This window comes from Monomorium pharaonis, chromosome 1 (genome assembly GCF_013373865.1).
Source record: "Monomorium pharaonis isolate MP-MQ-018 chromosome 1, ASM1337386v2, whole genome shotgun sequence".
Lineage (NCBI taxonomy): Eukaryota > Metazoa > Arthropoda > Insecta > Hymenoptera > Formicidae > Monomorium > Monomorium pharaonis.
In genome coordinates, this window is record NC_050467.1 from 7,436,887 (window position 1) to 7,508,975 (window position 72,089).

At 31.3% G+C, this 72,089-nt stretch overlaps 3 protein-coding genes across 3 annotated transcripts; all 3 read right to left on the reverse strand.

Annotated features, from left to right (window-relative positions):
• Window positions 1–1,082: 1,082 nt before the first annotated feature.
• LOC105839464 (band 3 anion transport protein) lies at window positions 1,083–36,230 on the reverse strand. Its single transcript, XM_012685791.3, is given in 9 exon segments — window positions 1,083–1,409; window positions 1,412–1,785; window positions 1,877–2,984; window positions 4,190–4,784; window positions 19,003–19,690; window positions 22,006–22,386; window positions 23,871–23,952; window positions 24,041–24,224; window positions 34,291–36,230. Coding segments are annotated over 9 exon segments (3,807 nt in total). The 5' UTR covers window positions 34,393–36,230; the 3' UTR covers window positions 1,083–1,116.
• A 6,618-nt stretch (window positions 36,231–42,848) lies between these two features.
• On the reverse strand, window positions 42,849–44,876 carry LOC114255464. Its single transcript, XM_028194187.2, has 2 exons — window positions 43,961–44,876; window positions 42,849–43,455 (listed from the first exon to the last, which is right to left on the reverse strand). Exons 1-2 carry the CDS (start codon window positions 44,081–44,083, stop codon window positions 43,117–43,119), a joined length of 462 nt encoding a protein of 153 aa, XP_028049988.1. The 5' UTR covers window positions 44,084–44,876; the 3' UTR covers window positions 42,849–43,116.
• Window positions 44,877–51,472: 6,596 nt separating this feature from the next.
• Window positions 51,473–53,042, reverse strand: LOC118648865. Its single transcript, XM_036295363.1, has 2 exons — window positions 51,879–53,042; window positions 51,473–51,606 (listed from the first exon to the last, which is right to left on the reverse strand). The coding sequence occupies exons 1-2, from the start codon at window positions 52,210–52,212 to the stop codon at window positions 51,503–51,505; spliced, it is 438 nt and encodes a 145-aa protein (XP_036151256.1). The 5' UTR covers window positions 52,213–53,042; the 3' UTR covers window positions 51,473–51,502.
• Between the last annotated feature and the right edge of the window lie 19,047 nt (window positions 53,043–72,089).

Below are 72,089 nucleotides of genomic sequence, written 5' to 3' on the forward strand. Positions count from 1 at the left end.
AGCGGACTATATACCTGAAAAATCTCAGCTCTTCTTGAATACATCGCAGATGTCGAATATTATCCCACCAGAGCAAACTTTCCATGCTATGAAGCATTTACGGATGAAATTCCGACAGTGGGTACACGTGTACCTCGGTTATAGAATCACGTAGGTAAATTTGGTCGTGGACACAAGAGTTAACTTAAATATAAATATACTTAATTTTAATTAAGTATATTACATTTAACTTAAATGCATAAAAGTTGGAATTTCAATTAAATATATAAATACTTGTAAACTGTATATGTGAAAGGAAATTTAATCAAGTTGCAAAATTTAATAATTTAATAAAATAAAATTAATAGTTTAGAGTTAAACTACTAATAAATTTTTTCTCAGTGTATACATCTATAAAAAAAAAGGAAGAAAAGAATGATCTGTGACATTATACCTTGGAAATCATCATTAGAAAAACATTGTTCTCATAATATTTTGATTTGGCACTATTCTTATGTGTGCCATTACATAAACTTCTCCTGAGCGTTGTATCATCAAGCGCAAACATCAGGCACTCAGAGGCACCGGTTTTCCACTTAATTTCAGGAACGCAAATCGTATCGTCCATTAGGCATGCATGAATAATTCAATTATTTTGAAATATACAGTTAGGCTATTCATATAATTTTTTAAAAATTGCTAAATGTATAGGCAGATGTAATATTAGTTTTACAGTTAACAATAAAAATAAATATTCGTGCGTTTCAAAATAAAAAAATATTATAGAATAAAAACCTCTGTAAAACAAAATAATCAAAAATTTGTGCAAACGAGATTCAACAGTCTAATAACTGTTATGATAATTCTGCATTATATGTCTTATATCTCTATTTGAATTACATGACATTTTATCCATGAACCTCATCAATGGACGTTATATATATGCGTATATATAATGGACGTTATATATCAATCTGATGAAATAGAATTCTGTATTTGTGAATCGGCACTAGATAAAAAGACCCTGATATAAGACAGGTATATGAGTAGATAACTTTGAAAGAGGGGCAAATTTAGAAAGAGAGAGATGGAGAGAGAAGATACGCCGTGATATGGAGTAGTCGATTAAGGCACAATCTAACCAGGTAAAGGAGCTTCCTCGTAAAAGTCCAGCTCATCTTCAACTTCATGTTCGGGTCCCTTACTGTCGAGGGCGCGCAGCTCCGCGGTGGTGAAGAAGTGACTCATCTGAGCGCGTAACGGTATCATTAAGATGAGGAAGAAGGGTAGGGCCAGGGCGGCCCTTGTACTTTTAACTATCCACAATACGGCTAGGCACAGGATCTGTATGGAAGTGAAGATGTGCATCTTGTAGGTTTGCACGCGGCGTACGTAGTTCGCTGTACCGTGGTGCTTGACCGGCATGAAAAGAGCTTAACGCGGTCAAACAACTGCACGCCGTTTGTCGACGAGATGCCCATGTAGAGGAACACACCGAGAAGGACGGACATCGGTACTCGCCGCAGCAGAGGTGCCATCAGCACGCTTACGCCTATAAGTATGGCGACAAGGAGAGCGCTCACTCGTTGCTCTTTTACTTCGACGATGTGCGGCTTGTCACCAGGTGCGTGGGTGCGTGACATCACTGTCACGGCGGATACATGAGTGAGGGAACGCACTGACGCGGCGGAACACCAAGGTGCACCCATCAGCCCGCATCCCACGTTCATCAGGCAGACTACCACGATGTCCATATGATAGCCATTGCCCTTTCGCAGCTTACGTTCTTTTTTATCAATGATCAATCTGCAAAGCGAACGGTATGATTAGTCGGAAATACGGAACCATCTTTTTAATTCTAACTAGTTAATCAAGAGATTCAACTAAATTTACTTACTCCGATATTTGAGTCTCCATAAACACTAGGATGTAAACTAGTAAGGCTGGCACCACACAAGCTAAAGCCATCCAAAGCGGTATAGGTTTCTCGAATCCAGCGGGAGACACGAACCAATTTCTACCGGGTATAGTTGGGGAAAGTCCTTCGGGAACTAGCAGCTTTTCCGTTTTTACCATAAATAGATAGTCGATCAGAACGAAGACGATGATGCTAATAGGCACACCAAAATCTCCGAAGGCTCTACGAGCGCTACGGCCCAGATAGTGGCTGTTACGAAAGATCCTTAAGTAATAGGCACCCAGAAAGGTACCCAAACAAAGTATAGTACACATCAAAGCTGTATTGGGCTGATTAATCGACAATTCGGCCATGTCGCGGCTCGGCACTAGTTCGCGAACGTTTTTCAAGCGCAAAATTTCTTCGGTCCCGTTCCATGGCGATCTGGTGACCTTCATTTCGGTAATATAAAGTGGATAAGTTGTCTCATTGAGGCCCGGCCCGAAGTTATACTCGTGAAGAAGAGGATTACGGACAAAATAGTTGTAAAGCTTGATGAACGTCTCAACGATGTAAAGAATAGAGATCAGTCCCGTGAAAATCTCCTCGGTGAAGCGCGTGAAAAGTCGCACGAGGACCGAACCTTCAACGGAAGCGATTGCCAGAGCAATGATACCCATCCAGGCGCCAACATACACTCGCACGGTGAGAAACTCGAGCTCGTTCGCCAAACAGAAGTTGTACAAGCTCTCGTCAAAGAGCAACAGCGGACCGGTCGTGCCGATAATCACCAACGGTTGAGTTGCAAATAGTGCCATTATCACGCCCGTCCACGAGCCGGAGACCAGAGTCTCGGAGATACCTATTACATTATGCGTTTTGTCGCTCAAAAGGCCGCCGAAGGTGATAGCGGTACACAGTGCGGCGAAATACATGAAGATGGCCGCCGCGAGACAGGACGAGCTCAGGCCGTCCGTAAAATCAGATAAATAGAAAGGATAGCGACGTTTAATGTCATTGATGAGGCCGCCGAATGGTCGTCTGGTACGTCGCAACGGATCGTCATCGTCCTCAGGTGGCTTCTTTTCTTCCTCGCCGGCGAGAAGAGCTGTTACATAATACATTACATTATAGAGGATAATACATTTTAATAAAAAATAAGACCAGAACGAGACTAATCATTTTCTATAGTTTTTTGGACGCTGAATACGATTTTCAAATTGCTCCTATACATTACAATTTTGAAGAATTGCAGTTGAAGTGACAGAGAAGCTATTTCATACATTTTTATCAGATTATAATTACAATATGTGACATGCTAAAGAAGTTTTGCAATAAAAATTAAGTACGTTATTAGGACTTTCGACTCAAAACAAATTTTTTGTCAAGGCTAATAAGATATTTATGATTGAAGATAGAGTCTATTCCGGAAAATCTTTGAGTTATAAATTATTTTAATGATTTATCTAATAATAATTCAACAGCATATTTAATTTTAATTAAACTAAAACTTCGTAGTTTTATTAGAGATCTCTTGCATTTGCATGTCATATTTTGTAGTTATAATATAATAAAGTATGCGAAAATAGTTCTTTTTGCAACGTGTAAATTTCTTAAAATTAACAGATAAAAATTATTCTTAATATTGCTAGCCATAATAATCAAAACTCTTGAAAATTCAACTGGTAATTTTATTGAGAACTTTAAATAACCATCACATCATTTCGACTGTGGCTTTTTGTCAAATCTTATCCCCTTTTCAAGTGATATAACTTACTTACAAATTTATATTCATAAAATAAATCAGATCTGTGCCCGCGAGACCAAAGTTCGAACACTGAAATCAAGTAAAAGTTAAAACATAATTGTTTTACTATGATTCATTAACGTTTCGTAAAAGATTTGTGTAATATAAGTTGTACCACTTGAAAAGAACCGAAAGCGACAGTTGAAACGTTGCGACGCGTATTTAAAGTTCTCAATAAAATTGCCAGTTGGTTCGATTACCAAGAATTCTGATTATTATAATAATATTTTATTCTTCTTCAGCGTTACAGCCAAGAAGGGGAGAATTCTGATTATTATTTTTAAAAATTGATATAATTGAATATTTTAGAAACTGAATTCGTTTTCAGCATTCAAAACACCACAGAAAATGACCAGTTTAATCTGATATTAGTTTTTTTAATTAAACTTTTTTGACGAATCGACTATTGTCAATTGAAGATGAGAAAACAAAATCGATAAGAACTGAAAAACAAATATTCAACTACTGAGACATTAATCAGATTTCAAAGTGCTTGAAAAAATTACCTTTCTTTACGGCTGCCTCACTTTGCACCGGTTTGCTCTTTTCTTCGAGCGCTTTCGCCTTCCGTTTTCTAATGGCCTCGCTTTTCGCCTTGAGTTCGTCAAATGGTAGCAGGGCCTGTCTCTCCCAGTCGCCAGGTGGCAGTACAATTGAATCGTCAAGGAACTCATTGATAGCTGAAAGTAACTCTCGCCTTTCGTTGGCTTTGTAAGCGATCTTGTGGAACGATGTGTTTGCCATCAGGGTAGAGATCGAACGGCCGATCTCGTGATAGTCCAGATCTGCATTTCTCGGCCCCAACAAAGTAAACATGAATCTGACCGGTATCGTGACTTCCGTAATGGACGGCATATATACACCTTCGGCCAATCGTACAAAGGCAATCGTTGGCTGATCCAGAAAATCGACTGCGCCGACAAGTACGACTGTCGCCTCGGCACCGGCTGGAATTCTTTTGAGAATGTACTCGTTGTGGCCCTTCTTCAAATCCTCACTACTGCTCATGTATGTTAGCTCCTCTTTGATATCGACCACTGTGTGATTACTGTCGAGCGCTAGATTCGATGACACAATCTTCGGCTTCGCGTCGTGCAGATTCTGTCGGATATATTAAAATTTTAACAGAACAATCAGAGAACTTTTGAATTTTGCCGAAGAGAGACTATGAGAGACAGATCTTTGGTAAGAAAATTTAATCGATCGTTTCTTAATATCTTGAAACTAGAATAACTTATGTCATTAAACAATTGAAACTAAGACTAAATCAAGTTTATTAATTGATACAAAGATTATATATTTCTTGACAAAAAAAATGTCTACTAAAAAACACAGATCTAAAGTCCCGTCGATCTTTAAAATCTTTGTAAAAAACCATACAATTTTTCTAAAATCATTTTAAAAGGTGAAGTTTCTAATTTCACCTCCTTAAGTTGATTTTCTTCGAAATACTTTTACACACAGCAAATAAGATAGAAGATTGAAAAAGATCTAGTTTGTGTGTAGCTTTTTTATAAAGAACATAAATAGTAAAAATAATAATTTCTTTGCGAACATAATTTGCTTTTCATAAAAATTTAAATAACTTACAGAATTTTTAACTTTTTGAATAAGACATCTGTTTATCTAATTTCATGATATTGTTCAATTTACAAAAAAATTTTTATAATAATAATAAAATAATGAATTCCCCCGCAAAAATGCAAGCTGAACGATATTTTGTTACAGTTAAGTTTATTTAGAATTAAGCAAAATAAAAATATACTATAACAAATAAGTTATATAATTGCTTTTTAGCTTAAGTATTTTATGATTACAAAAAAAAATTATTCGAAGTGAATATCTCGCAAAAAGTACAAATAGAGGTGTGCAAATGTCCGAATTCGAATTTAGATCGAATCAGAATTTATTTTTTATTTATTTTCAAATTCGAATAATTGAGAATTATCGATGATTTGATTGCGAATCGACCGTCTATTTATTGTTTCATTTATATCTTCCGAGCGATCAATCTTGTATCGGTATATGTCAATTCTTATATCTGATTGTTTGTCAATTTTTAAAACTTTCTACCATTTCTAATCTGATAAACTATTCAAAAATTTCTGTATACGATAAATAATTATCTTTGTATATTTGTTTTCAACATTTCATAAATTTGTATCGTAATTTCATGGAATTTGAAACAAGATCTGAAAAAATGGATTTATTATAGTTTTTTAATATAAAATATGCTAAAGTATTTTTTTATCATTTCAATTCAAAGATTGTAATTTTTACATTTACTTTTTACTTATATAGAGAAGACCGGGGCCACCCTAAGATTTTTAGGTCATATCTCGTTTAAAATAAAATAAATTGCAATAAATAAAGTACCATTGGATAGCTTATTTGTGGTAGCCGATAGCTCGGCGCAACTTTTTATAAAATAATTGGCGGTATAGTACCTATTAGTTCTGAAATATAATAAAAATGCTGATCTCTTTAAAATCTCGGGTAACTCTGACTACCCGGTGTACATTCGACCTCTGATCGAAGTAAACCCGATCCCCTATTAATTTTTATTATTTAACTCTAATTTTTCAAATTATTTCATTATTTTAGGGTTTTTTTTTACGTAAAATGAGAATCAAGCTTATTTGTGGTACAAAACTTAATCTTTATTCAAACTTTTAAATTCCAGCACAATTAACAAAATAGAAAAAATTAACAAAAACATTAAGAAATTAAATATATTTAGTTAACAAATACAAAAAATAAACATGTGGCAGAACAATAATTTTTCAAGGATATAATTGTTGAAATGTAGAAGAATATAAAACAAAAAATTATTCTTTATCTGTATCTTCATCTTTTTTGCGGTAATCAACAGCTGCACTGAAAAAAAAATCGAGTAGAACAAACCAATTAAGCCTCCGAATTGAGCAAATTTAGTTAAGTTAACTACAATCGAATCAAATATATTAGATAAAAATTTAGTCTGTTCAACAATCTAAGGTAAAAGTTTCAACTAAAAATTTAGTTAAAAGTAAAAGGTTAATACAACTAAAATGTAGTTATATAAACATTATAGATATCCTTTCAACTACGATAAAAGTTGATATAACTGCGTTAAATTGATCGATTACTATTCCAGAGTTAAAATTACTCATCCCTAGTAGCACAAAACATTGGCGCAATATTGAGAAGTAATGTAAAGACAATATTCCCAATATTGGTCCAATATTGTAAAGTAGACAGTTCACCTTATTTATCCAATTTGTCTAAACAGTAATATTGGTTCAATATTGATTCAACATTAGGCCAATGTTGAATCAATTAATTTTTTATATTGGACATTAATTACATTCTAATTTGGAACCAATATTTTATGACCAATATTCGCGTTGCATTGGGAAAAACATTGGCCAATACATTCCCAAAATATGACGCTGAAACTGGCCGCCCGTCGAACGATGCCAGGGGCGTAGCGGAGGCGCAATTGGGGGTTCCTTCTTCGCGCTCTCCTTGTAAATTTCGCTCACGACGGATATACTTCATTTTGGTTTCTGATATTGTTAGCAACCTCTACAAAAAATCCCGCCCTCCTCTGACCCCCGCCGAGATATATAAATGGGAGGAAATTGCCCCAAAACACGTAAAAATCCAATTTTTTTAGTTCTTTTACTTAAAATACCTTTTGTGCCACGACGGATGCACTTGATTTTGGTTTGTGATATTGCTGGCAACCTCTACAAAAAATCCCGCCCTCCTCTGACCCCGCCGGGATATATAAATGGGGGAAATTGCCCCAAAACACGTAAAAATCCCATTTTTTTAGTTCTTTTACTTAAAATACCTTTTGTGCCACGACGGATGCACTTGATTTTGGTTTCTGATATTGCTGTCAACCTCTACAAAAAATCCCGCCCTCCTCTGACCCCGCCAGGATAGTTAAATTAGGAAAAATTGCCCCAAAACACCTCTAAATTCTATTTTCGTAGTTCTGATAACTAAAATACCTTTTGTGCCACGACGGATGCACTTGATTTTGGTTTGTGATATTGCTGGCAACCTCTACAAAAAATCCCGCCCTCCTCTGACCCCGCCAGGATAGTTAAATTAGGAAAAATTGCCCCAAAACACCTCTAAATTCTATTTTCGTAGTTCTGATAACTAAAATACCTTTTGTGCCACGACGGATGTACTTGATTTTGGTTTGTGATATTGCTGGCAACCTCTACAAAAAATCCCGCCCTCCTCTGACCCCGCCGAGATATATAAATGGGAGGAAATTGCCCCAAAACGCGTAAAAATCCAATTTTTTTAGTTCTTTTACTTAAAATACCTTTTGTGCCACGACGGATGCACTTGATTTTGGTTTCTGATATTGCTGGCAACCTCTACAAAAAATCCCGCCCTTCTCTGACCCCGCCAGGATATATAAATGGGGGGAAATTGCCTCAAAACACGTAAAAATCCAATTTTTTTTAGTTCTTTTACTTAAAATACCTTTTGTGCCGCGACGAATGCACTTGATTTTGGTTTCTGATATTGCTGGCAACCTCTACAAAAAATCCCGCCCTCCTCTGACCCCGCCAGGATAGTTAAATTAGGAAAAATTGCCCCAAAACACCTCTAAATTCAATTTTCGTAGTTCTGATAACTAAAATACCTTTTGTGCCACGACGGATGCACTTGATTTTGGTTTGTGATATTACTGGCAACCTCTACAAAAAATCCCGCCCTCCTCTGACCCCGCCGAGATATATAAATGGGAGGAAATTGCCCCAAAACACGTAAAAATCCAATTTTTTTAGTTCTTTTACTTAAAATACCGTTTGTGCCACGACGGATGCATTTGATTTTGGTTTGTGATATTGCTGGCAACCTCTACAAAAAATCCCGCCCTCCTCTGACCCCGCCAGGATAGTTAAATTAGGAAAAATTGCCCCAAAACACCTCTAAATTCTATTTTCGTAGTTCTGATAACTAAAATACCTTTTGTGCCACGACGGATGTACTTGATTTTGGTTTGTGATATTGCTGGCAACCTCTACAAAAAATCCCGCCCTCCTCTGACCCCCGCCGAGATATATAAATGGGAGGAAATTGCCCCAAAACGCGTAAAAATCCAATTTTTTTAGTTCTTTTACTTAAAATACCTTTTGTGCCACGACGGATGCACTTGATTTTGGTTTCTGATATTGCTGGCAACCTCTACAAAAAATCCCGCCCTTCTCTGACCCCGCCAGGATATATAAATGGGGGGAAATTGCCCCAAAACACGTAAAAATCCAATTTTTTTAGTTCTTTTACTTAAAATACCTTTTGTGCCGCGACGAATGCACTTGATTTTGGTTTCTGATATTGCTGGCAACCTCTACAAAAAATCCCGCCCTCCTCTGACCCCGCCAGGATAGTTAAATTAGGAAAAATTGCCCCAAAACACCTCTAAATTCAATTTTCGTAGTTCTGATAACTAAAATACCTTTTGTGCCACGACGGATGCACTTGATTTTGGTTTGTGATATTACTGGCAACCTCTACAAAAAATCCCGCCCTCCTCTGACCCCGCCGAGATATATAAATGGGAGGAAATTGCCCCAAAACACGTAAAAATCCAATTTTTTTAGTTCTTTTACTTAAAATACCGTTTGTGCCACGACGGATGCATTTGATTTTGGTTTGTGATATTGCTGGCAACCTCTACAAAAATCCCGCCCTCCTCTGACCCCGCCGAGATATATAAATGGGAGGAAATTGCCCCAAAACACGTAAAAATCCAATTTTTTTAGTTCTTTTACTTAAAATACCGTTTGTGCCACGACGGATGCATTTGATTTTGGTTTGTGATATTGCTGGCAACCTCTACAAAAAATCCCGCCCTCCTCTGACCCCACCGGGATATATAAATGGGGGGAAATTGCCCCAAAACACGTAAAAATCCAATTTTTTTGGTTCTTTTACTACATAATAGCTTATCTCGCAACAAACTCACTCTATCCCAGTAACATGATCTATGCGCTATAAAACTTGCGAGATCATGTGAAGATCTTTTAAAGACAAACTTTTTACTCGTGAAGCGGTAAAATATGATACAAATAAATCAGGGTTTTGATAAAACGAGTCTTGCTGTTGACACATTTCATGATTTGTCGTTATTTCGTCTTTCAAACTGGTGTATCGATTTTATTTGGAACGTTCATACATTAATAGTGATATGAATGATCTGTAGGTGCAGAATATTTCTTTTCTTACAAGGCCTTCATAATATTTATTTTCGACTTTATGTTGAGGAACAAATTTCAGATTTATGGAGTATAGTATACGAATGTAACATGGATTTTCTTATATTTAAATTATCGAAAAAAAATGTAGTTACTGAAAGGTCATACAAAAGAATTATTTTCCGATATTCATCAGTAACTTATTTTAATTAATCTGGATGGATATATCGAAAACACTTCCGCATCTCGGCAATTCAAACCCGGTAATTCTGGTGAGTATGTATATATTAATTCGTCATACAGGAATGATATATCGGTAAAACTCATTAGTCATATATTACATCCGAAAACGTACTATTTAAAAACACGCCAATAAAATTGCCTCGTCTTGTAAAAAACATTTTGTACAAATATTCGTAAATTTCCCTACATACGAAAATGACTGCGCAATCTGACTTGGACCTGTTTTGGATTCCAATTCCCTCCGAATTTTTCGGAGGTGTTTTGGGTCAATATTCCACCACTTAACTATCCTGGCAGGGTCAGAGGAGGGCGGGATTTTTTGTAGAGGTTGCCAGCAATATCAGAAACCAAAATCAAGTGCATTCGTCGCGGCACAAAAGGTATTTTAAGTAAAAGAACTAAAAAAATTGGATTTTTACGTGTTTTGGGGCAATTTCCTCCCATTTATATATCTCGGCGGGGTCAGAGGAGGGCGGGATTTTTTGTAGAGGTTGCTAACAATATCAGAAACCAAAATGAAGTATATCCGTCGTGAGCGAAATTTACAAGGAGAGCGCGAAGAAGGAACCCCCAATTGCGCCTCCGCTACGCCCCTGGCATCGTTCGACGGGCGGCCAGTTTCAGCGTCATTCCCAAAATAACCAATGTTTAGTCAATATTAGCCAATGTACTGCCAATGTATTGTGGCCTGTGTGAAGTTAGCACCGCATCTTTCAAAATTGTAAGTTTTATCAAGAGTACTATTTGCACCCCAAATAGTACTAGAGTTCCTGATAGGTATTAGCAAGAGTACCGCCGAAATATTTAGAGAAATTGCAATTTGAAAATATGAGGTGCTAACTTCCCGTGGCACCGCAACATGAAAAATATATTGTTTTAAAGATCCTATCTTAAAGTACTCGAAAAGTACTACAGTTCCTGATACATTTTAACAATAGTACCAACCGCCAAATATTATAAAAAAATTATTGAAATTTGGAGATGGCACCGCAAAATGAAAAAAATATTGTTTTAATGATCCCATCTTAAAGTACTCAAAAAGTACTAGAGTTCCTGATACATTTTAACAATAGTACCAACCGCCAAATGTTTTTAAAAAATTATTGAAATTTGGGGATGGCACCGCAAAATTAAAAAATCATTCTTTTAATGATCCTATCTTAAAGTACTCGAAAAGTACTAGAGTTCCTGATACATTTTAATAATAGTACCAACTAATAAATACTGAAAAAAAAAATTTTTTAAGATTACAGCCTATCTTTCATAAAAGTGGCCGTAACTCCTTTGCCTTTAATTTCACAGCTTTGTGCCTTAATAACTTCCGAAAGTACTCGCTGGGGTGCCAAAAGTACTCTAATCAAAACCCGGAAATTGTAAAAAAATTTTATCTCTAAGGGACTGACTGTATCTAAAAGTGGCCGTAACTCTTTTGCGTCAAGTTCTTTATCCCCTCTTCCTGTTCCCTAGCTCTCCTTCCCCCGGCTTCACCCCTGTCAATCTATACCTTTTTACTACCAACCCTCCTAAGATACCCCTTCTAACTTCCATCATGGATTCCCCTCTCCTGTCCCCCCCAATCTACATGATTTTCCTTTACCCCTCGTCTCTCTTTCACCCCCCTTTCCCTTCTTTTCCATGGTCCCCCCCCGCCCCCTCATTCACTTCTTGTCGCAGGTGTTTGTCTTCCCTTCCACATCTTCGCACTGTCCTTCTTCATACGTAACTTCCATTTCCATCAACCATCATCTCTCCGCCTCTACCCTTCCATAACTCCTTTTATACATGTTTCCCTTCTCCCCTACCCATTTCCTCCAATTCACCTTCGCAAACCCCGCTTCCCTCAATCTTCACAATCTTTTCATCTTATTTTCCTCCTTCTGATCACCTCACTGCCATCCCGCCATTGTTTCCTTTCTACGCCCCCTTCTCTCTAAGCTTCCCCTTCCACCTCAATCCCCCCCAATTCGTTTACCACGCTGGTGGCTTTGGGTGGTCTTTTTTCCCACCTTCCCTCCCCTCTACCCCCACCCTGCTTAACATCGCTGATCCCCTTAACCGCGCATCGCACACCCATCTTTTTCTCCACTCATTCCTCCCCCCACACCTCTTAAATTACCATACTCTCGCACCCCTTCTCTGCCCTTCCACCTTCCCACCCTCCCGAGCACCCCCCCCACTTCCTTTCACTTCAACTACTTTTCGTTATCGCTTGCCTTTTTTCTTTTTCCATTTATCCACCTTCCCTTTCCAATTCCATCTAACTACGCTGCCGTACTCGCTGGGGTGCCAAAAGTACTCCAAATCAAAACCCGGAAATTGTAAAAAAAATTTTATCTCTCTAAGGGACTGACGTATCTAAAAGTGGCCGTAACTCCTTGCGTCAAGTTTCACAGCTTTGTGCCTTAATAACTTTCGAAAGTACTCGCTGGGGTGCCAAAAGTTACTCTAATCAAAACCTGGAAATTGTAAAAAAATTTTATCTCTCTAAGGGACTGACTGTATCTAAAAGTGGCCGTAACTCTTTTGCGTCAAGTTTCACAGCTTTGTGCCTTAATAACTTTTGAAAGTACTCGCTGGGGTGCCAAAAGTACTCCAATCAAAACCCGGAAATTGTAAAAAAATTTCACCTCTCTGGAGGACTGACTGTATCTAAAAGTGACCGTAACTCCTTTGCGTCAAGTTTCACAGCTTTGTGCCTTAATGACTTTCGAAAGTACTCGCTGGGGTGCCAAAAGTACTCCAATCAAAACCCGGAAATTGTAAAAAAATTTTATCTCTCTAAGGGACTGACTGTATCTAAAAGTGGCCGTAACTCCTTTGCGTCAAGTTTCACAGCTTTATGCCTTAAAAACTTTCGAAAGTACTCGCTGGGGTGCCAAAAGTACTCTAATCAAAACCTGGAAATTGTAAAAAAATTTATATATATATATACATAAATACAAGTTTTTAGAAAAAATAGATTGATATATAACGTACAATTTGCCGGCCTTTTAAAGGTTGAGGTACAAAGCTATAAAATCAAAAACAAAAAAGTTACGGTCACTTTTAATTATGTTAAGTCCTCGAAAGAGATACAATTTTTTCACAATTTCCGGGTTCTGACTGGAGTACTTTTGGCACCCCAGCGAGTACTTTCGAAAGTCATTAAGGCACAAAGCTGTGAAACTTGACGCAAAGGAGTTACGGTCACTTTTAGATACAGTCAGTCCTCCAGAGAGGTGAAATTTTTTTACAATTTCCGGGTTTTGATTGGAGTACTTTTGGCACCCCAGCGAGTACTTTCAAAAGTTATTAAGGCACAAAGCTGTGAAACTTGACGCAAAAGAGTTACGGCCACTTTTAGATACAGTCAGTCCCTTAGAGATAAAATTTTTTTACAATTTCCGGGTTTTGATTAGAGTACTTTTGGCACCCCAGCGAGTACTTTCGAAAGTTATTAAGGCACAAAGCTGTGAAATTAAAGGCAAAGGAGTTACGGCCACTTTTATGAAAGATAGGCTGTAATCTTAAAAAATTTTTTTTTTCAGTATTTATTAGTTGGTACTATTATTAAAATGTATCAGGAACTCTAGTACTTTTCGAGTACTTTAAGATAGGATCATTAAAAGAATGATTTTTTAATTTTGCGGTGCCATCCCCAAATTTCAATAATTTTTTAAAAACATTTGGCGGTTGGTACTATTGTTAAAATGTATCAGGAACTCTAGTACTTTTTGAGTACTTTAAGATGGGATCATTAAAACAATATTTTTTTCATTTTGCGGTGCCATCTCCAAATTTCAATAATTTTTTTATAATATTTGGCGGTTGGTACTATTGTTAAAATGTATCAGGAACTGTAGTACTTTTCGAGTACTTTAAGATAGGATCTTTAAAACAATATATTTTTCATGTTGCGGTGCCACGGGAAGTTAGCACCTCATATTTTCAAATTGCAATTTCTCTAAATATTTCGGCGGTACTCTTGCTAATACCTATCAGGAACTCTAGTACTCTTTGGGGTGCAAATAGTACTCTTGATAAAACTTACAATTTTGAAAGATGCGGTGCTAACTTCACACAGACTGTATTGTGCTACTAGGGATATTATGAGTAATTTTGGTTAAACGAGCAATTCAACGCAATCTTTGTCTAATATAATTGTATTTTGTTTATTTGACACAATAAGATGTTACAAAAACATAACAATTATTTTGCAAGAATCAAAGCAGCTAGTTGGTCAACAACTCTGGAATTACGTTCGTTTAACTCGACTTCAGTTGCTAATACTGAGCTTTTTTTATATAGTGTGCAGTCATGCTTTGTCGCGTAATATGAAAATTAACTACAAAAACTTTTAAACAATAAAAAAATACTTCCTATATGTCGAAAAATGCAAAAAACGCAAAATATTGGGAGGAGGTTGGTTTTACCCCGGTTTTTTGAGATCGCATTGCTCTGATCGATATTTCTTGCTTTAAAGATTTATCTTATTTAACTTTTAATAATAAAAATGCAATAAGTTTCTCTCTTCTCTAAGAAACCTTATTGTATACCATTAATAAAAAATATGTAGCTTTAAACTTCAGCTCTACACTAATAACTTTAACTGAATTTCTGCAAAGGAAAAAAATAAAATCAGAGATCTCAAAATAATATATTGGCTACAACTTAAACATTTCATATAATAAACATAATAAACATTTCAAAACCAAACTTACTAATAGCGTTTTTGACCGGTCTTGGGTTAATTGCTCGAGAGCGATTAGTGATAAAGCCAATTCTTCTAAAGCCATTCTTCTGAAGAATGGAATAACTGTGATTGGCCAGTTCTAGAAGAATAAGAACCTGAGATGGATAAACCCAACTCGGTTTTGCCCGGTCGAAAACGCCATAAGATGGTTCGATACTGACTCTCTAGTCAATATCACAACCAACACAAAACTTTTTCAAATTCATAGAAATAATCCCTAAATTCATTTAATATTTTAAGTTGATAATTTCCCTAATGTTTCAGTTGATTTTTATTATTCATTTTGCAATAATCAGAAATTAATTTATCACTCGATTGATGAGCAACGGCATCGGACACCGAGCATTGCGCATGCGTAACCTTATAAACTATATTTTCGCAATTCAATATCTTTGATGTTTGGTCGGCAACCTCCTATGTAACTTATATTATTGTAAAGCTTGTGATTTCAAGTTTTAGTGGTTAATTTTTGAATTTGTTCTCCAGTTTTTTCCAAAAGTTATTATATGTCTTCGTGGTAAAATATTGAGAGAATCCCATAAGAGCAACTAAGACAACGAGCTAAAAAGACAATTTTCAAACAGTATGTTTTCCAAAATTTTGTCGGCAACATGAACTAAAATTTCGGCAGAAGATGCATTTCGTATTAAATAACAATCTTTCCGAGTCACATTTCAATCTCTTGTGTTTGATTTTGGTATCGAATCACCTTAATTGTATGTCACCAAAATACTGTTAAGTAGCAATGCCTCTAATGGCATTTTCCTTTTTTTCATATATGATTACCTTTTTTAGATAATAAAGAGGGTTGGATTTACCCAGGGGTCGGATTAGCCTCGGTCTCCCCTATTTGATGCTCGTTTATTAATATTTTGTATTATCTTGTATACCCTCACACTTGTATATACTTTTGTGTATAATACCTCTCACATTGTCCAGTACCTACTATAAATTTTTACTTATTTATTTATTTATTTAGAGAGAAAAAATACATCATTTTTTGTAATTATTTTATAAAATTCTTGCAATTAATTTTCTCGTTAAAAAAGATCTGGATCCTCATTAAAAATGCTTTATTAAATTTAAATTATCATATAACGTACATATGGGAAAATTTGAATTCAATTCGTATTCAAATAAAAGAATTCGATTCAATTCGATTAGAAATTTCACATCGATTCAATCAGATTTAAAACATTAAAGATTTCAATTCGATTCGACTTTATAGTTGTTTGATTCGCACATCTCTACTTGTGATAGAAATAATTTAAAAATGACAATACCGCCATGTATAGCATACTCTTGAATGCACAGGATACACGAAGATACGCTATAAGTAGAAATTAATATTTTCTTGTAATGTATAAAATATTTTTATCCGCACGTAATTTTATCCGCATGTAATGTATAAAAAGTTTTATCCGCACACATTGATGCAAGACATATCTTCGTGATTTGTTTCATGCTAATTAAATAAAATATTAGCAGAAAAGAATAACTATAATCTAAAAGCTAATGGAATAAAAGCGCGATGATCACAAGCGTTTATAGTCGCCATAGATCGACAGACGGCACTACATCGAATGTTTCTAGAATCAATTTAAAGAGCCAATCGTGCTAAAAAAACACCTGTGAAGACGCAATGGAAAAACTATAAGCTGTGAGATACGCATTATGTTATCCTATGATTTAAGCTACGGAGCTTAAATATAAAAAATTGCAATATTTATTTATTATGGAAAGAATTAAAGGCAAAAAATTAATTTTATTTAAATAAGCCCTCAGGTCTTAGTTTCAACGTTAAAATTATATTACACAACTAAAATGAATCTTACACTAAGAAAGAAGTTGTGAAATTGACTAAATTTCTTCAGTTTAAATATTTATGTTAAAAGAGAATGCTTAAGTTGTCCTGTTTTACCGATCAATATGATTAATTCTGATTCATTAATTTTTTAATTGCTTTACAGAATTAAAAATCCTTTTTCATAATTAAAGTACAGATAATAACACAGTCAGCACGTAACAACTTCGTACAAAAAACAAAAAAAATTTAGCAGCTGCTGACAATTTTACAAGTTTTTTTTTCATTTTTTTTGTATGATATTGTTACGTCCCGACTGTATTATTGTTTGTACTTTAATTGTGGAAAAAATTAATTTTATAAAGTAAAATTCTGCAATTAAAAGAATAATAAATCAAATTAATCACATTTATTGGTAAAACTGTAGCATTCCCTTAAGTTAAATATATGTATAAAAATTTGAATTAAAGTTTAAATATTTATATATTTAATTGTTAAATGTGCGGAAAATCTTTTTTTTTTTAATATTAATCAACAAAATTACTATAGAAATGGAATGTAGAAATGTTTTGCTCTGTAATCAGGGGGTGGGGGGTATGGGTAAACCTCGTTTTGCATGGAAAGTCAAAAACACAATGGTACAAAAAACGTGAGGATGTTTTAGCGGGGCTTCGCCCATCCCTTGCAGTATTAGCTAATTAACTAATAAGACTTGAATTGGTTCAAATGAGTTATATGAGGTTTTGAACATATAACGTCGTTTTTCTAAAAAGTTATTATCTTAATGGTAAAAATGAATAGGACATAAAATGTGTGTTTCGATGAGAACTACAACTTTTATTTGAAATATTTTTCGGAATTCCCATTATTTACGGAAATAAATGGAAAAAACCATGATTTTTATGGTTTTTTATGGTTTTTGCCATAAAAATCAGATTGCCCCTCCCTAAAACATTTCTACATTCCATTTCTATAGTAGTTTTGTTGATTGATATAAAAAAAAATTGATTTTTCGCACCGGTACCGATTCTAGATATTTAATTTAAAAAGTAGCATGTATATATTGAATTTAATATCAGCCAAATTTTTAACTTAAATATTTGATTGAATATTGATTAAAGATTGGAGAAATTTAGTTAAGTTAGTTTACTTTTTTTTAAATTTTAATTCAAGTTATATATGTATTTATAATATTAATATTTGTATATATGTATTTAAATATATTAATATTTGTGTAAAAATGTGTCTGTAAATAAATTTTAATAAAGTTGAAAAATTTAGAAAAAAATTGACAACTTTTTCTCAATGTAAGAAAAATTATAATTGTTAATAGCTATTCTAATTAATGTTTTATGTTACTATATGTTTATTATCTATTAGTAAATACTGAGATAATTACTATATATCTATCTGTTTGTTTTTCTATTTATCTATAAATAGAATGCTAACGATAATTTAATGATGGTTGTTAATTTTATACTAAAGTTGTAGGTATTAGGCATATAAAACGTATAAAATATTAAATCAGATTGGAAGTATTCGAAGCATTGATCCAAGTTAATTGTTGCTTCGCATTTTAAGACTGTTATAATCAGGTTTCTTTGAGAAATGAATTTCATTAAATCGATGTGCTTATCGATTTGCTTCGTAAATTCTCATGCCGGATTCACTTTAAGAGGTACATAAACAATTCGTATGAGAAGTGCGAGCGAATAGAGTGAAGGAGACTAGAGTAAAAAAAACTGCGTTTGACTTCGGGAAACGAGAGATTTACATGTTGAGTTACATTGTTCTCAGCGGCTTCCCGCGCAGCATCTTCTTCCTCCAGCCAGATGGACTGTGGAAATAATATTAGCACTGTCAGTCAAACCTACTACCTGGCACCCGTTTACGACTACCCACTACTGATCGCGTTCGATACATTGCCTTTGTAGACGTGATCTTCAATCATATCAAACTGCGACATTTATATAACTGATTTATTTTCAAGTTTTAACGCGATAAAATGCATCGGCATTTGTCACGATTATCTTCCGCTTTCGTTCACGAGATTTGATTACGTGCAAGCCGCGTTGTAAATCTGCATCAGTTTGCACCTCTAAAATCTGGAATTCGTCGAATCTAATTTCTAGAGCAATCCTGAAGCTTGTGAACACGGCTGTTACCTGTTAAACAACTGATTACCACGACTCTTCATCTTTCTCTTACATCTCGGTGCTCTTTTTACTTTTTGACAAATAATTTTGAAGCAAGTTTTAAATAATCGGCCGTTTTTCGTGCATATGATGCACTTTACTTATAAAAAGCTGATCATCGTTATGACAATATTACCTGAAGGCTGGTATAACTGGAATAGCTCCTCTTGCCACCGAATCGAAAACCGCGCTCGTGCTCGTGTACGTGTCTGTGCCTAAGAAGGAGCGCCCTCATTACGACCGGTCGGTCCTGGGCCAGAATGAGCTCTTCGATGACCATCTGCTCGACCACCCTGTAGGCCAATCCAGGCAGATCCTTCTCCTCGAGATCGAGGAGGACCACACCGGTCTCTAGGCAACGGCGAAGATTCAACAGCGAGTGGAAGCTGAGGGAAGCCACGTGAGGCCTTCCCCATCGGTCAGCACCCTCCTCAACGTCTTCCTCGTATTTAATCCACCTGGCGGTCTCGCGCCACTCACGCTCCTCGCCGAGGCCGTGCAATTCGTCCAGCTGGACGAATACCTCGTGCGGCGAGTGATCGTACATCTTCTTGAAGGTGTCATGGGGGATGCCACCCTCTTTCCGTCGGCCGATCTGTACCGTTAAGTGGGCGGCTTTGTGCCGCCGCATGCCGCGCGGATCGTCACTGCGATGCGACTCCAAATCATCAATATCAAGTTCCTGTAGGGTGCTTGCTTCTTCCGGTTGAACGCTCACACGTCGTGCCAGTAGGCTCGAACTGTCTGGAAGACCGGCTCCCGATCGCTTTCGCCATTGTGGGTCCTCCTGCAGAGAGTATTTGCGAGATTTGTGATGGTGACGTCTGGAAAAGTTGGTTAACGGAGCAGTTAGTGGAGTTCCCTTTTTCTGTAGAAAAACATATTTAATTTTTATAGAGAAGATAGAAGTAGATAGAATTGCGATTTAATTTAAGCAACGTAAAGGAAAGAAAGGCTCAATCAGCCATACAGCCGCCGCACGCGTAGGAGATAATAGTGATAAACGTACGTACGTACTTACTTTAGACTCTATTATGTGTGCGTGTAATTGACTCTATTTAAAGGTAATTTACAAGATTTTTATTGAAGAAATTCTCGTCTGAGGAAAGAAATTTTCGTCTGAACGGTCCAAGTAAAGCCGAAGTTTAATCAAGTCGCTGATGTGTATATATGTACATTTTTTTAGCGCATCTCAACCCCATAAATCCTGACCGACTAAATCCGACCCGGTACCGCTCCGTGCCGGAATTGTCACGCTGCGAATCTAGCTCATCGAGCTCGGGATGGTACGAAATAAAGGTCGGTCGTTTCGTGCTCATAATTGCGCGGTTTATACAGCGGCAAATATGAGTCCGCAAAATTGTGACATGAAATGCGACCACCGGATTTAAACTTTCGCCCTTAAAATATCGAGAATAATACTCGGATCCCATGTACCGTAAATATACATAATATATATGGAGAATATTCAAAGTAAACTTACTTTAACTCATATTCATATCAAGATGTTATTAATCGGGAAAAAAGATACGTTCTTGTTTGACGCCAAATGACGCAAACTAATTAAATCGCATGCTTTCTTCTTCCTTTTCTGCTACTTTTTACTATCACTTTAATAAAAATTTTTCTTAGAATTCTTCATATAATGTTTCAGAATTTTAATATAATCTCATACAGATCTGTAACTGGCTTTTTATATATCTTTAGACAAAGTTTGATTCTTGGGAGGAGAAATAATAAGACAAATATGATATAATAATCGTTTAAATTGTTTATAAATAAATTTTTGTATGTATAAGATATGTAAAATATTACTTACATGTGTTAATGTATATAAATGAAAATAATTATTTTATTAGATTTTTTAGATTTATTTCATATTCATCGATTATATGATCATAATTAATACTTTTAACAATATCATCTTCAATTAAAATTATAGAAACATTCTATAATTATTCTTGTTCAATAATCGACTTCAAATAATTGTTAATTTTAATTTGTTAAAATTTCTATTATGTAAAATAGTAAAAACAAAAAAAAAAATTCGGATAGCAATATTGATACTCGGATATGATTCAAAGCAAACTCATGAAAAACTTGTATAAATATCAAATGGAGTTACAATTTTAATGTTTTGTATTAATATATATATACAGGGTGTCCAAACGCACGTGGGTCAATGCTCGTAAAACGGTAAAAGGGATCGAGATGAACATAAAAGTCCAATATTGTCTTGGGTTAGGTCTGCAAATAATCGAGATATTAACGTATGGAATCTGCAAATAATCTAATTCATTTTTATCGTAATTGTGAACAGTAAATGATAAAAGCTTATCATACATTCACAATAGATTTTTTCCGTGTTATAACTCGAGCGGATCATGCTCTTTCCTCGGCGCGCTTTCATTCGCATAATTTAAAAAATTAATACCTCGATTATTGGTGGACCTAACCCGAGACCTAACTCAAGACAATATTGGACTTTTATGTTCATCTCGATCCCTTTTACCTTTTTACGAGCATTGACCCATGTGCGTTGGGACACCCTGTATATATATATATATATATATTTTAAATTCAAGAGACGGTAGCAAAATTTGGAAATATCATATTTGACATTTTTTTGATCAGTTCCATTTTTTTTTAAATTCCCTTTTGTTTAAAGCTTTTGGATCAAAGAGTCTATGCCCCTGTTGCGTAGCTACACAGCTCTGATTTTATAATATTGAAATAATTTTTTCAAATTCTTTTTATACAAAATGGAACACTTTTCAGAAATACTGCGAAAGTTTACATCTCTTTTAGAATTTATTATAATATATGCATTGATTTATGGTTGAAAAGGTTGTTTAATTCAAATAAATATGTTATATAGTAACTTCAATTTCAACAAATAACTGTTTTATAAAACCAATATTCGTTTCAAACAAGTAATATTTACTTGTTCGAATAAATAAGTTATTTAAATAGTATTAATAACATGTTTATTTGAATCTTTTTTAACGTGTGTGAGTTTTAAAATATTCCAAGATTGCATATCTTTATAAATTTAAAATATCGAAAATTCTTATATATGAAAAATATTAGAGGTAGAATTATAATTTTTTTAGTAGGTTATTTCATCGAGTCAACTTACTTATGCTCATGTTTTTGATGTCGCCGGCGACTTCGATCTTCTTCGTGGCCACTCGGAGTAGTGCCCATCGGTACTTCCGGTGTTTGCACGCCCGACGGATCTTCTTCCTTAATCCTCTCGAATTGCACTCTCGGACTACCAATGGTTGGACTATCGCTGAAACCAGAGGCCGCCCTTTCTGAGATCGGCGCCTCATTCTCGCTGCTGCCCACATTTTCGGTTTCCTCCATCGTTTCTTCGTCGTCATCGACCTCGGCCTCGGCTGTGACGATTGATCGCAATCCATTACGGTTCATCCCATCGACTTCCTGGATCTCATTATTCCTCGCCTGGATATTGCCATGGTCCTCCTCGGTGGGCACTTCCGCCGTCGATCCTTCACTACGAATAATGAAGAAACAAGGGCTCTCTACCTTTTCTGGTTCAGTTTCCTAGTAGAAATTCCTAGCAGATTTTCATGTGCATTCAATTGAATTTTTTTCGTTCTCAAAACTTGAAAAATTTCGCAAAGTTGTCTAGTTAGAGCTATGAGAAGTTGGATGCTTATTAGTTTCAAGACTTGTCAAGATTATTGAATCAACCACGTGTTTAATCACTGCGTAAAGTCGATTTTACATACATTTGATACGGAAGAGATACGCTCTCTCGAATAATGATTCGCACGAGATTTCAAGTCAATGTGTACTATAGAATTTTTATTATAATATTTTTTATTAATATCAAAATTTATGATATTTTAAAGATATGATTATTGTCGATACTTGCTTGTGACAATTTTACATGACAATTTACCTATAATAGCTTTAGTAATTAATTAAAAAAATTATAGTAATAAATAATTAATAAAAATGTAGAAAAATACTATCATTATAAAATAAAAATGCGCGCACACAGAACAGTGTAGTAAAAAAAATGTCATCAAATTGCCGATTTTCACATAAAATTCGTAAGTTTTCGCAAGTTTCGTAAATTACAAATTGAACTACATTAACCCTCAAATGCAGTTAAGGGTGTACGACACTCCAGCGAAAGTTTGGGCTCAATAATAATTTCTTAATCATTAATTCTTTAATAATTCCTTCGACTATGTTAAAATTAAAATTCTTCTTTAGAAACCATTGGATTGTCTTTTAAAAGGTTAAAAAAATGCTCAGAAATTCTTTCGACTTCTAATGTCATAGTTTATGCGTGGCAACCACAAAAACACGCGGAAATGTGTTTTCCCGGCTACAACCCCGACTACAACTACGTAATTTTTATGAAATGCTGCATTTAAAAGTTAAAAAATCTTTAGATGTAATATAAGTTTAAAAAATTCCTGGAAATATCCGGAGAAATATAATAAATATTATAATATTATATAATATAATAAAAAAGCGATTAATTATAAATAAGATCAATATATAACAAATATTGTGAAAAAGATTGTACTCACTTTATAGTGTTCTATGTTATTTATATATAAAAATCATAAATATACAAAAACATTTAAACAAAATGAAATATATTGAAACATAAGTATGTAATGCGTTTCTCGAGAATAAGCGTTATGTTGTAAGAAATATTAATGTTTCGGATATGTATTTGTTTGTCTAGGCAACTAAATTACATTGATTATTATTATTTAAAATATGCATTTAACAATTTCTCAATTTATACAGTCAATCATACATATATGTATTTAAAATTTTATTTTTGACCAACTTATAATCATACTTGCAAAAAAATTCATACCCTTTCGAAGAAAATATTATAAAATTCGAAGAAAAATCAAGGTTTTTCTGAAATTCCTACACTGTGCAACGATCCGAGAAAGATACGAAATAGATTTTGCCGAACGTCCGCCTTTATTGAGTAAAACTTACGGTGAAAGGTGTCGTCGCATAGATCTGGAATGTAGACTCTTCAGGGGCATGTGCGGATGCGGGTAGCTCTTTTTACGATATTCTGAAGAGCATGATCTTTATTACTTCCCATTCTTGAGAAAAAATGACGTCAAAAATAAAAAAAACCAAAGATAATTAATATAACTTACGATTGAAATCACGATCGCCGCCATATCGCGGGGGTGGTCCGCGATCGCGATCTCGATCTGATCCAGCTGACTCCGAGGGCGATCCAAGCCGGGCTACGTCGAACTTTTCTCCGGCATCCATCGCAAAAACCTTTTCCATCTCCTCGTCGAGCTCCGGTCCCGTTTCCGCGGCATGTCCGTCGATCTGATACGACAAATAAAGATACATTATAACACTTGTCGCTACTGTATTAAGGATTATTCTCCAGTATATTTACTAGAGTTAGGTAATAAAAAATTAGATAAAAAGTTAAAAATTTAATAATAAAATAACCTGTCAAGAAACAAAATTCCAAATTTAAATCCTGATTGCATACAAAAAAATATCAATTTTACTGCCAAGAAAGGCGATTTATTTAATTTATTTTTTCCCTTTTAATAAATAAAATTTTCGACAAAAATCATTTTCTCGATAATAATATTAAAATATACTTCTTACAAATGTATAATACAAGACATACTCATAATCATACTTTAAAAAAAGAGTTCATACTCTTTCGAAGAAAATATTATAAAATTCAAAGAAAAATCAAAATAAAGTAAGTAAATCAATTTTTTATTTCAATTAAATGTTTTTTATTATTATAAAGCATTAAATTACTAGGATTCAGAATATATTTTATATGATTTAGAATGTGATATTTATGATAAACTAACGATACATTTGCGAATAAAAATTTATGAATTATTTAAAATAATCAATATTTCTTCCAAAATGACAATTTCCATTAAAAAGCTCTTAAAACTGTTTTATAACCGCAACTAATATTTTCTATTTATGTAGCCTATATTATACGAACACAAAACTTTATTAAAGTCAAAAACTAATATTTTGCGAGACTTTGTTGTTAGTTAATTTTAAATACGTTAATTTTAAAATGCAATTAATTACTTTAAAAATACAAGCCTTTCCCAATTTTATGACCTCTAAGAAAGCAATCTGCTATGCCTATTAGTTTTTCTAAGGACAAGTTATAGATTAAATCTAAAATAGTCATTAAAATGATAATATAAATGCAAAATTCTAATTTTTATGTAAAATTAAATATTATTATTTTGTAATATTTTTTCTAATAATTTATTTTAAATTTAGAAACAAAATTACAGAAAATCTCTTAAAGATAAATAAAATAGCAGATAGCTTTCTTAAAAAAATCACAGAACCAAATAATAAAAGTTACTAATAAAAAGTAACTCGTTATTGTTACTCGTTAAGTTAAAAAAGTAATTAAATATCGTTACTTGTTATAATAATTCTATAAGGTAATTCATTATATAATATTTTTATTACTAAAAATATTGACGTACTACTTTTTTACTGCTTTTTTAATGCCAAAACAAAATTAAATTAAACATAAAATTTGCTTCTTTATTTTTTATTAATTGTAAAAAATAAATGTGAAGTTAAGATTAGGAGCAATTCAAATAATTTGATTACTTAATCGTGAGCTCCAAAGTTATAATCATACATTTTCTCCCAGAGTACAGTTTTAAAATTTTATAAACGATGTAAATTAATCACGTCACCCCATACATTTTAAGAACAATTTCAAATTTTAAATTATTATGTAAAAATTTTTTAACACAAAAGTGAAAATATGAAAAACTATAAATTTTGCCATTTATAATTTAATAAAAGTAAAAATATGTAGATTTGTATTTTAATCATTTTTAAACATTTTTCTTCAAATTTGTTGTTTTACAAATTTAAGACACAAAATAATATTGTTTTTATTAAAATATTTTATTAAAATATTAATAGAAACAATATTATTTTATATCTTTGTAAATTTTGTAAATTTGTAAGACCACAACAAATTAACCCTGTGTAACTAAAAATTGTAATTAACTATTCTATCTATTTCAAAGATTTTTAAGTTATACTGATCAAATCTTTCAATTCCGATATCCAGTTATGCAAAGATAATTTTTACTTAAATGGCACTTAACCGAAATATTAAGTTAATTATAAAAACAACAGTCAAAATTTTTCCCAGAATATTTAAGATGGATTTAAATATAACAATAAACTTTTATTGGTTATATTTTATTTAATAATCATCGTTGAGATGTTATGTGGCTTCGTATGAGAGTGACAGACTTGTAAGTGACAGGTCGCGAGTTTAAGGCTACATCTCGTACCCAGATGGAAAAATGTTAAAAAAATATAATAATTGTGTGAAGAGCACAACATAAATATAACTATTTTACTAATAATAGTGTTAGAAAATTCTAATTCTTAAAGATATTGTTATTTTCTGTTCGATATTTTATGTTTATTTATGAAAATTATTATTGAAAAATAAAAAATGTTTTTTTTTATAAAGTTATACAAAATTGTTCATACAATAAAGTTATGTCTAATGCTTTTTATATAATCTCACTATAATACTTAATATTTTGAAAAGATATTCTCAAAAGAAGAATGGTGGAACGTTTTCCGTGTGGAACTGAAGATTACACACACGCGAAATTTGTTATAAATAAGTTCAAACCGTAACAATAAAAATAAATGTTAAATTCATTACTATAACTAAACAAAAATGTAAACGCTATTAGTTATTAACAAAGAAAAGTAACGCCCATTTACCATTCTATTGCTAAAAAAAATGTATTACTTCCCAACTCTGAATTTAATCATACAAATCTTCTGTCGTCTCCTATAAGTAACTTGGTCATTCGACAAACAACTTAAACTGATTTTATCGAAATTGAAATATTAGGGGATTTAGGATCAGAAGTAAATACACAATTTCCTTCACAAACACCATAAGCCAGTGACTGTATTTTTCTTACACTACTTTGCAAAAATATATTCATTAATTATAAATATATCCATGAATCACTGGAATCCAATTGTATGTGTATTTTTCAACAATAAAGTAAATATCTTTCAAAGAATACAATGTTATTTAATGATATCCTTAAAAGTCTTTCATTACATTTATAGAATTTCTTAATTAAAAAAATTGATTTATGTACAAAATAGTCATTTTATTGATAAACAGGAAAATTTCCAAAATTAATTTTTTCAAAATAAATTTTAACCCTAAAAAGCAAATGGGTGTTTTATTACTTCAAACGAAATTCAAACTACCCTCATTTTTTTCGTATTTTTCTTGTTTTTTTTACTTTAAATGAATTTTTTAATACTTCTCTGACAAAAAATATGTTTATATACATCATTGTCTTCTGCATAAAAAATAAGAAAAATGCACTACTTAATTATTAATGTACTGTTAATAGAAAGAATTGAGACATTCGAGAAGTTTGAAGTTTTGGGAAAATTTCACCTCACCTTTGTCTTTCAAGATAGAAAAATTCAGTTTTTCCTTCTAGGGTTAAAAGCAATGGATTTCACTGACTTCATGTATAAAGTAATAAAACATTTTCATATATTTTTCATTAATTTTAGTACTGTAGTTGTTAAAACTGGACAGTTTTTGCAATTCTCCAAAAATAAGATTTTTTTATTCATGTTTTGTCAAATGAATAATTCAACTGTAGAATATCGACAGGGAGAGAGAGAGAAAAGAGAGAGAGAGAGAGAGAGAGAGAGAGAGAGAGAGAGAGAGAGAGGAGAGAGAGGAGAGGGGGGGTGTGGTGGTGTTGTGTGTGTGTGTGTGTGTGTGTGTGTGTGTGTGTGTGTGTGTGTGTGTGTGTGTGTGTGTGTGTGTGTGTGTGTGTGTGTGTGTGTGTGTGTGTGTGTGTGTGTGTGTGTGCGTGCGTGCGCGCGCGCGCGCGCGCGCGCGTGTTTATATGGAGCCACTTCAAATTTTTCCTCATAAAAACTTCTATTATAATTTGTCTCTGAGAGAAGAGTCGTAAAACATCCTTTTTAGGACATCTTGGACACAGTTAGGTAATATTTAAATAAGTGCATTAATCGCTTTAGGCCACTCTACCTATGTAATTCAGAAGAATCGATACGGATATCGATTTTCACAGAGAACACAGAGAACAGCGTATTCTCACAAGTAACAGTTACGTTATTACTGATATTTTAAGAGAAAATGCGTATTATTTTAGAAGACTAGATAATGGAGAATATTGGAGATTATACACTTTGATTCTTCATCCTTCATACACACAGAAAAACATTCTCATATTAAGAAAAATAATCACCCGATATGTTCAGTTTTCTTCTTTTAAAATAATAGTTATCTCTGTAAAGAACGTTTTCTAGATAATAGTCTTAACCCTCTGCCTACACATTTGCTTACGGTAACCCCAGTCGATTTTGAAATGTTTGCTACTTAAAAGTATTTAGCAAGGGGACGCTGGAACGGGGGGGGGGGGGCAGTTTGAATTGTGCTCTACTTATTCCTCTTTAGGCGTTGTGAATGTTCTAAAAACAACAGAAGTAAGAGCATCGAAAGTGTGTGTTGGGGTTACAGTTACCCCGTGTGTAGGGAACGTAACAAAAAAAAAATGGAAAAGTTCCAAATGCGAAGGGTAAGTAAAGTTATTTTTTTGTTCATTACGTATCATTTACGCATACAGTACTTATATATATTACCAATGTCGCGATCACTTTACAAAAATATGCTGCAATTGTAGAATTACAAATTAAAAATTTTTTCTATAACAAATAAAATCTTTTGTAATATTTTTTGTATTAATAATTATGTTTTGGTGTATTAATAATTATGTTTTTTAAATAAATATTACCATTTTTTTTTACTATTGTGTTTAAACTGCATTCATTTTTTACTAAATTCACATTACGAAATAAATATATTTTTTTAACAGAATCGAAAAACTGACGATAGATTCTTAAAGTACAGCTTTTCCCCTTTCCATTGATCACCATTTTAATTACTTTATCTATTTTTTTCTAATAAATACGGGCATTTGAAAAAAAGGCAAATTTTTACAAAAATTTTTCGTTCCTTTCTCATTCTTTTCAAAAAATCTCTTTTCTTTTAATATCTTCGACTTTTCAGCCAAGACCATCATAATTCTGAGATTTTTTCCTTTCAATTAAAAAAAAATTAAAATTGATTAAATACATTTGGAAATATAAGTCAACGAAATTTTGGTATTAGCGTAACCCCTGTGTGTAGGAATCAGGAGAAAAATAAGGTGTATAGGCAGAGGGTTAAAATGCTTTTATTATTCACGTGAAGTAAGTAATAATTACTTAATATATATTTGAGTTAAGTAAATATTGCCTCTTTCAAATATTTTATAAATTTATATATCTTTAAATCCTTAATATTATAAGAGCATCACATTTATTCGAAATATATTCTGAATCCTATAAGTAATCTAACTTCAATACAATTAAGAATGTTAAGTTAAAACAAAAATTCAAGTTGCTTATTAGTTTTTCTTTAATACAATTTTATAAAATTCCTCAAAAAAGAGAACTTCTTCTCAATCTTTTTTTAAGTATCTGATAATATGATAATATGATAATAAATTTCTAAAATTCGTATCGAGTTTATATTTTAGAACAATCAAGAAAATATTCTTTGTTAGAAATAATCATTGCTTACAATTAGTAGAAGAAAAAAATAAATTGTATAATCGTTTTTCTTAACAATATTTTTCTCTTTGTATACACGCACTGAGAAAAAAGTTCTTAACCTGACTAAATTTTTCTACTTAATTAAATTTTTTTACTTCAGGTTTTATATATATAACTTAAGCAATAAAATATTTTAGTATACAAGTTAAATATATAAATACTTAAAACAAAGATCAAATATTTTATCTGTAGTGACAGAACATATATTAAATATTATCATATTATCACATATATATATTATCATATTATCACATATGTATTATCACAAATATTATCACATATATAAAATATTATATTTATATATGTATATATAAAAATAATAATGATAATTTTGATTGGAATAATATCAGGCTCTTAGATTCTGAACCACGCTATCATAAAAGACTCATTTCAGAGATGATCAAAGAACAAGTTAACGGTATCAACTTGCAAAAAGATAGAGAGTTACTCGACAATTCATATTTATGTTTATTTGATATTCTGTCTAGAAACTGAAAGCAAATAATGTGCCTGCTCACACTTCCGTTGACTGTGGAATAATTCAGACACTTTAAGTGCTCAGTTCCTATAATAATGATCTTTTACTTTGGTTTTAACTGTAATTTTCGCAAGTATGTTTAGTCATTTTATATACTTTATTTTTTCGTATATCATATATTCTGTAGATTATATATATATTTTTTTTCGGTTTTTAGAATTTGACACATTTCCATTGACTACACTAATATTTAATACCATTGACCGGGATTACTATTTTACTTTTTTAGACTTTATGACTGATTTTTCCGACGATATTGTAATACTTCATATCTATTGTTTTATTCATCGTTAACGTTAGGACAGTACTTAATTTAATATTATATAATTTGTAATACAGACTGATGAGGATTGCGTAGAGTCGAAACGTTTCTTTAATTTATAATGCGTATTAGAATTTTTATTCATGATTTTTTTACCTTTTTATATCAGTCAATAAATCATATTTTTACTAAGAATATTATATTAGCTCGATGTATTGACCTGATTCTTCATATATTTTGTTGCTTTGCATTACCCAGCTCATTATATTGTTTTTATTTTGCAAATATTTTATGTATTTATAATAAATACATAAATACATAAATACTTGAATTAAAGAAAATCAAGTTAAAAAATTTAGAAATTTTTTCTTGTATTAGCAGTATGTATAAAACACTCAAAATACAAACAGACCAAATCGCACAATTGCAAAATACCCAGATACAAAATATGAGTAGTCTAAATTTCTTCGATACTGGACTTGGTCTATTTGTATTTTCAGCGCTTTATATGTACAATGAGACACTTCAGGAATAAATTTAAAAAATTTAAAAAAAGTTCTTTAATATCAAGATTCACAATCGAAGAATTATAATTTAATAATTTTGAATGCGTGTTTGTACTTTGTTTGAAAAAGTAGTGTATTCATATGATTCTTCTCCATTTCTAAACAAGAGTTGCATTGTATGCAATCAATTACGATGCATCAGTGCAGCTTATTATGAATTTTGTTTTAAAATAAAAATCTACTTTAAAGTTCATGCTCATCAATCTATACAGCACTGAAAAATTGTGAAAAGATTGCAGAAATATTTCATTGCAAAATTGCAATATTGCATATTAGTTGCATAATGTATATGCAATATCGATGCAGTATTACAACAACGTCAAAATGTCCGACTTTAGCAATATTGCGTTATAGTATTGTAGCAATGTTGCAGCGCAATATATTTGCAATAATGGATAAAAATAGTTTTCTTATTATTGCTTAATATTATATAGCATAAATTACAATAATTATTGTTGATTTTTCGTAATTTGAAAAAATGAAAACGAATTAAATCAAATTAAATTAAATATTGTATATACTTTATTGGGAATAAAATAAGATAAATATAAATTTAATAAACAATAATAATATAATTATTTTATAAGCAAAAAAGTAAATTGTTTTTGATAGCCATTAAAAAATATAATGTTTATAGAATAAAACAATTTTAGCGTACAGTGTGTTTAATGACTGAGTGTATATGTGTACACACACACACACACACACACACACACACACACACACACACACACACACACACACACACACACAGACGCGCGCGCGCACAAACATATATGAACATATACAAACAATATATAATTATATTTATTTTGGAATTTTGTTTTTTTATCAAATTTTATATTATTTAATTTTATATTAAATGTTATGCAAGTATATACATTATATATGATAAAACTCTTTTATAATAATAATAATAATAATAATAATCTTTATAAGAATAATTAATAATAATCAGAAAATATAGCATTAGTATAGGTAACGTTTCTAAAACATTACTGTAACATTGCTATTGAAAGTTATAAAATCCATAATAATACAATATTTCTAAAATATTGCACTGCAATCTGTAAGATTGCAACGTTGCTGCAATATTGTTGAAATGCCTTGTGCTATATGGGTAAATTTCCCATATGCAGGTTTAAAAATAATGTTGCTAACATATCTGTTCAAGTCAAGCACACAACGCTTATGTACAATCAAAGAGAACCATTGAGAATCGATCCCGTAACACACATTGAAAAAAAGACTTGGTCTATCGATAATAATCCAGCCTTGGTCCAAATTACCCAAAACCTTAGTGAAATAGTTTCAACTAAACGTAAGGTAATTATAACAAAATAATGTACTTATAATGAAATGTTTATAATTATTACCAAACGTTTTGTTAATATTATTATAATTTTGTTATTATTACAACATTTGTTTATAATAACCAAATATTTCAACAATATCATTACTAAATGCATTTCACAAGTTTACCAAGAATTTTTTTTTCACTGCATTGTCTAAAATTCTTTTTGTGACAAACAGAAATAAATATATAATATATGTATTTTTCCAATAAAAAGTTATACTTCTCGTTTAACTTCTCTTTTTTTACCACAAAAAAATTAAATCGGTTCTCTTGGTATAAATTTAAAACCTTTTGACGAAGTGTCATAAAAAATCGTTGTGTAGTATTAAAAAAAAAAGATAAAACCAGACTGAAAATTTTTCCATTTTATGTTGCACTAACAAATCTTGAAACACCAAATTAATCTGGCACGTCATCTGGCACAAACTATCAAACGAACGTTGTTATTCGTCAAAGTCTTCTCTACGAATTGTCCGTCCAAGAACTTGGCAAAGCTAAACTAAAAAATATCGCCGTTTCATTACGTGGTACAGCTCTAATCTCGACAAGATTACGTTTGGAGTTTCACGAGTAGACTTTCTTTCTACTGTGCTATTTTGTCAGTACGGACGTAGACAAATGTATATCTTTCTTTATAAGTATAAAAGAGAACAATTTTGAAGCAAATATTGTCACATGATTAATCATTTTAAGTTGAGTTTTGCTTAATCCATAATAACATTTGTTAATAAGTATTTATTGCTAAAATAAAATAAAAATGATGTTGGAACAAGATAGTCCTGGAAAAGTTCAGACAAAAACTATGATAAATAGTTTTTATTGTCCCGGAATTTATACAATTGAATAAATCGGCAAAAATTATAAAAATGACTAACACGTAACGCTAAAATATATTTATATATTTATATATTTTTATGTAAAAAAATATTGTGTTTTAATTAGTAAGTTACACTAACCATTATGGTAAAAAAAAATCAAATCAGTCAATAGTGATAAATTAATAATAAATGTTACTAAATTTATATATTAATTCTTTACTTTTATAAAAGAACATAATAGTAACAGAATTAAAAACTTTATTTATATAGATTTGTTTCGTACATACAAATTTATTTTCAACATCTTCAACACATTCATTTAACATCAAAAGGCTAACTTTTACTATATCAATTACTAATTTATTACAAATTCTATTTTAAACAAAGCATAAATTAGAAAAAAACTTTTAATTGTTAACACTCACATTGTTTTCTATTTACTTTATCGTTTTTAATAGAAAAGAACAGTTTTTGCCAATCCCCTATATTGAAGATTTCATCTCTTGTAGATTACATACTCTCTCTCTCTCTCTCTCACACACACACACACACACACACACACACACACACACACACACACACACACACACACACACACACACACACACACACACACACACACACACACACACAAAATACGTTTTAATCAAATCAATAATGTCCTACACATTGTTTTATTGTATTTTGCTCGCAACAATATTACAGAGATGTTCGAGAAATATTTGAGTATCTGTTTTTTTTTTGTTTTTTTTTCAAAAAATTTAAACCGCCACCATTTTTGTATCTTTGATTTTAGCAAATTTTATTTTTATTAAAATTTATTAAAATTTCATCAATTTTTTTCAAAAGTATAAGTTTTTTCGACGAGAAAAATTGAAAGCCCAAATTTGAAGCTTTCTGAAATCTAAAAGAAATGTTGCTACCTACGCTGACCTTTCGCGGATCACATAAATAATGTCACAGAAAATTTTAATTATATTATATACTCAGATTATTCACTCTGCACGACGGTCATAAAAACTGCAAAAGGAATACTTTGAGAACAGTAGAAAAACGGTTTATTCGCGCGAATCGTAAGAGCAGAGCGGAATTGGGGGTGACCGGCCTGCTTTCCAATGAGCAGGAGAGCGCGTTCACCTGGTGCGTCGTCCGCAGGGAGCGTCGTAGCCAGCGGAGAACTTTGCCGCGAGCCCGCTGCAGGAACGACTTCCCGGAAGAACCGGCAGTGGCCTCGGGCATGGCATGGCCCGGGCCGAGTGATAGCCCGGCCGGTCGACGCTGAGAGCTGAAGGAATCCGAACTGAGGGCGGAGGGTGGCGCCTACCGAACTGGGAAGAGAAAGAAGGAGGGGAGAGGGCTGGTGGGGAAAACGCGCGCGACAATCCGTGGAAGGGGTGGATCGATATACGCTCAATCGAGAGAGCAATCCTTTCATTTTTCTTTTTTCCCCTACCGTTCCACCATTCATTCGATTTATCATGATCTCAGGATTTTCCATTTCCTTTCATGTAAACTAATTTCTAGCTAACAGTCAACACATATCTTTGAGCGTATTTTTAATGATTTAAATTAATCCTTGATATATTAAGAAAAAAATAAGAAATATATAAATCCTGCCAAGATTTCGAATGTCCTAATAAAGATTTTTAAGAAAGAATGTCGAATTTACAACCTTCCTGATTTTAATAATGCCATTAATTCTGGATTTTATTAATTTCACCGATAACAATTGACTGAAGAATTGCAGCTAACAAATTAATTACAATAAGTTATGGGTTTAGAAAAAAGTTATCCTGCATTTTGACCTGATCTCCCTTAAACGAAAAAAAGTATAATTGCCTCTCGACACATTTGGAATCAAATGTATTATAGGAAAACGTGCAGATGATTGACAAAGGCCAGCGGGCGCAACAAGTGTCAATCGACCGTGAAATCTGGGATACAAGAACTCGAGTGGAACAGAGACCGGGGACAAAAGAAAGAAAGAAAGAAAGATAAAAAACGTGCATTAAGGGTAGGAGAGATTTCTGCAGGTGGGAAAGACTCAGCTGATGGTGCAGAATAATAGGTAGTAGGTAGTGATGAGAGAGATAGTGACAAGAATTGCTGGACCGAATCGACGTCACCTAGGCTTAAGTCGTACATGTATTATCGATCATTGTCAACAGGGAGAAAGAGAAAAAAATAGATGGAATCCGGAAAGGTACTACTGTACACGGAAAAAATAATTTTGCTCAAGTATCTAAAAATTTTAGTAGGCACAGACTTAAATATAATGTTGGAGCTTCTAAATAATTTTATATTGCATGATCAACTAGAATGTTAAAACTTTTGCAGCGTTGTCGTATTCAACGTCCAGCATAATTATTTTTAGATCCATGGCTGATTCAATTTCCGCATACTTCAGTAAAATTATTCTTTCTGTGTAATATTGTCCGACTAACGCGTAAGCATGGGCGTACCCAGGATTTCATTTAGAAGTGGGGAAAGAAAAAAAATCGCTTGTCTGCAAAGTCGATTAATGCATTTATTTGTGCATCACTGGTCATTAAGTCCATATAGACTATATTTCAATGTTTCATCAATATTATTACCACCTACACGCCATAGCTGCGTTTGTGTGAGAAGTATTAGTGCCGAGTGAGAACGAGCTTTTCCATCATCGACCGCATCTTCCCCATTTCCCCGCTCGAGGAACGTGCGCTTCTCGCTTTCTGCTCCAACCGACCTTGAACCTGAACCGCAGCCTCCCCAGTTTATTCCCCAGCAATGACCTTTCCTCCCAAATGCCAGGGGAAATCAATGGAGAGCTTACTTATTTAACGAACAGGAAAGATTTCGTTTCCTGCCAATAATCGTTCCTTGTCGATCAATTATACAATTATAGCACGCAATTAAATCCTAGCGATTAAATTCAGGAAAGTGAGGAAATATACATCCAGTTTTCTTATACGTTTTTATCAATACTTTATCAATATTGTCTTTAAGCATGTTTTTAACGTTTTAGAGAAAGGTAGACGCAAGTTTTTCATAATATTTGTGCATAATTATTTCCTCAATTTTCTTCTTACATAATACTTTTATAATGTTATGTTTTTAATTTTTTTTTCTCTAACTTTTATAAAGATATATAATGCTTTTTTTATAGCTATGAGTGTATTTATTATTAGAATATAATAGTATTAAAATGTATAATTTAAAATGTTTATTATATTTTTCATTTCGTAGTAATGTGCACGTAAACGAAAATTGTATCTATTATTACAGTATTTAATATTTCATCAATAATAAATTAATTTAATTATATAAAAACCTTTGTACAACATACTACAAAGGCAACCGGTAAAATCATACTTGTAAGTTTTCAAAATTATAATCTCTCTCTTTAAAAGTGTATCAAATTTATAAATTAAAATAATTAAAAATCTAAGACATAATTAATTGTAATACATAATACTTATTTTATTAATAATTTATTTTATAATGGAACAAATATCTTAGAACAAATAAATAACAATAATGAAAAGAGAAGAACATAAAAATAAAACTGCCTTAAATTTTTTGTCATTGACATATTTTTATTCATATCAATTATTTTAATTTTACTATTATCAGTCTTATATTATTATCATTTATTATAATAAAAAAAAGGTAAATCAGCACATTTTTTATGCTCTACAGCATTTCTAAAAAAACAATTTTCTTGTACGATTATTATCAGAAATAACGAATATCAGAAATAACCATTAGATAAGAAAAAAATCGACTCATAAAGTTACAATTAATTATTAGTTTATACTTTATATGTATATATTGGCTGCTTTCCGTTTATAGAAGACAGTCGACATTTTTTTACACAAGTTTTACACGTCGCTTTTCATTAAAAATTTAAGGTTTAAATTTCATTTAAAATTTAATCGACACCTCTGCTTGGGAGAAGAATAAAATTCTGGTTTTGATCAAAGAATCCGCTCCCAATATACAGTTCGAGATGATTTTATCGTACAGAAGTTGCAAGTCAAAAATCGAAATGTATGTATTTTAAGAGTTTATCTGTGAAATTGTATGCTACATTCTTAAAATATAATGTTTCACTATTTGTTCTAACATTTCTCTCAATTTGCATCTGTTGAGGGATTGTTTGGAGATTAGAAGAGTAAGCTCAAAGATTGAAACTATATCAACTTAAAAACTCATAAATAGCTCATAATTTTTCTGCAAAAATTGGTTTAATATTCCCAAGGAAAAATCAAAATAATGTCAATTTAAACCAAGATCCGATTCACACTCAAAGTGCTATTAGCCTCATTCTATCTTTATCGTTCTACCTTAGCAAACAAAGATATACTAATGTCAATAGCGCTTTGAGTGTGAATCGGATTTTAGGATTGACGTCATATTGACAAAGGACATAGTAAGATAAGCATGTGTATGCTGCCCCCGCACGGATTTGATTGAGATGTTTACAAAAAGTTGGCATTGATGTGAGATTAAATTTTCTTAAGTATTATATTTGAAAAATAATTTTTATGGGAGTTATGCTTGCACATTTATTCGCATATCTTAGCAATTTTTCTCAAAACTTATTATGTAGACGATTCTAATTGTTTTTCCTGTTCGTTGTACTTATCTCGGTGCTTTTTATTTTTTTATAAGGTTTGTACATTTATAACCACTGTATATATATTTAATAATATATACATATACATTATGTATATATGTATAAAAATAATAAAATATATTTTATTTAAGTTTATATATGTAGTACCCTGCAATACCAATCATTTTCATGTCATGCTAGGGAAGTCATAGATTTTTTCTACAAAAAATAGTGATAGTATCCCATCTGAATCCCATAAAAATAATTCAAAAAGATTTTGACAATTTTTTTTATCCGTATTTTTTGAAAAAGAATATCCGTAATTTTTTTATAACATTGCGGGATTGAAACGTATATTTTTTTAAATCAAAATCGGTTCAGCCGTTTTCGAGAAAAAAATTTTTTCGATTTTTCTTCTTTTCTCCATAACTCCCATAAAAATTATTTTTCAGCTATAATACTTGAAGAAATTTAATCTCACATCAATGCCAACTTTTTGTGAAAATCTCAATCAAATCCGTGCGGGGACAGACCACACATGCTTATCCTAGCGACCAAAAAATGACATAAATTTGTCAATGACATCGAATTGATATCATTTTGACTTTTCTGTTCTCCTTGGGTTTTTAGTTTTAAGTAATAGGGGACTCCAGTCAATATCTAACCTCCCATAAAAAATATTAAATTTCTACTCAGTATAATAAACTCAAAATTTGTAGCATATAAGAGCTCATAAATAGTTCATAATTTTGTGTTATTCGTTTTTTTAATTTTTGCATGATAGAGGTAGCTAGTTTGATAGAGGTTTTATATTACACTTGCATGCGCGCCATCTCGCGACACGTATACGATAACGTATATGGCAGAATTATCGACGCTTTATCGTCAAGGACGATTCATAGAAAAGTCAAAATGATATCAATTTGATGTCATATTGACAAATTTATGCAATAGATGACTTAAAAATAACATGTCAATATAAAATTGACAATCAAATTGACATTATTTTGACTTTTTTGTTCTCCTTCGGTCGCTTTCGTGAACCTAATCTTAGCTAACCTGTCAATTCGTGTCGCTCCACTAAAATGTACCTATACTGGAATGGGCACTAATTAGCCTAACGCGATCCGAGAGAAACCCATATAAAAATCTATTCTTTTTGTACAGTTACATCTAAAAGTTTCTAAGAAAAAAATAGACTATACTATTTAGCGAAATAGTAAGACTTAAACCAATTAACTTTTACTCTGTTTGTATTGTTATACATGTACGCATGCGTCGGAATGTGTGAGCGAGACACTATACACCGATTATCTATTTCTGTCTCAAGCTCTCGCGAACCACAATATACATATACATGCAGACAGGAATGCCTGGCCATCTTAAGTTAGCTAAGTTCCGATTTCTAAATAGAATGTTATTATAGAAATCCCAAAATGCAGCTATCTTCAGATGGCCAGAAATTTCTGTTCGCTATAGTTCTAGAAAATAGAAGAACGACATTGGAATTAATAGGTGCGAGAATCTTGCACCTATTGCAAGATCTCGATAGAAGCCGACATCTTGCTTCTCCACGGATCGTTTGGAAGACACGTATGTGTCACAGTAGACGTGAAATTAGAACATGAAACAATGTAAAAAAAACATTGTTTTTGACGTATTAGATATGATTTTGTTTATATTCCTTGGCGGAAAAATTTCTACAAAATTCTAAAAAACTACAAAAATTTACAAAAGTGTTTTAATTCTAGCATTTTTTTGTAGTTTCTACAGGAAAATGCTAGAATTGGAACATTTTTGTAAATTTTTGTAGTTTTTTAGAATTTTGTAGAAAATTTTTCCGCCAGGGTTATTAAAGATTTGTATAATAAAAGGGTATGTATACTTCGTTACATGTTTTATGATATTATTATTTATCTTAATAACCTTAACTCTACCACAAGAGAAAACAATATGTCGCTAAATCACGTGATTAATTATAACTAGCCAATCAGAAGGATTGGTCTCAATGTCGCTTTTTTCTTTTGTAGAACTTTACTATCCGCGTGGCATCATAGTGCCCATTCCAGTTTAGGTACATTTTAATAATTTAATGTATTACTCAAAAATATCAGGTCATATCAAGATCATGTAAAAGAAGTCGAGACGTGATACGATTAATATCAGTAATAAAATCAAGGATAGAAGAATACAAAAAATCCGAATATTGTCGTAATACTCGAAAATGACATACTTCCAGAGATCGTCCAAATTGTGAAAGAGATTACAGAAAATCTTTTGTCACGTAAGTCAAAAGAATAGATATTTGTGTTATAAGTGAGGAAAATCGCATTTGTTACACAAGGTTGTTATTCTTAACAATTGACACTCGGAAGTCTATTTATTTTAAAGTATTTAAGCGCATTTGAATATGTAAAAAGAAATTTCTAACGACTTATGCCATTTTAACGTTTTATGCCATAATGTACATGTGAGAGAATAGTGTTTCAAAGTATAATAATGTTAAAAAAAATTATTAAAAATCGCATCCTGGAAGGATTCCATTCAGTCCGAAGTACTAATGGCACGAATATTTATAAGTTCTATTTTTTGTGCAAAAAAATATAAAATTATTTCAAGCAGGTTTCATCTATTGCATTATATTTAATAATTTTAAAGCTAAATAGCATGCGTGAAGGCGCGTGTAATGTTATGGTTTAATATAATAAAATTGTTATAAAATTCGTGGGATTTAGAAAACACCTCTAAATTTGAGCAAGAACATGTATTTATAAAAAATTCGGATAATGTATAAAACCAAAAAAATCATCTATGTTAGAGTTTTTGAGGAAGAAAAAAAGTACAAATAATGAATATTTTATATGTGTATAGAATATGTAAATAATTAGTGCGAAGAGAGCAAAAACTTGAGTAAATTACATAATGTTGGGTGAAAAGATTGTCACAAAAATGTATCCGTTGAAATGGAAGGCGTGTTTAAAGAGAATGGTTAAAAAAAAAGAACAGAGAGGCTGTTTCTATATGTTTAATTATTATTTTACCTAATATTATTTTACAATGCTACTCAACTACTAAAACTTCTACTAAAACGATTAAACCGATTTAACTGTTTCAGTCTTATTATTATTATTATGTCATAACAAAATAATTAAATCTTTCAATAATCTTTTAATCTCACTTTCTTAGAGAGATCACTTTCTTAGAGAATCTCACTCTCAACGAGAATGCGATAAGATATTAATTCTATTTTTTTATTTTGTATTTCTTAATTTGTTGTATTTTATTTTTAAAAAAATTTAGAATTTTTATATTTTGATCTTATTTTATTTATTTTTACTTTCTGATTAATTAAAAAATAAATCAACTTATTATGTTGTACTCTCCAAATTGATTATGCTTGTATATATTATCCAAATTTCTATAAATATACTATGTTCTTGCTTAATTTTCAAAATACTTTCTAAGATATACAAATTTTTAATTTAAATAAACTTTGCATCTGTATTCATCGATGTCGGTAATATTACAGTAAAAAGCAAAATAATAAATAAAGCGCTAAATTATGATTTAGAAACAGACGTGTATAATAATAAATTAAATTTTGAGTCAGTTGAACATAAAAATCCTCGCACCCAACTAATGGAAATTTGGTTCTCGACCAAATTTGCTAAAAGTGCAGCATGTTGTTCGTTATGATCTCCTGATCAAAAGTCTCAATAGACACAAGATCTAAAAATCAATGGTTTTCGAGATACTGAGCTTGAAAAGTTAGATTTTCGAAAATGGAAATATGGGAATTACGAATTTTAGTATACCTTTCTAAATCAACTTTTAAGAATATTCATGCAGAATAAGTATAACAATATTGAGGATGAGTTTGTGTGCTTGTATGTGCTTTGTACGTTGATGTGTATACATGTGTGTGTTTGCGTGCGGAAATGTTCACTTTTTTAGATTATATTTTATTTTAAATGCCAAAACTCGCAACTGGGTTACGCTAAGAGCGAGCACTAATTATGTCGCTCATTGGTTATAAAGAATAGTTGATTTTCAAAATCAACATTTGCCAATTCAATACTACCGTCGCAATCACATCTACGCTCACAAGTTTACAGTTACATGTATACTAGGTTTATAAACTCGATTTCATATGTTTATCTGTATACACGTAAAAAGCTAAAAATTGAACTTTTGAAGCTCTTTATCTCGAAAACCATTGATTTTTGGACCTTGTGTCCTCTGAAACTTTTGATCATAATTCAGAAGGTCGTAACGAATAACATGCTACACTTTCAGCAAATTTGGTCGAGAACCAAATTTTTATTAATTAGGTGCAGGGTCCTTTCGTGACTAAATTTGTTACATTGCCAGAATTCATTGAGTCCAAAAGAATATAAAATCATTTGGAAAATTTCCGAGACAGAGTGAGTGAGAGAGAGAGAGAGAGAGAGAGAGAGAGAGAGAGAGAGAGAGAGAGAGAGAAAGAGAGAGAGAGAGAGAGAGGTTAATGTCAATAAAATCAAAAGTTACATGCGATTACATTATTATCAGTTATATTAGTGATAATTAGTGAGTTAAAAAATTAGTTCAGTATATTTAACGCTTTAAAATATTATTAACACGCATAAAATAAGATGTAACCTATTAATTTTTGTCCGTATTATACATTTATCATTTATTTCATATTTATTTTATATTTATGTCACTAAATATTACATATATTACACAAAAATATAAAATGTTAAAGTATGGATGATACAGAGAATTCGATACACATTCAACAATTATCCTCTATTTTATCCACACATATCCATCCATCTTTTATATCTATTAATTAGCCAAAATTTAACAATGAGAAACATAAAGCTATCATTGTGCTTATAATATCTTTTAATTTCTTCCCTTCTATTTAACACATTCTTTTACATTTAAATATTTTATACTTCCTTCCTATTTATTACTTTTAACTTAATTTTCCTTTATTGTTCTATATTATTTATTCGGTTTTTACTTATTATCATCTATTAATTTAAAGCTTTAATCGCCCATTTTTAATTTTTTAAATTTCTTTTTTCCTTAGAAATTCGAGCCTTTTTTCTTTTATATTCTTATTGCTTAATCTTTTTTATTTACAATTCACAACTAAACTCCTATTATTCTACTACTGTATTCTGATCCTGTATAATTGTCATTCTTCTCCATTGCCTTCTTAATTAGCTTCTCCTATTATCTTATTGCCTTCATAATGTATGTAAATGTAACCACTTATTAATATTTGAGGAAATTATTATTTACATTTATTGTTTACATTTTATATACATATATAAAACGTTTGTCGTGGAATGACTTCTAACCGACATTTATTAAAGTAGAATTTTTGTCATATTAAATTCTCGCACATCAAAGGGATCGGTTTTCTTCAACTTGAAGGCGCACGTGATTTCGTAGCCTTCCGCACTCGTGAGCATGTCCGAGGTCGGCACGCTGATCCTGCGCAGCAAGTTAAATGAACATCCGACCTTGAACTTGACTAGGAAACGAAGGGCGACTGGCCGCGAAAGAGAACGTAAGAGATAGAGGAGAAGCACAAATCTTAAATTAGTCATGAATCCTTCTCTCACAATGAAAGATCTTTCATCTCTCATTATATTCTTCATGTTCAACATGTAACTGTACATACATGATTTCTGTAAATCCAGCATCTATATGCAAACAAATTTTTCGATATCCTATCAACCATAACATTGCAAAATCTTAACAATTGTTTACTAAAGAAATTGCCGGTGAAAAAGTTGTTACAAAAGCCCATATCACACTGAAGATTGATATCGGGGCATTGGATTGGAATTTGACCGATCAAAGTAAAGTTCACTTCAAGATCGTTTTTCTTTCTTCTAATTGAATTCCAATCTCTATTTTTAATCTGATACCGCTTAAGATGCTTCGACAAGTTAGGTCCCACGGACTAATATTTTACATGTAACGCGTAATTCTAAGAAGAATGTAACTAAGAGAATAGAAAAATATCATTGGTTAAACGCGATACGCTGTTGCTGTCTCTATATATACACTAAAGACATTCAATTCCACATAAAAGATGCGGACCGCTTGTGATTGATTACGCGGTACGCGTTACACGAAAAATATTAGTTCATGCGATCACACCCCTGCACTTGGACAGTCCAATTTTTAAATTGTTCAACTTACAAAGAATGAAATTTGGCGTATCGTTACGTAATAAGATGAACGATCTTTCTTGTCCGCGCTTGTCGGAAAGAGACGAATAGGAATGCGTGTTACGGCCACCAGTACGTTATTACGGAAAGTCATCCCCTACCTTCGGGATTCGTGCGGTCATAGAAGAAATTTCCTTCCTATGGATCAACACGCTCCGGCATGAACGGACCGCTCGTATACTGACAATGCTAGACGACGATCGAGTTATGTGATAAGAAAAGGCATGATTGACACCGGTCTTGATAATTGAATTTGCGGCTTGCGTAAGCGTCTGAATGGCACGCGTCGCTTTTTAAATCCCGCCCGATGTAAGACGAGATGAGATTGTAACGGAGAAATACCAAATGAAACGAATCTATTCCCGGAATTCGTTCTTCCGTTATTTCGCATTTTCGAATTACAGATTAAAAGTCTAAAAAAAGAAAAGATAAAGAAAAGAGGACACATCGAATCGAATTTCCGGACGTTTCGTCCAATTTGCGTTTCTATTAGGTGATTTCCTGCCTCGCGAGGGCAAAAGAGGGGGGCGACACTTTGCTGTTTCGATCGCTCCATTCAGGTCAGCAGGACGAAATTAATTGCAGCCTTTCACGAATCGAAAAACTAATATCACCCTGGAACTCGCTAGGGTTTCATTACAAACGGCAAATTTTAGTAATTTCACAAAGGACCGTACATAAACATATGAGCGGCGAAGATCAGGAATTTGACGCTAATATAACCGTCAACATGTTTCACGTTGGACTCACTTTATGTAATGAGCGTTTGTTTACCTTGCCGCGTGATTCGCCAATGATCCACAAACCATGATTATTAGATTTATGAAATAAAATATATTGCATAATAACTAAAGAATTATAAAAAATATTATTATAAAGTAGATTTGATACATAAAATGCAAAGCAGAAAAAAGCACAAAAATATTTTTATAAATTATTCAATCAATAAGAAAACTAACATTTAATAAAAATAATTTTATAAAATTAACATTTTTATACAAATATTTATTAATAATTATTTAATTGTTAATTAAATTTTTCGTAATATTAAAATGATATATGAAATGTGCCAGACTTTTTTTAAAATAAAGAGAAGAGATTTTTATAAAAATATATTGATAAATACGCTCTAGCAAATGATAATATTTTTGACTGGAAATAGATTGTTCAAATTGGATGTTAAATTTTTTTATGTAACATGCACTTTGTATTGCAGATTCAAATTACATGCAAAAAAAGAAACTTTTTTTGTCTCAAATTTTTTTTAAATGTTTCCATTTATCTTAAAATAATTTTAAAAGTAAATGTGATAAAAAAATAAACTTAAATAAAAGATTAATGAAAAAAAAAATATTTTAAAAAATGTTTGACCCTAGGCTGTTACATCGGGTCGCCATGTCCTGGACTGATGACTTATTAGTAAGATATCTTTTGGCGTGTTTAGAAATGTAAACTTGTGATGCTATCTAAAATCAATTTCAGATATCTATTACAGATAGAGACGCATGCCGAAAGGAGGGAAATGTCAGTGCTTATTTGGCAGTTGAAAGAATGTCACGTTGTATCACTGTGACAGGTGTAACAAGGGTGTCGACCGATGTTTAATAAAAAATTGATTTTTTTCTATGAAAATTCATTGATTTTTAGAGTAAAAAAAAATCTCCTATAATATGTAAAATAAATACCTTTTTTGAAAGGTTTATTTATGAACTAACTTTTTTATTAACGGAGTTTCGCTACTCAATGAAAATGAACAGATTTTTATGAAGCTTTGTAGAGAAGTTCAAATTAGTGATATAAATTAACTGTCAAAATTTTAAAAAGTTGAACTAGCTAGTTATTTAGACTTTAAATATTTTATTTACATAAGCTCTTATGAGAATCGATAAATATTCATGATTTTTCGGTTTTTATCGCCGTATTAAACGTAGAAGTAATGAACAGATGTTAGTAAAACTTTACAACGATATATCTTAGCTGTCCAGAAAAGTACTGTTAAATTCTTGAAACGATGCACTTGCTCGTTTAGATAAAATAATTGATAGAATAAAAAAAAAGTTCACAATAATCGAAGCAGTACAGCGTGTAAGTGAGGTAAATGTGTGCTGAAGTGATATAACATGAATTTCAAATTGTTGTTTTAGTTGAGGGTGATATGATAGTGAAGAATGTTTATTCACAATATAAAAAAATTATTTCAGTAATAAAGGTAGTACTTTATAGGCGTATTTTTTCTTATATTTACTATTATTAACTTTAGCAAAATACAGCAAAATACAGCAAAAAAGGCAACAAAATCATTATTTGAATTTTTTTTTACTTGGGCCTCTTTTGTGCCACTTTTTGTGCCGGGCCTGAACAGAAGAAATTCCTTAAAGTATATTAACATATCTTAAGAGTATAATCCTAAATTTTTAGTTTAAAATATTAAAAATTAAAGAAGTTATCATTTTTAAAATGTGATTTAAAAAAATTTGTTTTCAACCATTTTTTAAATAAAAACAAAAATATTAATTTTTTATAATTGGAATATTTGAAAAAAGGTGTGACAGCTTAGGATTAAGATAAAAATTTCTTTTTTTATAACCAAAATCTGCAATAAAATGTACCATTTTCTTCAATTATTTTAAAAATAATGTTAAAGTGATGTAGGACAACCTATTTAACTGTATGTAATAAAATACTAAAATATGATTTCTATAAAATAAGACAAAGTAATATTTACATGTACTTGTGTGTTTCCAAAAATAATTTTTTCGTAACGATAGAAACTTTTAGAAACGATCAATTTTAATCAATAAATTTTACAGAAAATTAAAAATTAAAAAATTCTAGTGACAGTATTTCATATCTCAAATTAAAATCACTGATCGCAGAGCTGCACGAATCATTAGTGACTCACGGAATTAATATTGCACCATAGATCATAATTACATTTATGCACAATATTAAAAAGTATACCTTCCTTTATAGTTAAAACATCTCCTGTTCTGAATAAAAAATCCAGCACAGGTTATTGGAAAATACAATATCCAAAATCGGGACATAAGATATCTGAAGACGTCTTTTATATAGACAGACCTTTTAACCAATTCACTGGTAGCTTCAAAATCCATGTTTTATGTCAAAACTGACGAGGGTCAATAATTTCGTATTTTACAAGGAAGTTTATCTATAAAAAGTTGTTGGATCGCTGGTGATAAATCCAAGGCGGAAATTTTAAAATTTAAAATAACAAATCCTGCAATTAAATAAATAAAAAAATAGGGAAAAGTGCAAAATCATACCCGTGGCGTATTCTAGGATCGTAATAACTTACTAGTTAATAGTAAAAATAAGAATATCCATAATATAATTAGTTATTAGAAGACACTGTATCCGATTACCATTATGAGTTTCGTAATTTTGGACTCATAATTAGCGATACAAAAAATAGGGGTGTATCAATAATGCAAATTAAAAATTAACAGAGTTATTCATGGTGTCTATATATGAAGCATTATTAGTTGTGACACTTCTCTTTTCACTCATATATAATACAAATCATTATCAGAACTGATTAAAAATATGGCTAAAAGACATCTTAAAGACGTCTTATGTCCCGATTTTGGACATTGTGTTATCTGGCTCGACCAGTGCTGCACAGAACGTGTTTAATGATGATAGCGTTCGCGCATATGGACTCGATTTCTCTCGAGCTTACGCAATTATACATGTCACATCAGCGACGTCCAATCAACTGTGTTCGTCGCAAATGTGGAATTTACAGCTCTTCGACACTGTAAAGAACCGCGATACACGAGAGTTTAGCGATTTAGCATGCACAACGTGGAAGCTCTAGCGACTTTTCTTCCGATCGAAGTCACGTGCTGCCGCGCCGTTTCGCGTTTTCAACCAATGTGTCGTGCAACCAACTGCCGCGCGCGGCGATGTCGAATGGTTATTGACCCGTGACCGTCAACAATCAGGCCAATCAGTCCTGCTCGAGGTCGTCCCGCTTTTACGAGTCCACGTCGTCGGAGTCAGAAAGACAACTTGCGATGAAACGCCGATAATTTGCACGCCATTTTGCAGAGCGGGTCCCTGCTCCCTTGTACATACACCATGCGGCAATTTATTTCGCATGCACGAATATGCGATATGGATCGTGACTCATTCGGAAGCCTCATTACATCTGCTTACGTTCGATCCAAACGATAACACGTAGAGAAAATGCGAAGCAAATTTGTTTATGTAGTCCTGTAATGTTTTATTTTTTATATTGGAAATATAGAGCCAATACCTCACTTCGAAATATTGATGAAATACCATTTGTTCTAAAATGATAGCAACATATATAAGTAACACAAGAATTTATCATTACTATTTTCTAATAACATTTTTCTAATAGTTTATTTTAAGTTCAATCTGCAGAGCAAAATGTCCTGAGAAAAACTGGACTAGAAAAAAAGCAGATTGTATTCTTAGAAATCACGGAATCGTGTAGCAATATTCAAAATTTTCAAGCCTTTCTTTAAGGACAGAAAATTTCTGTAGATTAAGATTTGTATTATAAATTAATTTTTCATATCTCAAATGTAGTAAATAGTAAATAACATCTAAATGGATATACAGGGCATCCCAAAATATGTGGGTCAACGCTCGTAAAAAGGTAGAAGGGATCGGGATGAACATAAAAGTCCAATATTGTCTTGGGTTAGGTCTTAGGTTAGGTCCACCAATAATTGAGGTATTAATTTTTTTAATTATACGAATGAGCGTGCTGAGGGAAGAGCTCGATTCGCTCGAGCCATAACACGGAAGAAAAAATCTAACATGAATGTATGATAAGCTTTTATTAATTTACTGTTCACAATTACGATAGAAATTATATTAGATTATTTGCAGAATCCATACGTTAATATCTCGATTATTGGTGGACCTAACCCAAGACAATATTGGACTTTTATGTTTATTTCGATCTCTTCTACCTTTTTACGAGCGTTGACCCACATATTTTGGGACATCCTGTATAATTGTGCCCATTTATTTCTTTTCCTGAAATAAAGTCGCAAATTTTATTTTTAATTTGATTATAAAATAAACCTTTTGTTTTTCCCCAAAACAATGTTAAAACGATGGCATTACCGACATTATACGTTCAAATTTATTTCGAATTAGCTTTACAGAATTGAAAACTATTTTATATATGTTTAAAGTATACATAAGAATAAATATTAAGAAACTTAAGTTTAAGCTTATAAAAACAAAAACTATTAAGTTAAAAAATATTAAAAAATATTAAAATTATTTTGCAAGAACCTAAGACGGTAACAAAGAATACAATATGCATTCGTACAAAAAACTTTATACTCTTGTTAGATAATGTATTAATTATGTCTCACTTCATCGGCAATCCTTCTGCTTATGGGAACTAGCAATAGTCTTATTATACATGATTATCTCACACAAATAATTCATTATTACCGTTGTGTCCTGACAACAAATGGTATGAACAGTAAATAATACATTCCCCCATTCCTTTTCCGCATATCTTCCGTCATTATTATTTGCGCCATCTCGAGGCATACATACGGTAACGTATACAAATTCTCGCAGAATTACCGCAAAATTACTTCGTCGCTTTCGCAAATCTAACCTTAATTAATCTGTTAATTCGTGTCACTTAATCAAGATATCATTCACATCAAAATCATGTAAAAACAGTCGATACGTGGTGATACAATTAGTAATTAATAAAAAAATCAAAAGTGAATGTTAAAAACATCATAATACTCAAAAGTGATATCAAGCTCACATTTCTAGAGATCGTCCAAACTGCGAAAGAGACTATAAAAAATCTTTTGCTATAAAATTCAAAAGAAAAATATTTAAATGTATATATAACCAATTTAAGTAAAAAGTAAAATTTGTAATCAATTTTTTTATTTATTACAAAACTACTGAGTTTTTATTTCATCAATTCTGTTAAAATCAATTCTAAAGTTGTTTTATTTTATCTATTAAAAGCGAGTTTTCCAACAGGCTATTTTTCTAATAGATGCAAATTTAAAATTCCTTTTCCATAATTAAAATGTGGACAACAATATAATTCAAACCGATTGACTTATCGAGAACAAAAAAAATTTTTTAATTTATACCTTTAATTATTCTTAAAGCCAGTTGTTTTTTATCAAGTAAACTCATTTATTATAAAATTTATCTATCTTTTTCTTTTTTAGCTAAATAAAAACAGATAATGAATACTTATAAAGTTTCCCAATAAATTAAAACAATCGGCCCTTAGTGTAATCATACAAAAATTTTGCAGTCTGTATTAAAAAAGGAATAATCTAACGTGCGAATTATACAAAAGAAAATAACACTGAGTTCCTAGAATTAGGTTTAGATAGGTCTAGATATCTAATATAAGAGATTATCGTGTTTATATTTATTTCTGACGAAAGATTAGATTAAGACGATTATATAGTCAGAAACACAAATGGTCACACTGAATTATTTAGTCATATTAGTAACCCTTTAATCAACGATTAAATTAATCAGAGTTTAGTCGAGTTGGTCCTTAATGTTTTACAAAGCATATGTATTATAAATCACATGTATAAATTTCTGTTAGTAAAACTGATAACTTAGTACCTTATTCTTATGTGTACATGTGTTGAAAGGATTATTAATTCTGTAGAACCAATTCGAAGAAAATTTTAACTCATAATGTCGATAATTCCATTTGAAAGGATTATTAATTCTGTAGAACCAATTCGAAGAAAATTTTAACTCATAATGTCGATAATTCCATTTTAGGGTCCGTTTAAACTTATATAACGTTTTTCTATTTACGATTCCAAAATGAAAACTTATGAAAAAGAAATAACTAAAAAAGAAGTGATAAAAAGGAGTAATATTTGCCTGAGATAAGAACAGATAAAAGATCTGCTTCTTCCAATGGCAGTAACGACAAAAATCAAGGATAGTTAACTAAAGATTATAGAGAAGTGATAAACATTTTTCAATCAACTACAAAAATCATCCAAGATCAAAAAACCGAGATAAAGGAACAAGTACTCGGCACGCACAAATTCTGCAACGTTAGAATTTTGTGTTAATCAATATATGAAATATTCTTGAGAATTTGAAGAATACGATATCTGCGATGGTTGCACATTCACATAGATACAAGAGATATTATGTCATTGAAGTAATGCGATATGCATTTATCGCGATAGTCCAAGTGCATACCAATCCCGATATAGAATATCGTTTGCCAAGATATCGCTATTAGATCATCCGATACACCGTTAGGTCGTTGATACGCTTGAACATACAGGCAAACAGGTTTACTCCCTCGATCTATTCCCGGGGTATCTTTTACCGGATCGACTTGCTTACGTTATGTATTAATTGTACGTCAAACTACTCACCGATACCCGCTTGCCGAAGCCGAGAAAGGAAAGCTTTCTCCTGGATCCATCGTTGTTCTCCATTCTTCACCGGCCGCGGCAGCTGATGGTGCAGCTTAAGGCTGTGTCTTTTTCCTAGGTGCCCGGCCGATCCTAAGTCGCGACGGCGATGTCCACATGTGGAGTAATCGCTGTGATGGCAGCTCCGTTCTGTTGGCTGCTGAAATACCACGTCGTCAGGATTATGGGACAGAGTAACTTTACCACTGGCTAGATTTAATCAAACGATTACAATGTCTATAATGTCGATTTCATCTCATAATAGTAAAAGGCACTTATGAGTCTGTCTGACAAAGATCGCGTTCCATTATATACTGCGACTACTCTCTGAAGGTCTATCTAATATATGTTATGTGAACTATAGATTTTCAGTACTGGCATAGAATATCGGAACACAGCCAAAGTAAAAGGTATAATTAAGCTGCAAGTTACCAACGAAATCGTTTAACGTTCCAATACAATGATGTACGTGAATGGAGCAAATGGAAGTATCTTTCAGCGGAAACGAGGCAACTCTCGAAATGTAAACCGAGAAGAAATAACAGGACAGTGATCTCGTGAGCATTCGTTCGCGGACTAACGATCGCGAGGAGCTCTCGAGCGGCACGGCTGCGGCCGGCGTCAAAAGTGAGATATACCTTGTCGCGAGTGACCGATGACTACCGGTAGCTCCAATATACGCACATCTTTGTATTCGCGAACACCTCGAACACCACAGTAGAGTTCTATCAAAGGTACTGATCTTGTACAGTCCGGATATCAGCATTTCGATCTTGTTGTATCTTGTTTAGATTCAGAACTACTATTTACGCACATATTCATGCAAAATCCACAAGTAACGATAATGTCAAAATGACATTAAAATTGATCACGATTGATCGAAAAGTGATGCAATAATCGTTTTGGGATCATTTTGATGTTTTCAGAGCTTTTTGTTTTGTTTTGTTTGAATAGACCTTCGCTCGACAATTCTCTATTTTCAATAAACAGTACGCATTTTATTAACTGACCACCTACCCCCGTATAATACAAATATAAGTATAAAATTAATTTGCTTATCAATTTATCACAATGCGTTGGGAATTCGCATACGTCTCAAAGCGCAGTCAACACATCTTCCTATCCGTCTCCGGTTACGCGTTGCAACGTGATGATGTAACCGACACACCCGACACTTTTCCTCCGTTTCTTGACACGCTCATATCGGCAATCAACATAATTTAGTCTGTCGCGCCGGTTGACACGTAATTTTCATCCTTGTTTTACCGCAATTATGTAACGATGATTGCATCAACGTTAAATTAAATATTATTCTTTTCATAATGTATTACGAGGTCATGGTACATATGTTATATTGACGATTCATTATGTGTATATCATAAAAAACGATGGTGCTTATATAAATCTCAACATACAAATATTTATGTAAATCCGTTTTATTGTGATTTTTTTGCTTGCATGTTAAATCTATGCCCATTTCACGCCCATATTTTTTAAAACGTTTCACCGATACTCGATCCTAATAATCAATGATAATAATTACTCGGTTTTAATAATCTCTCGCAATCTATACAGAGTTCCTCGAACCGTTCATTACAACTGACAATACCTTTCGTTCTATTTCCACATCCCAGTTTAGAATTCCTGGATACTCCTTATACCTCTTGGACCTCCGTAACAATGGTCCTAGGAACTTGACGATCAGCTTTATTATTGAACAACAGACTGCACAGCACGCGGCATGTGCGAATATATATAGATATATGGATCTAAAGATCGTTTCACAACGATACTATTTTCTATTTCATATCATAGTTTACAAAGGAATTGCGTTATATATAAAGATATGCAATATTTTTGCGCGTGTATAGTCTTTATGTTACTTTATTTGTTTCGCGGTGTGTTCAATTGTATGTACTACAATTATTATTATCTCTTAAATCTCATAGCGCGAGCGTATTATTTATTCGACCTAGATATCTTCATCTCTATCTAAACAACCACCTTTCTATTTGAAATCCTTAAAAAGATATTATTTGCACTGACACGACATGTACATACACTCGACTATCCGTGTTGAGTCGGCGTGAAGGCACCTTAAACCTCCACTACGGTATTATAATGAGAAGATCTGGCGACGAGAACCGGCCGCGGCTCTACATTTGTCGTCGTTTGTTTGGCGAAAAGACGGGGTCCTTTGTAAACGCAACATCTGCCACGATGACGTTACGTCAAGTCTTCTTGTTTTGTGCGGCGCCTATTTTTACTGCGCTTTTATCCTGCTAAGAGTTTTTTATTCGCGGATAAAATTTTATCGTGGTGAAAAAGCGCGCGACCCGAGCAACTCATGCGGACGCACGAACGAGATTATTCTCGATGGAAGATTTTAATTTTCTTCATATTAATATATGACAATCGATATTATACGCACGAAGTCAATCAATAATTTTTTTCGTATTTTGCACTGTCCACGTGGCTCGAAAGAAGCAGATATTCTGAACCCGTGACATCCAAAACGCAAATGCGCGACATTCCTGGCGGGTGCGTCTCATTAAAATTTCAACAACGTTGAAACTGCAGTTATCGAGCGAATGCAAGAATAATATGTTCGGAGTGGTTGTTAAGCGATCGAATTTTCCATTAGATAAATATGAGAAGCGTCTTACCTAGTCTAAGCTTGAGCGCAAAATGACAAAGCAACAATAATTTTTCCTACAGACAAACCCGTCATAAATTAATTTTTACTATCCGACAAATAGACAGAATTTATATCAACCTTGTCTGATTTAAAGATAATAATGCAGAAAAACAACTTTTATAGAATGTTTTGGATATAATACCTTCAATATAAACTACATATCAATGCAGTTAAAAGTTAATGAAATTTAAGAGCTGCAGGTTTATTCTTTTTTTTCCTAATTAGCAAAAAAAATTTTGGTCATAAATACCCAAAATTTGACTTTGAAATCAACTTCAAAGAAAGTAAAGAATAATTTGATTATATAATAAGTTATGTAGCTTAATGATAATATTTTTTTGCAATTTCAGATAAATAACGAATAATGTCTATTTATACCAATGTAGAGTTTAACTTTGATCTCGATTTAAACTAACTTTTTATTCTTCTTTTTTAATAGCTCTGAGAATAAGAAAAATTCTCAAATGTAATAATAATAGTATAATAATCTATAAAATTTTTATATTTTTAATAAAGTTTTAAAAGACATTCTTATAAGTTATAAGCTAGTCTTTTTCTTAATCTTCCAATCGATAATATACGACATTACATTTTTATCAAGTAGAGAACCAGAAATTCAGAAAGAGAGAGAAAGAGAGAGAGACATGGACAATTTGATACAATCGAGCATTTGACCTAGTAAAAAAGAAACAATAAATAACTAAATACACATTAAGTATGCACGTTTCACGCGAGCAGTCAAGGTTTACGACCAAACTCGAATTATTAAGTTATTCGAATATTTTACAAACTGAAATATACACGGACATACCAATTTCTTCTTCGCTATAGATATCAATTATTAAGAGGCATTGTTAGTGTTACATGTTTTATATATATATATATATATATATATATATATATATATATATACACACATATATATACAGAGTATCCCAAAACATGTGGAACAACGCTCCTAAAAAGATAGAAGGGATCGAGATGAACATAAAAGTTCAATATTATTTTTGATTAGGTCTTGAGTTAGGTCCACCAATAATCGAAGTATTAGATTTTCAAATTATGCGAATAAGAGCGCGTTGAGAGAAGAGCTCGATCCGCTTGAGTCATAACACGGAAGAAAAAATCTATCGTGAATGTATGATAAGCTTTCATTAATTTACTGTTCACAATTACGATAGAAATTAATTAGATTATTTGCAGATTCTGTGCGTTAATATCTCGAATAATGGCGGACCTAACCCAAAACAATATTGGACTTTTATGTTCATTTCGATCCTTCCTACCTTCTTACGAGCGTTGACCCACATGTTTTGAGACACCCTGTATATATGTGTGTGTATATATATATATATATATACACACACACACAAATGTTGCACTTTTTTAAATAATACACATCCAACATTCTCATACACTTTAGATGTATACATCACGTGTAAATATATTTAAAAAACAGTGTGTATTAACTTTCTGTTGATAATAATAAACTACATTTCTCGAAGGATTATTCCTCGCAATGTAATTTTCTCCTAATTTGTCTCTTCTAATAATACATTCACTTATGATACTACACCTAAAAATATTTTCGCGCGAATACTGCCGCTGGACGATGTCAGGCGACGCGGGAAGATCCTGCACGTGCAAGTGTGCGAGATACAAAACGATTCCTTGGGAGAGAAAGGAGTCTGTCTGTATTTCCCCCCTTGCGTCGCCTTTGTAGGACAAGGTTACATAAGCGAAGAGGGCTACGGCGCAGAGGTTTTTGACCTGGTTTCACGGAACCCTGATTTACATCCATCATATTTCGTCCCCGTATATACAAATGTATGCGGTTGAACCTATTAATGGGTAGCGACTGATAGACATCTAGTCACTGTGTTTCTGTCTAAAACGAAATAAATTATTGTTTATTTTTCTTATACTTAACATTTTGTAAAAGAAATGTGTAAAAATTATCTTTTTAATTAGTTTTTGTCTTTTCAGTATGACTGTTATCCTTTTTTATCAAACAGAAATTTTACAAAAAAGAAATTAGTGTATAACATATATGGACATATTGTATATACATATACTTATATATGTTTTTATATAAAAAAATTTTCACCTGGGAATATTTGCTCAGTTATTTTTAAAAAGCAAAATGATACGTACATATATTTTATGACCTTTTTTTCAAAGTGTTATATTTTTGTGTTAATAGTTTATATAATAGTACTTGTGTTACTTTATAATATACTCATTTTATGTCAAATTAATATAAAAATTTGAGCCGTTTAAGATCTGTGAAATGTGTTAAATTTAATACAAATTTTTGTACTTTAAATTAGTTTAATAAGAAACTAATATGCAAAAGTTGATACATTATATTGTAAAAAATTAGTATCAAATTGCAATACAGAGAATTAAGGTGACAACCTTAGTTTAGCCTTCGTAAATCTCAGTCTTTCGCCAAAGATCAAAGGTTAGCAGCAGTCAGAAGTGAAGGTTTAAAAAAAAAATCTGCATTTTTCCTTTAAGAAAATATACATAAGGGAAACTGCCACTACGTTACAATACACTGCACTCTGCGTGCGTACGTGCGCGTTGTGTCACGTCCCATGTGTGTAGGCACGTGGTGCTGCCGCTCCAGGCGACATTTCGCTCTTGGAACAGAAAGAAACAGGCCGCACGTTCCTTTTGTAACTGCTGACAAGAGCGGCTCATAAAAACCTCCTCTCGTGGAAAATTCCACGAGTAAAAGCAGAACGAAAAAAACCTCCCGGAGCCTATCTCTATCTTTTTCTCTTTCTCTTCTCGATCTCTCGCAGCCTCTGTAACTGCTCGATATTTTTCATCAGAGAGAAATCAGTTCTTCGAATCGATGCGAGGTTGTGTTGTATTGCATATGTAAGAAACATTTCAATATTATTCTGGTCGTATTATTAGCATGAAATCTCATGTTACATTTTTTTTTTGTTAATTTGTACAGTTGACAGATAAAAAAACTTTAAAAGTTATCTTTGAAATATTAATCAGTAGAAAAATAATGCTAATTCCATTCTATTGATTTGTTATGGCGGACGTTATGGCGGACGTTATGGCGACACTCACAGGCATCACATACTCTCTCTCTCTCTTCATAATAATAGCACATTGACGATGACCGTTACCAGTGATAGCACTTAATTGATACAATTAACATGATGTCCGCACTTCAAATAATCGTCATAATTATCACACACGCGGCGTCGAGTTATCCCGTTGCGCCTTTCTTTTTAATCATCCACGCCTCAACTTCCCTTAATCTCGTAATTATTAAAAATTATATTAAAATTATAAAAAATTATACTACTTTCATATTTCGTCTTCTGATGTCTGTCAAAATTAAGGAGGCTGAAAAAAAGGAAAATACATATATATAAATAAAGTCATATGACTTTATTTATATATATGTATTTTTAAACAAAGACTTTTGACACTGTCATATATCTATTAAATAATAAACAACGAAATTTAAATAATAAAAATGATAACTTGTTATTTAAAAATGTTTTCTTTATAATATTGGTGTGGAAAAAGATGAAAAAGAACTGTTTATAATAATAATATAAGTGTGATAAGAACCGTCGTTGCCACATCCGTAGGAAAAAATTATGCAAAAATTAGTGCATAAAAAAATTGCATATTTTTGTGGCATAAATTTCTGTAGTTTTTACAGATTTTTGTACATAGTTTTCGCCTTCAGAGTTTTTCTCCTGAATATTTTGCCAAATTTTATGTAATGTTTTCTGAAGGGGAAAACTTTGTACAAAAATTTGTAAAAGCTGCAGAAATTCGTGCACAAAAATATGTAATTTTTGTGCAGTAATTTTTTCATAATTTTTTCCTACAGGACATTTTCACTATGTAGAGAAGAAAAAACAGTTATTGACTAGATGTGAAATTATGGAATTCGCAATATCTCGTACACTTTATGTTAAATTCTGAGAATAATTATTTAAATTATTTCTTTATATACTATTTAGATATTATAATATGCCCTTGAGAAAAGGCTTGAATTACTTTAGATTAACCTTTTACATATCTTAAATTACCTAAAAATTTTTTCAATAAACTTTTAGATTTGTAGGATAATTTTGAAAACTTTAACTTCATTTAAAATAAATTGTTCTAAGGATGGCTACAAGTCATTAGTGTTTATTGTGTGTAAAAGCTGTATTTCAGTATTGTAGGCAGTATTACAGCCGAGAGATTTATAGATGTCTATTTTTTACCTCATTTTGAGAAATATGTCGAATATTAATTTTTTAACTTTAATAACTTGAAAAGCTTTTTAAATAACATATATGGTAAATATGATTTTTAAATAACGTAATTGAATTTGATGTGTAAACGTAATACAATATGTTCGGAGTTATGATCACTTGCAAGTGTTGCAAGTCTAAGTCCCATAATTCCCTCGCATGTAATTTGATTAGATTTTTACTAGACTTATTAACTAATACTGTTTGTTTTAATAATGACTTAGAAACTTATCACCAGTGGTAATTAAAAAAAAAATATAAAAATAGTTAGCTTACAGTCGACCAAACTGGCAAATTTTATTGAAAGACTAAAACGTTTTGGCCATATTTTTTCTGTAGCTGCAACTACAAGTACAACTCATTCAGTTTCAATCCTACTTGATAAGGGCCCAAAATGAAGACCGAAACGTTGTAGTCTTTTAATAAAATTTACCAGTTTAGTCGATATAACTAACTATATAAATTGACTATTTTGATTTGCTATAATACTTTTATAATACTTTTACAACGAATAAAGTCCCAAGAGCCAAAATGTTTTATATATATTTTTAATACTTTGTGTGATATTATATGTAAGATACTGATTTTTATAATAATAATGTGCAAGATTCGCTAAACAAAGTTAGTTTTTTATTTTTTAGAAATAAAAATAACGTTAAAAACATTTGTTGGTAGTGTTCCTTATCCTCCTGTAGGTTGCATAACCGCAGTCTTTTTTCTTCTCTTCAATAAATTGTTAATTACATTTGCTATGTGTATACAAAAAATTTCTGCTTATCACATAATTGGTAGAATTCTGGGTAACAAACTTACAAGAATTAATGTCGCATAAATATTTATTGAGTTATTTAAATAAAACGAAACGTGTCGCATAAATATTTATTGAATTATTTAAATAAAACAAAATTTAAATAAAACAAAATTAATCATATATATACAGGATGAGTCACTTAAAGTGTTACAGACTTTTAGAAACGAAGCATTTTAGAGAAAGATGTTTCAGATAAAAGTTGTTGTGTTCAAATGGAGAAATAAGGTAGTACCATCGGTTTAATCTTAAATAATTGCTTGAAAGTCACGTTAAGGTTACCTTTAATTTCTTAAATGGAATATCCTATTTTTTATTACATATTCTTGTAGCTTACCTTGATAGTTTTCCAAAACACTATAATGAAGTGTCTTTTTGTTAGATATTTTTCGGTTATTTTCGGATTATTTATAAGGCCTGAATGTTACAATACCGCCGGCATTAACATTACCCAAGGTGTACCGCGTGGAAATTGCACGGTAGGATTTATACCTTTTTGTATGTGTGTGTGTGTGTGTGTGCTTGTCACTGAGAAAAGGACCTAACGATTCGTCACTCCTACTGTATTTTAGGACTCCAAACCTTCTTTGCTGTGTGTGTGTGTGTGTGTGTGTGTGTGTGTGTGTGTGTAAATAAAAGATGAAATAAAAAATATCTATTTAACAGTATACTTGAAATGATGATCCTCTATTAAAATACACTGTAAAAGTCTTTTTTGAAAACATTCTTGGACACGACATTTCTGGTGTCACTTCAGTGCAGGCTCGACAAATTCTGACTTCATATCATCAACTGTTGTGGATGCAGTTGACAACACCCGATCTTCAGAGGAAAAAATCTAACGGCGTCAGATCAAATGAGCGAGGCGGCCAGTTGACAGTTCCTCCTCGTTCTACCCACCTTCCAGGAAACATTTGATTCATGATTAGTCTGGAATACATCGCATCATGTGGAGGTGTATCATTATTCTGCATCTACATGTTAACTCTAATATTTAATGGGACATCTTCGAGTAATTGTGGAAGGATATCTCTTTAAAAAAATGAAATACATTAGGCCATTTAAATGGCCTTTACAGTCGTTTTTAGATAATTATATTGTAACATTTAGGCCTTATAACTCAAAAAATACCTAACAAAAAGACACTTCTTTATAGTGTTTCAGAAAGCTCTCGAGGTGAGCTACAAAAATACGTAATAAAAAGTAGGATGTTCCATTTAAAGAATTAAAGATGATTTTAATGTGACATTCAAGCGATTATTAAGGATTAAATCGAGGGTACTACCTTGTGTTCTTCTTTAAACACAACAATTTTTATCTGAAACATTATATATATATGTATATATATATACATATATATATAATGTTTCAGATAAAAATTGTTGTGTTTAAAGAAGAACACAAGGTAGTACCCTCGATTTAATCCTTAATTATATATATATATATATATATATATATATATATACAGGGTGTTATATAAAGCTTTATACAACGTTTATAAGCAGGTAAAGCACATTAAACTGAACAGAAAAGTCTTTACCGCAATTTTCGCATAGTTAACCCAATTCCTGAAACGCTTTTTTTGCACCACTTAACTAAATGGGGGTATAATTGAACTTGCGCTTTAAAATATAGTAAATATCATTTTAAAAATCTAAAAAAATTGATGCATTATGCTTAAACCTTCTACTTTATGATAAAATTATAAAATATGATATTTATAAAATTTATATAAATAAAATTTAGCAATAAATAAACACTCTTGAAAAAAAAAATCACTTTTTTTAAATTCATAACTTTACAAAAAACAATAAAATTTAATAAACCAAATTAAAGCTTAGGAGTTTACTTTTTGATAAAAAAAATATCGCAATATAATTTAACAAAATTAAAACCTTAATTATTCAACTTAAAAATATAATTTTGCCAAGGTGACATCATAGACGTTTTTAAGAAATAAATACACATATTTTTTAATTAAAAAATGTTTTTAAATAAAAATAATGCATCATTTACATGCACATATTTGTATGAAAAAGATACAATAAATGATTATTTATTTATACAGACTGAGCATAGAATGTTTCGGTGTTCCTCCATTTCCACTATTTCCTAATAAAAATAATAGTAATATAAGGTTATACATGTCCCGTGTACTATTACAAGTACAAAAACATGAAAATTATAGAACTTACCTCAGCTCAAAAATTCACGCAGCGCAACCGGTAACTGAAAAGGAGGGTCAATTCGACCCAACGTCAACTTCAACTTTTCATCAATACAAGGCGGACTGAAGTCGACTGGCAACTCATAACTTTGCCTAAGAACTCTCCCCTACAGCACAATTTTTTAGGGAAAGATTAGGGCCTGCTCCCTCCCTTGGTTTTAAAACAGCTAACGGTAGAAATTTTGGCCTGAATCAGATTTACCCCCCTTTTCAAGAATTGTTAATGAGTTGAGTAAATATTATTTATGCACTATGTTATTTACTGCAAGGTGGTGAGGAGCCATCAAGCCTCAAGGCTCAAGCGCTGGGTGGCCGCATCTCGCCGCGTGCTTGCATTTGCTGGTAGGCCGAGCTAATAGAGCAAATTTTTATAACCAATAACTCGTTAACTGTTGCAAAAATTGCAAAATGGTAAAAAACTTTTCTGTTCAGTTTAATGCATCTCTACCTGGTTATAAACATTGTATAAAGCTTTACATGACGCATATATGTATACATATACACACACTACTAAAAAAAAAAATAGGGAACACTTTTCGTATACCGAAAATTTAGCTATTTTCAAACCGCTGGAACTTCGCGAAAAATTATCGCCGAAACAACATCCAAAAAGCGTTTTAAAGCTTGAAACTTCTTTTAAACGCTTTTTAGCGATTTCAGTTATCTTTTTTTTACCAACGTGGCACAATGATAAAGCTTGATCCGTTAAAATGAAATTTTTTTATGCAACTTTGCTGCGCTATATCTCACGTAAAAAAAATCTTTGAGAATTTGCATCTTGTAGCGGGATCTTCTTATTTTGAGTGGTTGTTCATTGCTATGTGATTTTTTTTGACCAAGTTATTGAGATTTAAAAAAAGTCATTTTGACTTTCATCGCTTGTTACTCGTAAACAGATCAACATACAATGCTCAGCAAAAAAAGTATTGGAAAGCTGAAGGTTTGCACTTTCGAATGGTGTTATTAATTTTTTCATAGATTTACTTTTTCAACAAATCACGTTCAAAGATTACATAAAAACTCGCATATTTTACTGTTTTTATTTAATTTAATATATTGTCGTGAAGAAAAATCCAATCACACCGCTAAAATAAAATTTTATAGCACGATTACTTCTTAATAATAAACACTAACGTTCTTTGATCAATTACTGCTTGTAAATGTTCTCATATGTTTATTCACTTCTCAATAATGTCCTGTAGAATTTCGTCCCAAATTTGCTTAGCGCTTCTCCCAACTTATCAATCAGTATTCAAAAGTACAGGTTTTTAGCTTTCCATTGTTTTTTTGCCTAGCGCTGTACGTTGATTTATTCACGAATAATAAGCAATAAGTCAAAATAATTATTTTTTCTTAATGTCTCAATAACTCGGTAAAAAAAATAGCGTAGCAATAAACAAGCACTCAAAATAAAAAGAGAAAATCCCGCTACAAGATGCAAATAACAGAAATTCTCTATAATTTTTTTCACGCGAAATGCAGCACAGTAAAGTCACATTAAACATTTTCATTTTAACGAGTCAAGCTTCATCATTGTGCCACGTTGGTAAAAAAAAAAATAATGGAAATCGTCAAAAACCGTTTGAAAGGAAAAGTTTCAAGCTTTAAAACGCTTTTTAATTTTTGTTTCTGCGATGATTTTTCACTAAGTTCCAGCGATTTGAAAATAATCTAAATTTTCGATATATGAAAAGTGTTCCCTATTTTTTTAAGTAATGTGAGTGTGTGTGTGTGTGTGTGTGTGTGTGTGTGTGTGTGTGTGTGTACAGGATGTCGGAAAATTCGCGCATTCAAACTACAAGCCATAATACTTCATAATAGACTAAAATAAACAACTTCTATCTTATATACTCGTTTTTATACTTAAACATTTTTTAAAAATTCTCTTAATACTTTGTAAATAATTGTTTTTAAAAATGTGTAATAAATTTCTAGATGTCAGTACAATATTACTAAGATTTTACGTAATTATGTAATTATTATTACATTAGACTTAATAATTTTAAATAAATCTTTTTTATTTTATATTGTGGAAAAATAAAGAAACAATTAGATCTCAGCTTTAAAATAAAAAACGGTTTAAACTTGTAAAATAATGTATTTATATAACTTTTATTTATATAAAAGTTACATAAATTCAGAACAATTGCCAAAATAACTTGAGAAAAATGATTGGTTATAAGACGTTATAAAAAAAATTGGAAAGTTCAAAATGTTAATTAAAATAGCCTATTAATAATAAAACGTCTATTCAAAGTTTTTTTTATATTGGGCATGGAAATAATACAAAAGGAAAAAAGGTTGATGCTCGGCGGGTAAAGTGGTCAACAGTCACCACTAGCCTGGCCACTTTGCCCAGATTGACATTACATAAAAGTTGTACTATTTTAAAAACTCGCTGGAACCATGTAATCGGGATTTTGTAGCCAAAATATCACTTTTTTAAAACAATTTTGTTGAAGAACTGTAAGTCACTTGGTTTAATAGTAACAAATACAAAAACTGAGCATTTATTTTATATTAGGATGATTAAAAACCATAAAAATTATAATAACTTGGAGAGACGACACATTAACTGGTTCGGGCTTCTCAATGTGACTGAGGACATTGAATGGAACGAGTTCAGGGCGTTCTTAGCCCAATGGCAAAACCTTGTGGCCCTCATAACCCCTGGCCACTTTGCCCGCTTTTCCCCTACCTGTCGTTGAATCATGCTACAACCATTTTGTTACAAAAAAATTTGAAAAAATTCATACCTTAAAACATATATAAAATAAGGCTTTTGTATAACACATAAGAGAATCAATCAATCAGAATGGTCTATTTCCCACCTCATGATAGAAATAAAGTCCTCTGATTGGTTTATTTTTTTATTTTACTAAATAGATTTTTAAGAATCACTTTTTTAGATAAACATTTCTTAAAAAAACTTTTTGGTCATATAATTTTCTTTAAATAACTTTTTAATATAGCATTGAGTTTTATGGTAAATTATTTGGAGTTCTTAGAATTGCTGTTCTTAGTTTTTTATGCGCTATGCATAAATCTATGATCCTGCCCTAAACCTATATAATTTGTTCTTTAAGTTAATATTCCCAAAAATTAATTCAAAATTTTACACTGATGTTACTCCTTAACTCAAATATTTTTAATAAGAGACTCTAGACCGATAACAAAATTAATATATGTATGTATAGAATACGTCTCTATACGATTATAGCTAAATCTTCGTGTTGATATTTACTTGTGTGATTTTATATCTTTATATATACCTTTCAAAGTTCATTGAACTATGCGCCGAATATACTTTTCAGGCTTTAAAACAGCTATAAGATGAACCAGTAATATCATATCAATATTAAATTAATGATCAATTTAATAATAATGATGATGCTAACAGGTATCTGTTTCTTTGTCCGCCCAAATACTGTAAATAATCAAGTATTTTACTTTATACTTTTAATCACTGTTACACAATAAATCAGTTTTCCCGCATTTATACACATCACATTCTCCTTTAATTAATAAATTATTTTTTAAGTTTAACAATCCGGTAAAAAATTTTTCATAAAGAGACATAAATATATATAATATATCTATATTTATGTTTATAAAATATGTCTATATTTATACTAGATTTTTTGTTTTGTAAAATTTGTTTGATATAAAAAAGTGATCATATTGACAAAACTAAAAAACTAATTAAAAGGATAATTTTTGTTTCTCTTACAAAAAGGTCTTTGGTTCTTTTACAAAAAGCTAAATATGAAAAATAAAAAAAAATTGCCCATGATGTATAATTACATATTTTTCATGAATCATAAATATATATGATTATACTTTTTATAAAAGAAACAATATATGAAAATTATTTTTTTAACTAATTTGTCTTTTCAGTATGATTATTATGTTTTTTATCACACAGAAATTTTACATAAAAAAACTAGAGTCAACATATATGAATATATTTTTTATCTAAAAAATTTTTTGCCGGGGACTTACTATTTAATTATCATATGCAATTATGTAATGTTTAGAATAGAATATTCAACGTACAAAGTACATTACTATTTACATTTGTCTTTATTTTTAGATGAACAAATGAGAAGCGCATGCCGGCTCTGAGCGCCAGATATGTAGATGAAAATGTTTTTCGTTAATTTCAACCTGTGGACAAGTTTGCTAAAGGAAAAAGTTGTTCATTTTAATATGATCAAGTATCACATCTTCTAAGAACTCCAAATAATTTACCATAAAACTCAATGCTATATTAAAAAGTTATTTAAAGAAAATTATATGACCAAAAAGTTTTTTTAAGAAATGTTTATCTAAAAAAGTGATTCTTAAAAATCTATTTAGTAAAATAAAAAAATAAAAAAAAGAAAAAAAAGAAATACATATTAATCATATTTTCAAAATTTAATCAAGTCATTTATTATGTAATATACACAAAAAGACTAAAGAATCTCTTTAAAAATTATTTTGTGTAAAATTTACGTTTACTACCCAATTAAAAAATTATTTCTATTCCCAACAATACTAGGTAGTTTCGTATTTCGCGATAAAGAATATACGACGCTACATTCCTTTTATGGGAACGTTCGTTTTGTTTCTTTTTGGAATTGTGCAATTAAATCAGTGAAATTCCGTATGGGGAGGAGCAAGGACATGGTACCTTCGTGGTACTCAACTGTTTACCAAAACGGTGATTCATCGTCACGAGACGTCGCGTGCACGATTAAGCTCAATGAAAGCGAGATCGCCTCGTGACTTCGATGATCGAACGCGCGGACTTCGATAATCGCCGCGCGAACGACGATCAAGCGCGAATGACGATAATAACTCCAACGAGTTCCAGCCGTCGTGGAACTCGCACGGATTTTATTTATAATACGTCTCAGCTGGAAGTCATGACCGAGAATCGTTGAAATTACGAAGCGAGCTTTAAATGTCGTAAATAACGTCGCTTGCAACTTATGCGTTTGTGTGGCGACTGTTTATCGTCAACTCTTGATGAATCACTTTTATCGTAGGCAAAACGCGAGGCGGAACGTGCATTGGCATAAACATTTTACATTAAGAATCCACATAGTAAAAGCTCTGTCGCCACACTAACATTATATAAACGTGCGGCGAATATAAAAGAGAGATCAAAGTCGTTAACGATCAGTTTAAATATGACAACAAACTTGTTTAATGGGTCTGATTAAAAAAATTATTTGGCCATAATAATTTGTGGAATGGTAAAGGACAAACTTCGTGTGTAATAAAATTGATTCTGAATCTTTCTTTTGTATTTCTTTGAAAATTTATGATCTATAAAAATAATTCCTAACATTATTTTATTATTTTATCAATATTGTTTTATTATTATTTATTTTAAATTACTAGATGAAAATTTTTTGTAAATTGTAAACTTCAAATTTTTTAAAAGTTATTTGCCAGAACCTAATATAAATATATAAATAATATGTTGCAATTCTTGCATTTTCTACAATCTAGACGCTTAATAGTCGTATGTGCAAACAATTAATAAATTAGTAATATAATTTACATCCTCTATTTTCTGCGAGTCTTTTTTTCTCTATACATATATATTTTAAATTATTTCTTTCAAAAATAATTAGAAGAAAATGGCTAAATACAGCTCTCCTAAAGCGATACCATCTCTTATTTCTTGAAAACTAAACATTGCACTTTATGAATATTGATAGAAACATGATCTCATATTATGATTACAGAAATAAAAATCCATAAATAAATTCAATTAAATAGTTAAAAATTAAATAATAAGATTAACTTTTATCTTTAATTAAGTTAATTTTAAATAAGTTAATATTTAACTTTTTAACAGTTGTTTTTAAAATATTGAAACTTTAACTTATTAATATTTTTCCTAGAAAAAATTTATAGTAAAAGAAATAAATGCATTCTTATTCAAAATAACTCTTTCGCATTTTTATATAAACTTCATAAATTCACAAGTAAAATATTGAATTTTTCTTGACGCTCTATATTGTAATTATTTTATTATTTATAGTAATCTAATTTTAAATAGTTACAACACTCCATTTAATAATACTTTAAATAATACTTAGTAAAATTAATTTTTAATTTCAATTGAGTTAAATTTAATATTAACGTAACTTTTAATTAAATTTGTTATCTGTCCACGCAACTTTTAATGTAATTAAATTAATTTTATAATTTATTAACCTTAACTGAATCAAGTTTTAAAAATATCCAATTCTACTTATAATTCATATCCAGAGCTTTTTCTATATAAAATTTTATAAAAATATAATTCTTTAAAAGTGAAAGTAAGATTTACACAATTTTCTTTTGTAAATAACATAAAATATAAATAATATAATGAATATACTATTGACAATATTAAATTATTTTACATTTGTAGTGTCCTCAAACTGTTTTATTTTATTAATAGTAGTACTATTTTAACAACAGTAAGTTAATTCTTCGACCGATAAATGTTTTAAACATGTACCGAAAAAAAATTTACTAGATTGAAATAAATATTTTTTCAAATAGTACCAAGCAAAAGTTTTGTAAAAAATAAATAATATTTATTTCAAATAAGATAATATTTTCTATAATTTAAAAAATGTATTATATATTTTCTATCAATCTAGAAAACCTTCTGCTTGGTACTATTTGAAAAAATATTTATTTCAATCTGAAAAATTTTTTTTTCAGTGTAAAGTTAAGATTTTATTTATATGTTTTATTTATATTTTTCTGTTTAATATTATTCTTACAATGCGATTTCAAACATAAAATCAGGGTGCAGCATGTAAATCGACACATCTATGTCAATAAGACAAACTATAAGAAATAGCCAAAACTATATAGAATAGAATAAAAAGAATAGTATTATAAACATGGTATTAAAGAGCCACTTATTTAATTGCCTTAATCTTTATTTTCTACCTTTATTACTGCGCTATATGTTACGTTTTTTGGAACACCATAAAGTACCTGTATAAATCAACAAAAAAAAGTTTTACAATGAAATAAGAAGCTTCTAAGAATCCTCATGTGTCTTAACTCGTCAGTATTTTGTACAGATGACTCATGTAAAAGTAAAAGAAAAGAAAAATAATATAGCTTTACTGCCTGCTGTGTCAGTTTTGAGAATTACACAGCCATACAAAATAAAAAAAGAGTAGTCTGTACCACGGACCAGACTATAATATCTTTATGTATTTTTAGCCGAAACAATTAAATTGATTTATGCTTAGAAAAAGATTTGATTAAGTTGTCTGGCAATAAATGACAAGATTCACGCGTAATTGTTATCGAATCAACTCCTCTCGATTGAACGGGGCTGAAGCTTCGACATGATTACGAATCAATATCCTGGAATTTATGAATCGTTTGTATTAAAGCAAAACACAAACTGCATTGCTCGAATATACGATGCATTCAAAATCACAATTTGCCAGCGACAGAAGAGTGACATGTGCTTCTCGTCTTGTTTCGCCTAATCACAGCCGCGTTATTATGCCGTTCCAGCACGAGCTAATACAACGTGGATTGCCCCATCAGTCATAACTGTCTCAGGACAAAGTAACAACAACAGCGTGCATACGAAGGCGAAGAATTGTGTAATGTGTGATTCCCAGCCTAGAAAACGCGGGGTGAGCCACTCTCATCAACCCGGTTCAAAAATAGAAGGGACTCCTCGCCCGCGTCCCTACTTTCGTCCCTAATCTCGACGATTGCAAGCTATTTCAATCCCAATTAGTTTCTCCATTTTACTTTTATTTTCTTGTTTCGCATTCTTATCATTCGATGTGAAAACCAAATTTGTCATGTCTTTTTTGTTTAATTGTTAAATATCAAAAATCCCTTTATTAATTGTATCGTTTCTTGTATAACTCATCAAAATTGAAATTACTGAATCTGATTATAATATCAATTCGTTAATACACGCAAAAGATGTTTAAAAGCATCATATACATTAAATGTAAAAATTATGTTGAATGTATCAATACCTGCAGTATAAATATTAAGTCTTAAAATTTTTAGAATGTATAATAATCTATATTAAATAATTAATAATAAAAAATAATAATAAATAATAATAAAATAATAAAATAATCATCTCTATTTTTTGTTTTCTTTAAACATTCGCTGTAAAAAATTTCTTTTTTAATTCTTCATAAATTTTTTCAGAGTTTTTTATCAATTTTGAATTACTTTACAAAATTTCCAAATGTTTAAATAAATTAAAATACTTTTCCAAAATTCTGAGAAGAAGTCTATATCTTTTCCAGAATTCTTTATGTATATATATTTTAAAATACTCCAAGATTTCTCACTGCTTTTCCAAACTAAATTACAATTTACAATCAGTATGTTATCACTGCTTTATAGTATATACTTATAGCTGTGATAATTAGTGAGTATTCACTGTCTTTTAATAATTTTTATTTCAAAATTAGTGTATAATCATTGATAAATCAGATGTATTTATTTCACTGATTGATAAATTATAAGTATACCATTAAAAATCAGTTATGTACTTTCACTGATTTCATTGATTTTTCACTGATTGTAATTTAGAGAGTGGTGAAAATCTCTTATATCTCATAATGTTTTTAAGAATTTTTTATATCTTATTTTCATATTTTATTTTTCATATATGTGACAAGTTTATAAAGATTTCTAAACACATATGTATTATTTTAAACATCTAAGTAAGTTTCCCCTTTTTTTTCTAAAATGCAATCAGTGAAAAATCAGTGAAATTAGCGAAAATATACTGATTTTCAGTGGTATATTTATAACTTATCAAGCATTGAAATAAATACACTTTTTTTTCAACGATTAAGCACTAATTCTGAAACAAAAATCATTAAAAAACCGTGAATACCTACTAATTATTATAACTATGAGTAAAAGAGCGTAGAATTTATAAATTTTTGTAAGAGAAAAGTGTGTGCGCGCGCATGTGTGTGTGTGTGTGTGTGTGTGTGTGTGTGTGTGTGTGTGTGTGTGTGTGTGTGTGTAAATTCATTGTTATCGTTAGTTTTATTACTCTTTCCAATTTTGCACAAAAACATGGCCAATAAATTTTTGTTATTTCGTGCATACAGCAGCGAACGACAATGCAAGGCCCCGAATAGTGAACATCCTGGTCCTCGCGCAAACAGCCGAAAGTAACTTTTTTACACGATACAAAAAATCTCTTTCGCTCTCGCTGATGACTCGTTACGTAACGTAAAACCAGTGTGTTGATAAACGTATTGCCACTATGTATAAGTATGTGTATAAGTAGAGTTCGTATAATAAAAATTAAGACATAAAAAACGCTATATATAGTCAAATTAATGTTAAAATTTAACATTAAGACTCATAACTAAATTAGCAAAATTTGCAAAAAATAACAATTTGAAATAAAATTAAAGCATTAAAAAATTTTTCTGACACAAAAAACTGACATTGCAAAAATCATTGCAGTAAATTGATATAAATATATTATTGAAAATTTACTGTAAAAGAAAATCACGTTAATCGATTCTACTGGAAAAATTATTAAAGAAATACGCAAAATTTTTTCTTAAATTGTTTTTTTATTATTTATTCAAAGAAATAATGAATTAATGTTTCTAAGTAAACTTTTATCATTATTCTCGAAAATATTTAAATGTTGGATCCTACGGTTTTATCAATGCATTAATGAAAGCAAAAAAATGATTGCAATTATTATAAATATAAATATTTATGTGGCAATTCTTGTCAGTATATGTTAGCATAGAATTTTATTACGCAATCATGATATAAGCAAAGGTTCTTCGGATATACGTAACAAATATAATTAACAATTTACTGGTTAGGGAAAACAGATTGCGGTTATGGAACTTGTAGAGGGATTTGGAACACTGCCAACAAATTTTCTCAAAATCATTTTTAATTCCAAAAAATAAAAAATTAATGCTCTTCAATGTATTCAACTGTGTATTAGAACTTATGAATACGGAAAAAGATTAGAACATAGAAATATGTTTAAAAAATGTTATTTGTTTTTATAATTGGTATTAAGGGAATGCTAAAGTCAGGTCTGCATTACCAATAAAACACAGTAGAACGACTTTTTGTAGAATGATTATTTTATTGCTTTTATAGATTTTAAAATCCTTCTCCAAAATGAAAAAGTATATGCATTACAGAAAGTTTCTACATTATGGAATTTATGTCAAAAGTGAAGAAAAAATTATAATTTTCCCGGTATTTTTACCATTTCATAGCCAAGAATGGCATGTGGAGCTGTGATGTATATAACAACCCGGGAAAAAGATCTTCATCAAAATAGATCAAATTATATAGAAGGATTGAATTATAGATCAATTATATCGGAGCAGATCTAATTTTACAAATCGATTGATAAAATTAGATCTGTTCTGATTTGATCTATAATTTGAGTCTCCTGGATATGATATTGATCCTTGATATGAAGATTTTTTTCTCAAAAATATTTGCTTGATATAGATCTGCAATTTGTATATTTATGAAATTCGAGATTCAAGATACGTAAATGACAGGAATAAAGTCCCCTTAAAGTACCTTTATTCATAAATGTAATAAATATATAAAAATAATT

Excerpts from the sequence above, each read along its gene's own strand:
- LOC114255464 (XM_028194187.2), bottom strand. The coding sequence starts at position 44,083 with ATGACTTTCCGTAATAACGTACTGGTGGCCGTAACACGCATTCCTATT. Across the intron at positions 43,456-43,960 it reads TACGCCAAATTTCATTCTTT|ATGCTGGATTTACAGAAATC; the intron begins GTAAGTTGAACA and ends GTTTGCATATAG.
- LOC118648865 (XM_036295363.1), bottom strand. The coding sequence starts at position 52,212 with ATGCTGATATCCGGACTGTACAAGATCAGTACCTTTGATAGAACTCTA. Across the intron at positions 51,607-51,878 it reads AACGTTAAACGATTTCGTTG|CAGCCAACAGAACGGAGCTG; the intron begins GTAACTTGCAGC and ends GTGGTATTTCAG.